The following is a 72,089-nucleotide window of genomic DNA, read 5'->3' as shown; positions in this document are numbered from 1 at the left end:
CTCACTATGGTCGATACACTCACTATGCCTCACTATGGTCAAGACAATCACTATGCCTCACTATGGTCAATACAATCACTATGCCTCACTATGGTCGATACACTCACTATGCCTCACTATGGTCGATACACTCACTATGCCTCACTATGGTCGATACAATCACTATGCCTCACTATGGTCGATACAATCACTATGCCTCACTATGGTCGATACAATCACTATGCCTCACTATGGTCGATACAATCACTATGCCTCACTATGGTCAATACACTCACTATGCCTCACTATGGTCGATACACTCACTATGCCTCACTATGGTCGATACACTCACTATGCCTCACTATGGTCGATACACTCACTATGCCTCACTATGGTCGATACACTCACTATGCCTCACTATGGTCGATACACTCACTATGCCTCACTATGGTCGATACACTCACTATGCCTCACTATGGTCAATACACTCACTATGCCTCACTATGGTCAATACACTCACTATGCCTCACTATGGTCGATACAATCACTATGCCTCACTATGGTCAATACAATCACTATGCCTCACTATGGTCAATACACTCACTATGCCTCACTATGGTCAATACACTCACTATGCCTCACTATGGTCAATACACTCACTATGCCTCACTATGGTCGATACACTCACTATGCCTCACTATGGTCGATACAATCACTATGCCTCACTATGGTTAATACAATCACTATGCCTCACTATGGTCAATACACTCACTATGCCTCACTATGGTCAATACACTCACTATGCCTCACTATGGTCAATACACTCACTATGCCTCACTATGGTCGATACAATCACTATGCCTCACTATGGTCAATACACTCACTATGCCTCACTATGGTCAATACACTCACTATGCCTCACTATGGTCGATACAATCACTATGCCTCACTATGGTCGATACACTCACTATGCCTCACTATGGTCGATACACTCACTATGTCTCACTATGGTCAATACACTCACTATGCCTCACTATGGTCGATACACTCACTATGCCTCACTATGGTCAAAACAATCACTATGCCTCACTATGGTCAATACACTCACTATGCCTCACTATGGTCAATACACTCACTATGCCTCACTATGGTCGATACAATCACTATGCCTCACTATGGTCGATACAATCACTATGCCTCACTATGGTAGATACACTCACTATGCCTCACTATGGTCAATACACTCACTATGCCTCACTATGGTCAATACACTCACTATGCCTCACTATGGTCGATACAATCACTATGCCTCACTATGGTCAATACACTCACTATGCCTCACTATGGTCAATACACTCACTATGCCTCACTATGGTCGATACAATCACTATGCCTCACTATGGTCAATACACTCACTATGCCTCACTATGGTCAATACACTCACTATGCCTCACTATGGTCGATACACTCACTATGCCTCACTATGGTCGATACAATCACTATGCCTCAATTTGGTCGATACACTCACTATGCCTCACTATGGTCGATACACTCACTATGCCTCACTATGGTCAATACACTCACTATGCCTCACTATGGTCGATACACTCACTATGCCTCACTATGGTCAATACACTCACTATGCCTCACTATGGTCGATACACTCACTATGCCTCACTATGGTCGATACACTCACTATGCCTCACTATGGTCGATACACTCACTATGCCTCACTATGGTCAATACAATCACTATGCCTCACTATGGTCAATACACTCACTATGCCTCACTATGGTCAATACACTCACTATGCCTCACTATGGTCGATACAATCACTATGCCTCACTATGGTCAATACACTCACTATGCCTCACTATGGTCAATACACTCACTATGCCTCACTATGGTCGATACAATCACTATGCCTCACTATGGTCAATACACTCACTATGCCTCACTATGGTCAATACACTCACTATGCCTCACTATGGTCGATACACTCACTATGCCTCACTATGGTCGATACAATCACTATGCCTCAATTTGGTCGATACACTCACTATGCCTCACTATGGTCAATACACTCACTATGCCTCACTATGGTCAATACACTCACTATGCCTCACTATGGTCGATACACTCACTATGCCTCACTATGGTCAATACACTCACTATGCCTCACTATGGTCGATACACTCACTATGCCTCACTATGGTCGATACACTCACTATGCCTCACTATGGTCGATACACTCACTATGCCTCACTATGGTCAATACACTCACTATGCCTCACTATGGTCAATACACTCACTATGCCTCACTATGGTCAATACAATCACTATGCCTCACTATGGTCGATACACTCACTATGCCTCACTATGGTCAATACACTCACTATGCCTCACTATGGTCAATACACTCACTATGCCTCACTATGGTTAATAGACTCACTATGCCTCACTATGGTCAATACACTCACTATGCCTCACTATGGTCGATACACTCACTATGCCTCACTATGGTCGATACACTCACTATGCCTCACTATGGTCAATACACTCACTATGCCTCACTATGGTCAATACACTCACTATGCCTCACTATGGTCAATACACTCACTATGCCTCACTACGGTCAATACACTCACTATGCCTCACTATGGTCGATACAATAACTATGCCTCACTATGGTCGATACAATCACTATGCCTCACTATGGTCGATACACTCACTATGCCTCACTATGGTCGGTACAATCACTATGCCTCACTATGGTCGATACACTCACTATGCCTCACTATGGTCGGTACAATCACTATGCCTCACTATGGTCGATACACTCACTATGCCTCACTATGGTCGATACACTCACTATGCCTCACTATGGTCGATACACTCACTATGCCTCACTATGGTCGATACACTCACTATGCCTCACTATGGTCGATACACTCACTATGCCTCACTATGGTCGATACACTCACTATGCCTCACTATGGTCGATACACTCACTATGCCTCACTATGGTCGATACACTCACTATGCCTCACTATGGTCAATACAATCACTATGCCTCACTATGGTCGATACACTCACTATGCCTCACTATGGTCGATACACTCACTATGCCTCACTATGGTCGATACAATCACTATGCCTCACTATGGTCGATACACTCACTATGCCTCACTATGGTCAAGACAATCACTATGCCTCACTATGGTCAATACAATCACTATGCCTCACTATGGTCAATACACTCACTATGCCTCACTATGGTCGATACACTCACTATGCCTCACTATGGTCAAGACAATCACTATGCCTCACTATGGTCAATACAATCACTATGCCTCACTATGGTCGATACACTCACTATGCCTCACTATGGTCGATACACTCACTATGCCTCACTATGGTCGATACAATCACTATGCCTCACTATGGTCGATACAATCACTATGCCTCACTATGGTCGATACAATCACTATGCCTCACTATGGTCGATACACTCACTATGCCTCTCTATGGTCAATACAATCACTATGCCTCACTATGGTCGATACACTCACTATGCCTCACTATGGTCGATACACTCACTATGCCTCACTATGGTCGATACACTCACTATGCCTCACTATGGTCGATACACTCACTATGCCTCACTATGGTCGATACACTCACTATGCCTCACTATGGTCAATACACTCACTATGCCTCACTATGGTCAATACACTCACTATGCCTCACTATGGTCAATACACTCACTATGCCTCACTATGGTCAATACACTCACTATGCCTCACTATGGTCAATACACTCACTATGCCTCACTATGGTCGATACAATCACTATGCCTCACTATGGTCAATACACTCACTATGCCTCACTATGGTCAATACACTCACTATGGTCAATACACTCACTATGCCTCACTATGGTCGATACACTCACTATGCCTCAATATGGTCGATACACTCACTATGCCTCACTATGGTCGATACACTCACTATGCCTCACTATGGTCAATACACTCACTATGCCTCACTATGGTCGATACAATCACTATGCCTCACTATGGTCGATACACTCACTATGCCTCACTATGGTCAATACACTCACTATGCCTCACTATGGTCAATACACTCACTATGCCTCACTATGGTCGATACACTCACTATGCCTCACTATGGTCGATACACTCACTATGCCTCACTATGGTCAATACACTCACTATGCCTCACTATGGTCAATACACTCACTATGCCTCACTATGGTCAATACACTCACTATGCCTCACTATGGTCAATACACTCACTATGCCTCACTATGGTCAATACACTCACTATGCCTCACTATGGTCGATACAATCACTATGCCTCACTATGGTCGATACACTCACTATGCCTCACTATGGTCGATACACTCACTATGCCTCACTATGGTCAATACACTCACTATGCCTCACTATGGTCAATACACTCACTATGCCTCACTATGGTCAATACACTCACTATGCCTCACTATGGTCAATACACTCACTATGCCTCACTATGGTCGATACACTCACTATGCCTCACTATGGTCGATACACTCACTATGCCTCACTATGGTCAATACACTCACTATGCCTCACTATGGTCAATACACTCACTATGCCTCACTATGGTCGATACACTCACTATGCCTCACTATGGTCGATACACTCACTATGCCTCACTATGGTCGATACACTCACTATGCCTCACTATGGTCGATACACTCACTATGCCTCACTATGGTCAATACACTCACTATGCCTCACTATGGTCAATACACTCACTATGCCTCACTATGGTCAATACACTCACTATGCCTCACTATGGTCGATACACTCACTATGCCTCACTATGGTCGATACACTCACTATGCCTCACTATGGTCGATACACTCACTATGCCTCACTATGGTCGATACACTCACTATGCCTCACTATGGTCAATACACTCACTATGCCTCACTATGGTCAATACACTCACTATGCCTCACTATGGTCAATACACTCACTATGCCTCACTATGGTCGATACACTCACTATGCCTCACTATGGTCGATACAATCACTATGCCTCACTATGGTCGATACACTCACTATGCCTCACTATGGTCGATACACTCACTATGCCTCACTATGGTCAATACACTCACTATGCCTCACTATGGTCGATACACTCACTATGCCTCACTATGGTCAATACACTCACTATGCCTCACTATGGTCGATACACTCACTATGCCTCACTATGGTCGATACACTCACTATGCCTCACTATGGTCGATACACTCACTATGCCTCACTATGGTCGATACACTCACTATGCCTCACTATGGTCGATACACTCACTATGCCTCACTATGGTCAATACACTCACTATGCCTCACTATGGTCAATACACTCACTATGCCTCACTATGGTCGATACACTCACTATGCCTCACTATGGTCGATACACTCACTATGCCTCACTATGGTCGATACACTCACTATGCCTCACTATGGTCAATACAATCACTATGCCTCACTATGGTCAATACACTCACTATGCCTCACTATGGTCAATACACTCACTATGCCTCACTATGGTCGATACACTCACTATGCCTCACTATGGTCAATACAATCACTATGCCTCACTATGGTCGATACACTCACTATGCCTCACTATGGTCAATACACTCACTATGCCTCACTATGGTCAATACACTCACTATGCCTCACTATGGTCAATACACTCACTATGCCTCACTATGGTCGATACACTCACTATGCCTCACTATGGTCGATACACTCACTATGCCTCACTATGGTCGATACACTCACTATGCCTCACTATGGTCGATACACTCACTATGCCTCACTATGGTCGATACACTCACTATGCCTCACTATGGTCAATACACTCACTATGCCTCACTATGGTCAATACACTCACTATGCCTCACTATGGTCAATACACTCACTATGCCTCACTATGGTCAATACACTCACTATGCCTCACTATGGTCAATACACTCACTATGCCTCACTATGGTCAATACACTCACTATGCCTCACTATGGTCAATACACTCACTATGCCTCACTATGGTCAATACACTCACTATGCCTCACTATGGTCGATACACTCACTATGCCTCACTATGGTCGATACACTCACTATGCCTCACTATGGTCGATACACTCACTATGCCTCACTATGGTCAATACACTCACTATGCCTCACTATGGTCAATACACTCACTATGCCTCACTATGGTCAATACACTCACTATGCCTCACTATGGTCGATACAATCACTATGCCTCACTATGGTCGATACAATCACTATGCCTCACTATGGTCGATACACTCACTATGCCTCACTATGGTCGATACAATCACTATGCCTCACTATGGTCGATACACTCACTATGCCTCACTATGGTCGATACACTCACTATGCCTCACTATGGTCGATACACTCACTATGCCTCACTATGGTCGATACACTCACTATGCCTCACTATGGTCGATACACTCACTATGCCTCACTATGGTCGATACACTCACTATGCCTCACTATGGTCGATACACTCACTATGCCTCACTATGGTCGATACAATCACTATGCCTCACTATGGTCGATACACTCACTATGCCTCACTATGGTCGATACACTCACTATGCCTCACTATGGTCGATACACTCACTATGCCTCACTATGGTCGATACACTCACTATGCCTCACTATGGTCAATACAATCACTATGCCTCACTATGGTCGATACACTCACTATGCCTCACTATGGTCGATACACTCACTATGCCTCACTATGGTCGATACACTCACTATGCCTCACTATGGTCGATACACTCACTATGCCTCACTATGGTCGATACACTCACTATGCCTCACTATGGTCGATACACTCACTATGCCTCACTATGGTCGATACACTCACTATGCCTCACTATGGTCGATACACTCACTATGCCTCACTATGGTCAATACACTCACTATGCCTCACTATGGTCAATACACTCACTATGCCTCACTATGGTCAATACACTCACTATGCCTCACTATGGTCAATACACTCACTATGCCTCACTATGGTCAATACACTCACTATGCCTCACTATGGTCAATACACTCACTATGCCTCACTATGGTCAATACACTCACTATGCCTCACTATGGTCGATACAATCACTATGCCTCACTATGGTCGATACACTCACTATGCCTCACTATGGTCGATACACTCACTATGCCTCACTATGGTCAATACACTCACTATGCCTCACTATGGTCGATACACTCACTATGCCTCACTATGGTCAATACACTCACTATGCCTCACTATGGTCGATACAATCACTATGCCTCACTATGGTCGATACACTCACTATGCCTCACTATGGTCAATACACTCACTATGCCTCACTATGGTCAATACACTCACTATGCCTCACTATGGTCGATACACTCACTATGCCTCACTATGGTCGATACACTCACTATGCCTCACTATGGTCGATACACTCACTATGCCTCACTATGGTCAATACACTCACTATGCCTCACTATGGTCAATACACTCACTATGCCTCACTATGGTCAATACACTCACTATGCCTCACTATGGTCAATACACTCACTATGCCTCACTATGGTCAATACAATCACTATGCCTCACTATGGTCGATACACTCACTATGCCTCACTATGGTCGATACACTCACTATGGTCAATACACTCACTATGCCTCACTATGGTCAATACACTCACTATGCCTCAATATGGTCGATACACTCACTATGCCTCACTATGGTCAATACACTCACTATGCCTCACTATGGTCGATACAATCACTATGCCTCACTATGGTCGATACACTCACTATGCCTCACTATGGTCAATACACTCACTATGCCTCACTATGGTCAATACACTCACTATGCCTCACTATGGTCGATACACTCACTATGCCTCACTATGGTCAATACACTCACTATGCCTCACTATGGTCAATACACTCACTATGCCTCACTATGGTCAATACACTCACTATGCCTCACTATGGTCAATACACTCACTATGCCTCACTATGGTCAATACACTCACTATGCCTCACTATGGTCAATACACTCACTATGCCTCACTATGGTCGATACAATCACTATGCCTCACTATGGTCGATACACTCACTATGCCTCACTATGGTCGATACACTCACTATGCCTCACTATGGTCGATACACTCACTATGCCTCACTATGGTCAATACACTCACTATGCCTCACTATGGTCAATACACTCACTATGCCTCACTATGGTCGATACAATCACTATGCCTCACTATGGTCGATACACTCACTATGCCTCACTATGGTCGATACAATCACTATGCCTCACTATGGTCGATACACTCACTATGCCTCACTATGGTCGATACAATAACTATGCCTCACTATGGTCAATACAATCACTATGCCTCACTATGGTCGATACACTCACTATGCCTCACTATGGTCGGTACAATCACTATGCCTCACTATGGTCGATACACTCACTATGCCTCACTATGGTCGATACACTCACTATGCCTCACTATGGTCGATACACTCACTATGCCTCACTATGGTCGATACACTCACTATGCCTCACTATGGTCGATACACTCACTATGCCTCACTATGGTCGATACACTCACTATGCCTCACTATGGTCAATACAATCACTATGCCTCACTATGGTCGATACACTCACTATGCCTCACTATGGTCGATACACTCACTATGCCTCACTATGGTCGATACACTCACTATGCCTCGCTATGGTCAAGACAATCACTATGCCTCACTATGGTCAATACAATCACTATGCCTCACTATGGTCAATACACTCACTATGCCTCACTATGGTCGATACACTCACTATGCCTCACTATGGTCAAGACACTCACTATGCCTCACTATGGTCAAGACAATCACTATGCCTCACTATGGTCAATACAATCACTATGCCTCACTATGGTCGATACACTCACTATGCCTCACTATGGTCGATACACTCACTATGCCTCACTATGGTCGATACAATCACTATGCCTCACTATGGTCGATACACTCACTATGCCTCACTATGGTCGATACAATCACTATGCCTCACTATGGTCGATACACTCACTATGCCTCACTATGGTCGATACACTCACTATGCCTCACTATGGTCAATACACTCACTATGCCTCACTATGGTCAATACACTCACTATGCCTCACTATGGTCAATACACTCACTATGCCTCACTATGGTCAATACACTCACTATGCCTCACTATGGTCAATACACTCACTATGCCTCACTATGGTCAATACACTCACTATGCCTCACTATGGTCAATACACTCACTATGCCTCACTATGGTCGATACAATCACTATGCCTCACTATGGTCGATACACTCACTATGCCTCACTATGGTCGATACACTCACTATGCCTCACTATGGTCGATACACTCACTATGCCTCACTATGGTCGATACACTCACTATGCCTCACTATGGTCAATACACTCACTATGCCTCACTATGGTCAATACACTCACTATGCCTCACTATGGTCGATACACTCACTATGCCTCACTATGGTCGATACAATCACTATGCCTCACTATGGTCGATACAATCACTATGCCTCACTATGGTCGATACACTCACTATGCCTCACTATGGTCGATACAATCACTATGCCTCACTATGGTCGATACACTCACTATGCCTCACTATGGTCGGTACAATCACTATGCCTCACTATGGTCGATACACTCACTATGCCTCACTATGGTCGGTACAATCACTATGCCTCACTATGGTCGATACACTCACTATGCCTCACTATGGTCGATACACTCACTATGCCTCACTATGGTCGATACACTCACTATGCCTCACTATGGTCGATACACTCACTATGCCTCACTATGGTCAATACAATCACTATGCCTCACTATGGTCGATACACTCACTATGCCTCACTATGGTCGATACACTCACTATGCCTCACTATGGTCGATACACTCACTATGCCTCACTATGGTCGATACACTCACTATGCCTCACTATGGTCGATACACTCACTATGCCTCACTATGGTCGATACACTCACTATGCCTCACTATGGTCGATACACTCACTATGCCTCACTATGGTCGATACAATCACTATGCCTCACTATGGTCAATACACTCACTATGCCTCACTATGGTCAATACACTCACTATGCCTCACTATGGTCAATACACTCACTATGCCTCACTATGGTCAATACACTCACTATGCCTCACTATGGTCAATACACTCACTATGCCTCACTATGGTCAATACACTCACTATGCCTCACTATGGTCAATACACTCACTATGCCTCACTATGGTCGATACAATCACTATGCCTCACTATGGTCGATACACTCACTATGCCTCACTATGGTCGATACACTCACTATGCCTCACTATGGTCAATACACTCACTATGTCTCACTATGGTCAATACACTCACTATGCCTCACTATGGTCAATACACTCACTATGCCTCACTATGGTCGATACAATCACTATGCCTCACTATGGTCGATACACTCACTATGCCTCACTATGGTCGATACAATCACTATGCCTCACTATGGTCGATACACTCACTATGCCTCACTATGGTCGATACAATAACTATGCCTCACTATGGTCAATACAATCACTATGCCTCACTATGGTCGATACACTCACTATGCCTCACTATGGTCGGTACAATCACTATGCCTCACTATGGTCGATACTCTCACTATGCCTCACTATGGTCGGTACAATCACTATGCCTCACTATGGTCGATACACTCACTATGCCTCACTATGGTCGATACACTCACTATGCCTCACTATGGTCGATACACTCACTATGCCTCACTATGGTCGATACACTCACTATGCCTCACTATGGTCAATACACTCACTATGCCTCACTATGGTCAATACACTCACTATGCCTCACTATGGTCGATACACTCACTATGCCTCACTATGGTCGATACACTCACTATGCCTCACTATGGTCGATACAATCACTATGCCTCACTATGGTCGATACAATCACTATGCCTCACTATGGTCGATACACTCACTATGCCTCACTATGGTCGATACACTCACTATGCCTCACTATGGTCAATACACTCACTATGCCTCACTATGGTCGATACACTCACTATGCCTCACTATGGTCAATACACTCACTATGCCTCACTATGGTCGATACAATCACTATGCCTCACTATGGTCGATACACTCACTATGCCTCACTATGGTCGATACAATCACTATGCCTCACTATGGTCGATACACTCACTATGCCTCACTATGGTCGATACAATAACTATGCCTCACTATGGTCAATACAATCACTATGCCTCACTATGGTCGATACACTCACTATGCCTCACTATGGTCGGTACAATCACTATGCCTCACTATGGTCGATACTCTCACTATGCCTCACTATGGTCGGTACAATCACTATGCCTCACTATGGTCGATACACTCACTATGCCTCACTATGGTCGATACACTCACTATGCCTCACTATGGTCGATACACTCACTATGCCTCACTATGGTCGATACACTCACTATGCCTCACTATGGTCGATACACTCACTATGCCTCACTATGGTCGATACACTCACTATGTCTCACTATGGTCGATACACTCACTATGCCTCACTATGGTCGATACACTCACTATGCCTCACTATGGTCAAGACAATCACTATGCCTCACTATGGTCAATACAATCACTATGCCTCACTATGGTCAATACAATCACTATGCCTCACTATGGTCAATACACTCACTATGCCTCACTATGGTCGATACAATCACTATGCCTCACTATGGTCAATACAATCACTATGCCTCACTATGGTCAATACACTCACTATGCCTCACTATGGTCAATACACTCACTATGCCTCACTATGGTCAATACACTCACTATGCCTCACTATGGTCGATACAATCACTATGCCTCACTATGGTCAATACAATCACTATGCCTCACTATGGTCAATACACTCACTATGCCTCACTATGGTCAATACACTCACTATGCCTCACTATGGTCGATACAATCACTATGCCTCACTATGGTCAATACACTCACTATGCCTCACTATGGTCAATACACTCACTATGCCTCACTATGGTCGATACAATCACTATGCCTCACTATGGTCGATACAATCACTATGCCTCACTATGGTCGATACACTCACTATGCCTCACTATGGTCGATACACTCACTATGCCTCACTATGGTCAATACACTCACTATGCCTCACTATGGTCGATACACTCACTATGCCTCACTATGGTCAAAACAATCACTATGCCTCACTATGGTCAATACACTCACTATGCCTCACTATGGTCAATACACTCACTATGCCTCACTATGGTCGATACAATCACTATGCCTCACTATGGTCGATACAATCACTATGCCTCACTATGGTAGATACACTCACTATGCCTCACTATGGTCAATACACTCACTATGCCTCACTATGGTCAATACACCCACTATGCCTCACTATGGTCAATACAATCACTATGCCTCACTATGGTCAATACACTCACTATGCCTCACTATGGTCAATACACTCACTATGCCTCACTATGGTCGATACAATCACTATGCCTCACTATGGTCAATACACTCACTATGCCTCACTATGGTCAATACACTCACTATGCCTCACTATGGTCGATACAATCACTATGCCTCACTATGGTCGTTACAATCACTATGCCTCACTATGGTCGATACACTCACTATGCCTCACTATGGTCGATACACTCACTATGCCTCACTATGGTCGATACACTCACTATGCCTCACTATGGTCGATACACTCACTATGCCTCACTATGGTCGATACACTCACTATGCCTCACTATGGTCGATACACTCACTATGCCTCACTATGGTCGATACACTCACTATGCCTCACTATGGTCGATACACTCACTATGCCTCACTATGGTCAATACACTCACTATGCCTCACTATGGTCAATACACTCACTATGCCTCACTATGGTCAATACACTCACTATGCCTCACTATGGTCAATACAATCACTATGCCTCACTATGGTCAATACACTCACTATGCCTCACTATGGTCAATACACTCACTATGCCTCACTATGGTCAATACACTCACTATGCCTCACTATGGTCAATACAATCACTATGCCTCACTATGGTCGATACACTCACTATGCCTCACTATGGTCAATACACTCACTATGCCTCACTATGGTCAATACACTCACTATGCCTCACTATGGTCAATACACTCACTATGCCTCACTATGGTCAATACACTCACTATGCCTCACTATGGTCGATACACTCACTATGCCTCACTATGGTCAATACACTCACTATGCCTCACTATGGTCAATACAATCACTATGCCTCACTATGGTCGATACACTCACTATGCCTCACTATGGTCGATACACTCACTATGCCTCACTATGGTCAATACACTCACTATGCCTCACTATGGTCAATACACTCACTATGCCTCACTATGGTCAATACACTCACTATGCCTCACTATGGTCGATACACTCACTATGCCTCACTATGGTCAATACACTCACTATGCCTCACTATGGTCAATACACTCACTATGCCTCACTACGGTCAATACAATCACTATGCCTCACTATGGTCGATACACTCACTATGCCTCACTATGGTCGATACAATCACTATGCCTCACTATGGTCGATACAATCACTATGCCTCACTATGGTCGATACACTCACTATGCCTCACTATGGTCGATACAATCACTATGCCTCACTATGGTCAATACACTCACTATGCCTCACTATGGTCAATACACTCACTATGCCTCACTATGGTCAATACACTCACTATGCCTCACTATGGTCAATACACTCACTATGCCTCACTATGGTCAATACACTCACTATGCCTCACTATGGTCAATACACTCACTATGCCTCACTATGGTCAATACAATCACTATGCCTCACTATGGTCGATACACTCACTATGCCTCACTATGGTCGATACACTCACTATGCCTCACTATGGTCGATACACTCACTATGCCTCACTATGGTCGATACACTCACTATGCCTCACTATGGTCAATACACTCACTATGCCTCACTATGGTCAATACACTCACTATGCCTCACTATGGTCAATACACTCACTATGCCTCACTATGGTCAATACACTCACTATGGTACAATCACTATGCCTCACTATGGTCAATACACTCACTATGCCTCACTATGGTCAATACACTCACTATGCCTCACTATGGTCAATACAATCACTATGCCTCACTATGGTCGATACACTCACTATGCCTCACTATGGTCGATACACTCACTATGCCTCACTATGGTCGATACACTCACTATGCCTCACTATGGTCGATACACTCACTATGCCTCACTATGGTCAATACACTCACTATGCCTCACTATGGTCGATACACTCACTATGCCTCACTACGGTCAATACACTCACTATGCCTCACTACGGTCAATACACTCACTATGCCTCACTACGGTCAATACAATCACTATGCCTCACTACGGTCGATACACTCACTATGCCTCACTATGGTCGATACAATCACTATGCCTCACTATGGTCGATATAATCACTATGCCTCACTATGGTCGATACACTCACTATGCCTCACTATGGTCGATACAATCACTATGCCTCACTATGGTCGATACACTCACTATGCCTCACTATGGTCGATACACTCACTATGCCTCACTACGGTCAATACAATCACTATGCCTCACTACGGTCGATACACTCACTATGCCTCACTATGGTCGATACACTCACTATGCCTCACTACGGTCAATACAATCACTATGCCTCACTACGGTCGATACACTCACTATGCCTCACTATGGTCGATACAATCACTATGCCTCACTATGGTCGATACAATCACTATGCCTCACTATGGTCGATACACTCACTATGCCTCACTATGGTCGATACAATCACTATGCCTCACTATGGTCGATACACTCACTATGCCTCACTATGGTCGATACACTCACTATGCCTCACTATGCTCGATACACTCACTATGCCTCACTATGGTCAATACACTCACTATGCCTCACTATGGTCAATACACTCACTATGCCTCACTACGGTCAATACACTCACTATGCCTCACTACGGTCAATACACTCACTATGCCTCACTACGGTCAATACACTCACTATGCCTCACTACGGTCGATACACTCACTATGCCTCACTATGGTCGATACAATCACTATGCCTCACTATGGTCGATACAATCACTATGCCTCACTATGGTCGATACACTCACTATGCCTCACTATGGTCGATACAATCACTATGCCTCACTATGGTCAATACACTCACTATGCCTCACTATGGTCAATACACTCACTATGCCTCACTATGGTCAATACACTCACTATGCCTCACTATGGTCAATACACTCACTATGCCTCACTATGGTCAATACACTCACTATGCCTCACTATGGTCAATACACTCACTATGCCTCACTATGGTCAATACACTCACTATGCCTCACTATGGTCAATACAATCACTATGCCTCACTATGGTCGATACAATCACTATGCCTCACTATGGTCGATACACTCACTATGCCTCACTATGGTCGATACACTCACTATGCCTCACTATGGTCGATACACTCACTATGCCTCACTATGGTCGATACACTCACTATGCCTCACTATGGTCGATACACTCACTATGCCTCACTATGGTCGATACACTCACTATGCCTCACTATGGTCGATACAATCACTATGCCTCACTATGGTCGATACACTCACTATGCCTCACTATGGTCGATACACTCACTATGCCTCACTATGGTCGATACAATCACTATGCCTCACTATGGTCGATACACTCACTATGCCTCACTATGGTCGATACAATCACTATGCCTCACTATGGTCGATACAATCACTATGCCTCACTATGGTCGATACAATCACTATGCCTCACTATGGTCGATACAATCACTATGCCTCACTATGGTCGATACAATCACTATGCCTCACTATGGTCAATACAATCACTATGCCTCACTATGGTCAATACACTCACTATGCCTCACTATGGTCAATACACTCACTATGCCTCACTATGGTCGATACAATCACTATGCCTCACTATGGTCAAAACAATCACTATGCCTCACTATGGTCGATACACTCACTATGCCTCACTATGGTCAATACACTCACTATGCCTCACTATGGTCGATACAATCACTATGCCTCACTATGGTCAATACAATCACTATGCCTCACTATGGTCGATACACTCACTATGCCTCACTATGGTCGATACACTCACTATGCCTCACTATGGTCGATACACTCACTATGCCTCACTATGCTCGATACACTCACTATGCCTCACTATGGTCGATACACTCACTATGCCTCACTATGGTCGATACAATCACTATGCCTCACTATGGTCGATACAATCACTATGCCTCACTATGGTCGATACAATCACTATGCCTCACTATGGTCGATACAATCACTATGCCTCACTATGGTCGATACACTCACTATGCCTCACTATGGTCAAAACAATCACTATGCCTCACTATGGTCGATACAATCACTATGCCTCACTATGGTCGATACAATCACTATGCCTCACTATGGTCGATACACTCACTATGCCTCACTATGGTCGATACAATCACTATGCCTCACTATGGTCGATACACTCACTATGCCTCACTATGGTCGATACACTCACTATGCCTCACTATGGTCGATACACTCACTATGCCTCACTATGGTCAATACAATCACTATGCCTCACTATGGTCGATACACTCACTATGCCTCACTATGGTCGATACACTCACTATGCCTCACTATGGTCGATACACTCACACCTCGTTGTGTGTCTCAGTTATTCTTTCTAAAAGCCCAATCGCAGCAGGTGTTGTGGAGCATGAGTTTACACAGACAGACATACACAGTCAGCATACACAGACATATACACAGTCAGCATACACAGACATACAGTCAGCATACACAGACATAGACACAGTCAGCATACACAGACAGACATACACAGTCAGCATACACAGACATATACACAGTCAGACATACACAGACATATACACAGTCAGCATACACAGACATAGACACAGTCAGCATACACAGACATAGACACAGTCAGCATACACAGACATAGACACACTCAGCATACACAGACATAGACACAGTCAGCATACACAGACATATACACAGTCAGCATACACAGACATAGACACAGTCAGCATACACAGACATAGACACAGTCAGCATACACAGACATATACACAGTCAGCATACACAGACATATACACAGTCAGCATACACAGACATAGACACAGTCAGCATACATAGACATAGACACAGTCAGACATACACAGTCAGCATACACAGACATAGACACAGTCAGCATACACAGACATAGACACAGTCAGCATACACAGACATAGACACAGTCAGCATACACAGACATAGACACAGTCAGCATACACAGACATAGACACAGTCAGACATACACAGTCAGCATACACAGACATAGACACAGTCAGCATACACAGACATAGACACAGACAGCATACACAGACATAGACACAGACAGCATACACAGACATATACACAGTCAGTATACACAGACATAGACACAGTCAGACATACACAGTCAGCATACACAGACATAGACACAGTCAGCATACACAGACATAGACACAGACAGCATACACAGACATAGACACAGACAGCATACACAGACATAGACACAGACAGCATACACAGACATATACACAGACAGCATACACAGACATATACACAGTCAGCATACACAGACATAGACACAGTCAGCATACACAGACATAGACACAGACAGCATACACAGACATATACACAGTCAGTATACACAGACATAGACACAGTCAGCATACACAGACATAGACACAGTCAGCATACACAGACATATACACAGTCAGCATACACAGACATATACACAGTCAGCATACACAGACACAGTCAGCATACATAGACATAGACACAGACATAGACACAGTCCTGGATGTTATCCACTGACTCTGGACCGTTTTGTCTCTACATCTCTTCATTCAAAGACTCAATCATGGACACTCTTACTGACTGGTGTGGCTGCTTCGCCTGATGTGTTGTTGTCTCTACCTTGCCCTTTGTGTTGTTGTCTGTGCCCAATAATGCTTGTACCATGTTTGGTGCTGCTGCCATGTTGTGTTGCTACCATGCTGTGTTTTCATGTGTTGCTGCCATGCTATGTTGTTGTCTTAGGTCTCTCTTTATGTAGTGTTGTGGTGTCTCTCTTGTCGTGATGTGTGTTTTGTCCTATATTTTTATTTTTAATCCCAGCCCCCGTCCCCGCAGGAGGACTTTTGCCTTCCGGATGGCCGTCATTGTAAATAAGAATTTGTTCTTAACTGACTTGCCTAGTTAAATAAAATAAATAAAAAGACTGCAAAATGTTTTTCCTGTTTGTCATGCTCTGTTGAGAGATGACATTCCTGTCTAAATGTCTGCTGTTGGACGTGGTGTTCTGCTGTTCTCAGAGCCTGAGGGAAGGGAAGAGGGACCAGCCGCTCAGGACCCATTCTAATACTTTATGCATCCTTCCTCCTTTCCTTCCTCTCTTCTTGGTGATAGGGATATGGAGCCTGAGGAAAGGGAAGAGGATGGACCAGCAGCTCAGGGCCCATTCTAATACTTTATGCATCCTTCCTCCTTTCCTTCCTCTCTTCTTGGTGATAGGGACATGGAGCCTGAGGAAAGGGAAGAGGATGGACCGGAAGCAGCAGAAGTAGCAGCAGCACAGTAGCCTGGTCCCAGATCTGTTTGTGTGCTGTCTTGCCAACTCTTGTGGTCATTGTCATGAAGGATTTGACAAGACAGTCAAACAGATCTGGGACCAGCAGATAATCATGCCCTGTTCTGTTCTAATACTGGTCAATAATCACTGACCTGTGGCTGGATAAGTGGAAGCTCTGTTAGGATTGTTTTGACTCTCACCAATCCATCCTTGTTAGATCAATGGGGACTCTGGGGAGAAAAGGAGGAGGGGAAGAGAGGGGAAGGAGGAGGAGAGAGGGGAATGGAAGGAGGAGAGGGGAATGGAAGGAGGAGAGGGGAATGGAAGGGAGGACAGTGGGAGGACAGTGGGAGGATAGTGGGAGGAGAGTGGGAAGAGAGGGGAATGAGGAGGAGAGGGGAATGGAAGGAGGAGAGGGGAAGGAGGAGGACAGTGGGAGGACAGTGGGAGGAGAGGGGAAGGGAAGAGAGGGGAATGGAAGGAGGAGAGGGGAATGGAAGGAGGATGAGAGGGGAAGGAGGAGGAGAGAGGGAGGAGAGGGTAAGGGAAGAGAGGGGAATGAGGAGGAGAGGGGAATGGAAGGAGGAGGAGAGGGGAAGGAGGAGGAGAGAGGGAGGACAGTGGGAGGACGGTGGGAGGAGAGGGGAAGGGAAGAGAGGGGAATGAGGAGGAGAGGGTAAGGGAAGAGAGGGGAATGAGGAGGAGAGGGGAATGGAAGGAGGAGGAGAGGGGAATGGAAGGAGGAGGAGAGAGGGAAGACAGTGGGAGGAGAGGGAGAGGAGGGTAAGGAAGGAGAGAGGGAGGACAGTGGGAGAAGAGGGAGGAAAGTATTCATGTTTTGAATCGATTGAAAGAGGGCTGGTCATTGTAATATCCCTGGCAAGAACAGAATAGTTAAAATATCCTGGATTATTGAAATACCGTAGCATGATGGTAGCATGACAACGGTGTCATAGAAAAACTACAGAATTCCACATGAAAAACTACAAATTCCACAAATCTATAGGCTACAGAAGGGATGTGTGATGTCATGGGTCCATATGTTAAGTCTGATAGGGGTACCTTGTGCAAGTCATCTGCTCTGACTCATGTGCAGCACTGATGAGCTTAAATTCATGTGTGTCTTAGAGCAGACAGGATGTATTGTATGAGGTCTTGCAGTGCTTGTCTAGGGTGAGACAGATTGTGGTATTTATGATGTTCCTCTGGCTACCAGTTCATGTGGGAGTAGAGGGGAATGAGGAAGTGGATATTATTGCCAAGCAGCCTCTTAAAACATCCTAATGTTGAGATGGAATTGTCAATCAGTAAAGCAGAAGCCAAGGGGTTAATAAGAACAGGGGTTAAAAACTAATGGTCAGAGTTGTGGAACAGGGAGAGAAAGGGGAAGACACCTGTATAAGATCCAGGAACAGGGAGAGAAAGGGAAGACACCTGTATAAGATCCAGGAACAGGGAGAGAAAGGGGAAGACACCTGTATAAGATCCAGGAACAGGGAGAGAAAGGGAGGACACCTGTATAAGATCCAGGAACAGGGAGAGAAAGGGAAGACCCCTGTATAAGATCCAGGAACAGGGAGAGAAAGGGGAAGACACCTGTATAAGATCCAGGAACAGGGAGAGAAAGGGAAGACCCCTGTATAAGATCCAGGAACAGGGAGAGAAAGGGGAAGACACCTGTATAAGATCCAGGAACAGGGAGAGAAAGGGAAGACACCTGTATAAGATCCAGGAACAGGGAGAGAAAGGGGAAGACACCTGTATAACATCCAGGAACAGGGAGAGAAAGGGAAGACACCTGTATAAGATCCAGGAACAGGGAGAGAAAGGGAGGACACCTGTATAAGATCCAGGAACAGGGAGAGAAAGGGAAGACACCTGTATAACATCCAGGAACAGGGAGAGAAAGGGGAAGACACCTGTATAAGATCCAGGAACAGGGAGAGAAAGGGGAAGACACCTGTATAAGATCCAGGAACAGGGAGAGAAAGGGAGGACACCTGTATAACATCCAGGAACAGGGAGAGAAAGGGGAAGACATCTGTATAACATCCAGGAACAGGGAGAGAAAGGGAGGACACCTGTATAAGATCCAGGAACAGGGAGAGAAAGGGAGGACACCTGTATAACATCCAGGAACAGGGAGAGAAAGGGATGACACCTGTATAAGATCCAGGAACAGGGAGAGAAAGGGAAGACACCTGTATAAGATCCAGGAACAGGGAGAGAAAGGGAGGACACCTGTATAACATCCAGGAACAGGGAGAGAAAGGGATGACACCTGTATAAGATCCAGGAACATAGACAGAAAGGGAAGACCCCTGTATAACATCCAGGAACAGGGAGAGAAAGGGAAGACCCCTGTATAACATCCAGGAACAGGGAGAGAAAGGGAAGACACCTGTATGAGATCCAGGAACAGGGAGAGAAAGGGAAGACACCTGTATGAGATCCAGGAACAGGGAGAGAAAGGGAAGACACCTGTATAAGATCCAGGAACAGGGAGAGAAAGGGAAGACCCCTGTATAAGATCCAGGAACAGGGAGAGAAAGGGAAGACACCTGTATAACATCCAGGAACAGGGAGAGAAAGGGAAGACACCTGTATAAGATCCAGGAACAGGGAGAGAAAGGGAGGACACCTGTATAAGATCCAGGAACAGAGAGAGAAAGGGGAAGACACCTGTATAAGATCCAGGAACAGAGAGAGAAAGGGAAGACACCTGTATAAGATCCAGGAACAGGGAGAGAAAGGGAAGACACCTGTATAAGATCCAGGAACAGGGAGAGAAAGGGAGGACACCTGTATAAGATCCAGGAACAGGGAGAGAAAGGGAAGACACCTGTATAACATCCAGAAACAGGGAGAGAAAGGGAAGACACCTGTGTAACATCCAGGAACAGGGAGAGAAAGGGAGGACACCTGTATAAGATCCAGGAACAGGGAGAGAAAGGGAAGACCCCTGTATAAGATCCAGGAACAAGGAGAGAAAGGGAAGACACCTGTATAAGATCCAGGAACAGGGAGAGAAAGGGGAAGACTCCTGTATAACATCCAGGAACAGGGAGAGAAAGGGAAGACTCCTGTATAACATCCAGGAACAGGGAGAGAAAGGGAAGACTCCTGTATAACATCCAGGAACAGGTGGAGGGGGCGGGGGCAGGTAGGTCCTCAGGACGAGAGAGAAGGGAGGAAAGTGTAGTCACAAGGCTGAGACTGGAACACACACGGCTAAACATTAAGTTGAAAGTGGTGGGGAAACATCCGACTGGGAGGTGTGATCATTGTCAGGAGGAGATGGAGACAGTGGAACATGTTGTATTTCAGTGGCAGAAACATGTGAGAGAAAGGGAGCGATTGTTATTAGATCTGAGGAGTAATGGGGTTGAAGAGCCAGGATCAAGTGAACTAGTGGGGGAAACATCAGGGGATGTAGTATTTAGTTATGTATTCTGTTCCCTTTAGTTTAGGGAGATGAGAATATTGGGTCGAATTTAGACCTTCCCTGTCTCTGGTCCACACTCCAGGCCAGTTGGTGGCGGTAATGCACCTTTAAGTTAGTTTCCAACCACCATTTAAAATCCACATCCGCTGATCCTTGGCTGATCCGCTGATCCTTGGCCCACAGATGTGTAAAAGACACAACAAAGGCAAATAGCGCTCCATTTATTTTACACATGTTTTGCTTGTATGTGACTGTGACAGTCCCGTTAGGTCTGAAAGTCACAGCCTGTCACGAATTTAGATTGAATTCGGGAAAGAACGGGACATCATATAAACTGGGACATCGTAATCCTGACGCGTTTATTTCTTGGTTTGACAAGAAATAACAAGATATTGTTACTAAGCCCTTACAGAGAAACCACAAGGTAAACATATGTCGTTCTGCCCCTGAACAAGGCAGTTGACCCACTGTTCCTAGGCCGTCATTGTCAATAAGAATTTGTTCTTAACTGACTTGCCTAGTTAAATAAAAAACTGAAACGATGTGTTTGACTCAGTGTACATGTATTTCTGTATTTATAGGGGACAGTTCACGTGAATCAACAACAATATTCCAGTGATGCTACATCCATGTAAATGAGCCGGGGTTAGACAGAAGATAACTTGCACCCGTCGTCCCGGGGCCGTTAAGGGCCATTACACAGCCACTACGCAAATACAAAATACTCACTGAAAACAATGCAAAACAACCTATTCATAATAACAACACGATCATCAGGAACATGAGAGAAACCACAGATAACTAATGCGTACAGGTTTGGATACATTTCAGCCATGTTTTCAATTGAAATGTAAAAGAGTAGTAATCAGTGCAGTTTCTCTAGTCCACATGGGCAGAGTATTCCAGTATGTCATAGCTCTTACTGAGAGGGAGGGTTGTCCCAGTTTCTCAAGTCCATGGGCAGAGTATTCCAGTATGTCATAGCTCTTACTGAGAGGGAGGATTGTCCCAGTTTCTCAAGTCCACATGGGCAGAGTATTCCAGTATGTTATCGCCAGCAGCATACCACCCTGCATACCACTGCTGGCTTGCTTCTGAAGCTAAGCAGGGTTGGTCCTGGTCAGTCCCTGGATGGGAGACCAGGTGCTGCTGGAAGTGGTGTTGGAGGGCCAGTAGGAGGCACTCTTTCCTCTGGTCTAAACAAAGATCCCAATGCCCCAGGGCAGTGATTGGGGACACTGCTCTGTGTAGGGTGCCGTCTTTCGGATGGGACGTTAAACGGGTGTCCTGACTCTCTGAGGTCATTAAAGATCCCATGGCACTTATCGTAAGAGTAGGGGTGTTAACCCCGGTGTCCTGGCTAAATTCCCAATCTGGCCCTCAACCATCACGGTCACCTAATAATCCCCAGTTTACAATTGGCTCATTCATCCCCCTCCTCTCCCCTGTAACTATTCCCCAGGTCGTTGCTGCAAATGAGAACGTGTTCTCAGTCAACTTACCTGGTAAAATAACGGAAAAATAAAAAAAATATGTCATAGCTCTTACTGAGAGGGAGGGTTGTCCCAGTTTCTCAAGTCCACGTGGGCAGAGTATTCCAGTATGTCATAGCTCTTACTGAGAGGGAGGATTGTCCCAGTTTCTCTAGTCCACATGGGCAGAGTATTCCAGTATGTCATAGCTCTTACTGAGAGGGAGGACTGTCCCAGTTTCTCAAGTCCACGTGGGCAGAGTATTCCAGTATGTCATAGCTCTTACTGAGAGGGAGGATTGTCCCAGTTTACAGTGTGTTAAAGGGACAACCCAGTCCCCTCTAGTTACTGCCCTAGTTGTCCTGGAGGTGATTTCCTTGAGTGTGAAATGCCGGCCGAGGTGCAGGAGCAAGACCATGCAGGATCTTAAAGACAAGGCCTAAAGCTGCCCAGACTGAATAAATGATGTTTGTAAATGATGTGACAATGGTGGTAACTGTTTTGGTTTGTTATATAAAAGTGCTTGTAGAGCGATTTTCAATTGGTTTCTGAATGGTAGCTCCTACTAGTGACCAGCATGTGATGCTATAACTCAGATGGGTAGAACATCATAGCATACCTACATAGTTCGGTGGCCTCCAGAGGAAGGTCTTGTAAACCTAAAGCTTAATCCAAACATGACCGTGTTAACCACCAACACCTTCAATTCAATTCAATTTTATTTTATATAGCCCTTCGTACATCAGCTAATATCTCGAAGTGCTGTACAGACACCCAGCCTAAAACCCCAAACAGCTAGTAATGCAGGTGTAGAAGCACGGTGGCTAGGAAAAACTCCCTAGAAAGGCCAAAACCTAGGAAGAAACCTAGAGAGGAACCAGGCTATGAGGGGTGGCCAGTCCTCTTCTGGCTGTGCCGGGTGGAGATTATAACAGAACTATGCCAAGATGTTCAAAAATGTTCATAAGTGACAAGCATGGTCAAATAATAATCATGAATAATTTTCAGTTGGCTTTTCATAGCCGATCATCAAGAGTTGAAAAACAACAGGTCTGGGACAGGTGGCGGTTCCATAACCGCAGGCAGAACAGCTGAAACTGGAATAGCAGCAAGGCCAGGCGGACTGGGGACAGCAAGGAGTCACCACGGGCGGCAGTCCCGACGCATGGTCCTAGGGCCCAGGTCCTCCGAGAGAAAGAAAGAGAGAAGGAGAAAATTAGAGAGAGCCAAGATTTTCAAAATGTTCATAAATGACAAGCATGGTCAAATAATAATCAGGAATAAATCTCAGTTGGCTTTTCATAGCCGATCATTAAGAGTTGAAAACAGCAGGTCTGGGACAGGTAGGGGTTCCATAACCGCAGGCAGAACAGTTGAAACTGGAATAGCAGCAAGGCCAGGCGGACTGGGGACAGCAAGGAGTCACCACGGCCGGTAGTCCCGACGTATGGTCCTAGGGCTCAGGTCCTCCGAGAGAAAGAAAGAGAGAAGGAGAAAATTAGAGAGCGCCAAGATTTTCAAAATGTTCATAAATGACAAGCATGGTCAAATAATAATCAGGAATAAATCTCAGTTGGCTTTTCATAGCCGATCATTAAGAGTTGAAAACAGCAGGTCTGGGACAGGTAGGGGTTCCGTAACCGCAGGCAGAACAGTTGAAACTGGAATAGCAGCAAGGCCAGGCGGACTGGGGACAGCAAGGTGTCATCATGCCCGGTAGTCCTGACATATGGTCCTAGGGCTCAGGTTCTCAGAGAGAAAGAGAGAACGAAAGAATTAGAGAGAGCATACTTAAATTCACACAGGACACTGGATAAGACAGGAGAAGTACTCCAGGTAACCAACTGACCCTAGCCCCCCGACACATAAACTACTGCAGCATAAATACTGGAGGCTGAGACAGGAGCGGTCAGGAGACACTGTGGCCCCATCCGAAGAAACCCCCGGACAGGGCCAAACAGGAAGGATATAACCCCACCCACTTTGCCAAAGCACAGCCCCCGCACCACTAGAGGGAAATCCTCAACCACCAACATCACAATCCGGAGACAAGGCCGAGTATAACCCACAAAGGTCTCCACCACAGCACAAACCAAGGGGGGGCGCCAACCCAGACAGGAAGATCACGTCAGTAACTCAACCCACTCAAGTGACACACCCCTCCTAGGGACGGCATGAAAGAGCACCAGCAAGCCAGTGACTCAGCCCCTGTAACAGGGTTAGAGGCAGAGAATCCCAGTGGAGAGAGGGGAACCGGCCTGGCAGAGACAGCAAGGGCGGTTCGTTGCTCCAGAGCCTTTCCGTTCACCTTCACACTCCTGGGCCAGACCTTCACCTGTTTCTTGAACATGAAGTTGAGAGTCCAAAATGATGCCGAGATAATTGAAGTTAGACACAACTTTTGAGTTTCTCCCCATTGACCGGAACAGCTGTTGAGTTTCTCCCCATTGACCGGAACAGCTGTTGAGTTTCTCCCCATTGACCGGAACAGCTGTTGAGTTTCTCCCCATTGACCGGAACAGTTCGTTGGGTTTCTCCCCATTGACCGGAACAGCTGTTGAGTTTCTCCCCATTGACCGGAACAGCTCGTTGGGTAGAATCAATGGTTTTCTTACAGAAGTACATCCAAACAGTCTTGTGAATGTTTAAATGCAGGCAAGAATCAGCCAACCATTTAGAGACGTGGACCATAGCTTCAGTTAACTTGTTAACAGCATGTTGTCTGTTTTTTGACAGTACATACAGGACTGTATTGTCTGCATACATCTGCATGTCATCTTGTGGGCAAGCAGGTGGGAGATCATTTATATAGATGGTAAACAGAAGAGGGCCTAATATGGACACTTGTGGGACGCCAATGTTAAAGTAGAGCGAGTCCAACTGATTTTTTTGTGATTAGGAAACATCTTGAGGATTTCAGAAATGTATCATGTGTTGGGCTAATATGTTGGATAGATGTCTGAAGAGGTTACAGAAGACAGAAACGCAAAAAGGTGTCCCACTTATTGAGAATTCACCCTGTATGTCGGCCACAGGAGGCTGCTGAGGGTCCGGAACGGAGCAAATGGAACGGCATCAAACACCTGGAAACCATGGAAACCATAGCTGCTTCGCCAGTTAGCTTTAGGGTGCGTTTGTAAATTCAGAGTGTTTGGCTCTCCAAAAGGGCACCCTATTCCCTATTGGCCCTGGTCAAAAGTAGTGCACTAAATTGGGAATACCAAATGGCACCCTATTCCCTATTGGCCCTGGTCAAAAGTAGTGCACTCTATAGGGAATACCAAATGCCACCCTATTCCCTATGGGCCCTAGTCAAAAATAGTGCACTAAAAAGTTACCATTTGGGACGCAACCTAGTCTCTGATGTATACTGAACAAAATGTATAAACGCGACATGGAACAATTTCAAAGATTTTACTGAGTTACAGTTCATATCAGGAAATCAGTCCATTGAAATAAATAAGGCCCTAATGTATGGATTTCACACGACTAGGCAGGGGCACAGCCATGGGTGGTTCTTGGAGGGCATAGGCCCACCCGCTTGGCAGCCAGGCCCACCCTCTGGGCACCCAGGCCCACCATCTGGGGACCCAGGCCCACCCACTTGGCAGCCAGGCCCACCCTCTGGGCACCCAGGCCCACCCACTTGGCAGCCAGGCCCACCCTCTGGGGACCCAGGCCCACCCACTTGGCAGCCAGGCCCACCCTCTGGGGGCCCAGGCCCACCCTCTGGGGGGTGGGCTGCACCAATCAGAATGAGTTTTTTCCCACAAAAGGGCTTTACTACAGACAGAAGCACTCAGGGATGTTGTATTTCAGCTCATGAAACATGGGACCAACACTTTACATGCTGCATTTATATTTGTGATTGGTGTACATGTCCTTCCAAGCTGCAGGAGAGAGGCCCGCCTAATCCATTTATACATAGTAGTAGAGGGGAATGAGATGCTCTGGGAATCATGTCCTTCCAAGCTGCAGGAGAGAGGCCCACCTAATCCATTTATACATAGTAGTAGAGGGGAATGAGATGCTCTGGGAATCATGTCCTTCCACGCTGCAGGAGAGAGGCCCGCCTAATCCATTTATACATAGTAGTAGAGGGGAATGAGATGCTCTGGGAATCATGTCCTTCCACGCTGCAGGAGAGAGGCCCGCCTAATCCATTTATACATAGTAGTAGAGGGGAATGAGATGTTCTGGGAATCATGTCCTTCCACGCTGCAGGAGAGAGGCCCACCTAATCCATTTATACATAGTAGTAGAGGGGAATGAGATCCTCTGGGAATCATGTCCTTCCACGCTGCAGGAGAGAGTCCTAATCCATTTATACATAGTAGTAGAGGGGAATGAGATGCTCTGGGAATCATGTCCTTCCACGCTGCAGGAGAGAGGCCTAATCCATTTATACATAGTAGTAGAGGGGAATGAGATGCTCTGGGAATCATGTCCTTCCACGCTGCAGGAGAGAGGCCTAATCCATTTATACATAGTAGTAGAGGGGAATGAGATGCTCTGGGAATCATGTCCTTCCACGCTGCAGGAGAGAGTCCTAATCCATTTATACATAGTAGTAGAGGGGAATGAGATGCTCTGGGAATCATGTCCTTCCACGCTGCAGGAGAGAGGCCTAATCCATTTATACATAGTAGTAGAGGGGAATGAGATGCTCTGGGAATCATGTCCTTCCACGCTGCAGGAGAGAGGCCTAATCCATTTATACATAGTAGTAGAGGGGAATAAGATGTTCTGGGAATCATGTCCTTCCACGCTGCAGGAGAGAGGCCTAATCCATTTATACATAGTAGTAGAGGGGAATGAGATGCTCTGGGAATCATGTCCTTCCACGCTGCAGGAGAGAGGCCTAATCCATTTATACATAGTAGTAGAGGGGAATGAGATGCTCTGGGAATCATGTCCTTCCACGCTGCAGGAGAGAGGCCTAATCCATTTATACATAGTAGTAGAGGGGAATGAGATGCTCTGGGAATCATGTCCTTCCACGCTGCAGGAGAGAGGCCTAATCCATTTATACATAGTAGTAGAGGGGAATGAGATGCTCTGGGAATCATGTCCTTCCACGCTGCAGGAGAGAGGCCTAATCCATTTATACATAGTAGTAGAGGGGAATGAGATGCTCTGGGAATCATGTCCTTCCACGCTGCAGGAGAGAGGCCTAATCCATTTATACATAGTAGTAGAGGGGAATGAGATGCTCTGGGAATCATGTCCTTCCACGCTGCAGGAGAGAGGCCTAATCCATTTATACATAGTAGTAGAGGGGAATGAGATGCTCTGGGAATCATGTCCTTCCACGCTGCAGGAGAGAGGCCTAATCCATTTATACATAGTAGTAGAGGGGAATGAGATGCTCTGGGAATCATGTCCTTCCACGCTGCAGGAGAGAGGCCTAATCCATTTATACATAGTAGTAGAGGGGAATGAGATGCTCTGGGAATCATGTCCTTCCACGCTGCAGGAGAGAGGCCTAATCCATTTATACATAGTAGTAGAGGGGAATGAGATGCTCTGGGAATCATGTCCTTCCACGCTGCAGGAGAGAGGCCTAATCCATTTATACATAGTAGTAGAGGGGAATGAGATGCTCTGGGAATCATGTCCTTCCACGCTGCAGGAGAGAGGCCTAATCCATTTATACATAGTAGTAGAGGGGAATGAGATGCTCTGGGAATCATGTCCTTCCACGCTGCAGGAGAGAGGCCTAATCCATTTATACATAGTAGTAGAGGGGAATGAGATGCTCTGGGAATCATGTCCTTCCACGCTGCAGGAGAGAGGCCTAATCCATTAATACATAGTAGTAGAGGGGAATGAGATGCTCTGGGAATCCAACAGGCACTTTGACAGTGACAATGGCCATTTGACTGGATTGGTTAATATGGACACTTTGTTTTTGTTTGGACTTAATCTTTTTCAGATGTAGCCTGTTATCGAATAGGGCTATGCTAATATGGTTATATTATGGTAGTTAGACTTATGCTGAAGTTATTATATGAAATAATACCAAACTGTGCATACTGTACTTTGATAAAGATCCGCCTGTATTTCTGGCATCTCCACGGTACTATACCACTTGAACAGGCGATCGATCATTTATGCCTGAACGAGATCTGGTCTGCCATTCTCATTGACGCATAACAAAATCCACCACAAACTCTCCCAAATATTTCAGTGAAATCCATATAGAACCCCTGGAACATGTTGTTCAAAGTCTTTTATTTTGTTTATTCCCCAAAAATCACGTGTCATGTCAAGTCAACCTTTGACCTGTCGGGGATGACGTTTATAAAGAGGCGGGGGGAGGGGGGTGTTCTCTCTTTGGTGAATTCTCTGCCTACACTCTAACGAGCGCAGTCTGTAGTTGCGTGATCACAGCTGGTCTCTCCTCAGTCATCCAGCAAGCCTCCTGTACCACCACACGCACTGTACACTAGATCCTGGATTTGATCAGAAATGTTTTTCTGTAGATCGGCTTGGCAGAGACTGGGGCTCCTGACACGAATGACAGTCGCCCTACCCTTATCCAGAAATGGTGAGTGGATTAGAAGAGGTCCAATTTGATGGAGTATATTGTATTTGTTTGGGTCATTTTTATATTAAGCGTTTGTTGCATCCTAGCTGACGCGTCACGCGTGCGTGATGTGGGGATTGACGCGAAGGTCAATGCAATTACAGTTGGTTTTAATGACCGTCTGTGTAAACAGTTGAGATTGATTTTATACATTTGGATTGTTTATCCAACATTGGCTGAATTTGTATGCACAATTTCAGGATATTTCAATCAATGCAGTTTCCTTCAAATTGCGCGACATTTATGTACTTTATTCATTCCAGGATGATCCACTGCATCATTCTTTACTAGTTTATTGAAAAAACATTGCAAGAAAAGTTACATGTAATCATTTCATTCTTACATTATTGCTGAGCGCTTGTTGAGGCAGTACGCCCCCTTTTCCGTTGGGGAGGTGTGTCCATGTCCACACAGATTAGAACATGCAGTTCTGCACAATTTAGTTACGAAACAGCGCATCCCCGTCCAAAAACCTACATAATCGGTGTTATGTAACGTCCAAGCATCAAGTGCATGTATTTATCTGATATATTCCCTTAAATCGTTGTTTATTTGAAGGCGAAGTGGAGATGTTGTAGTCTATATGGTGTCCTATGGATATTCTTCACGTGTGATGGTAGCGCGTGTATAGGATAGGGGTTGTGTGTGTATATAGATCATTGGATTAGCCTATAGCAGCCCTACTTGAATTTGACCTGTTGAGTTCTGCAGAGGCGTCAAACTCTCTAATCCAAACAGATCGTGATGTTGAAGTTGAATTCATTCTCCCCCAGACTCATCAAAGCGTTTTGTCAGGGAGAGAGAGAACATGCTATTGTTTGGTTCATAGCTTTGTGTGGGTTTGAGTGAAAGCAAGGGGAAGAGAGGATTTGGGTTGTATTTTTAGTCTAGCTACTTTCCCATGCACGAGCTTCACCGATAGACTAGTTCTAGTCTGGCTTCATTCCTCTAGAATCCCTGTGTGCTTTGTTGCGTAAGGAATTTGCCCTGAGGGAGATCTGAACAGTGCTGGTTTAATTTCCTGTTTTATAAATGTTAGACTCTCTTCATCCTCTACATGTTTTGACACTAGGATGTATATTTCCCCTGATCTACAGCTAGAAGCATAGACATGCATTGTAACAGTAGCTTTATCCTCTGTGTGTTTCTGCACACCCTGCTCTGTGTGTTTCTGCACACCCTGCTCTGTGTGTTTCTGCACACCCTGCTCTGTGTGTTTCCTCACACCCTGCTCTGTGTGTTTCCGCACACCCTGCTCTGTGTGTTTCCGCACACCCTGCTCTGTGTTTCTGCACACCCTGCTCTGTGTGTTTCTGCACACCCTGCTCTGTGTGTTTCTGCACACCCTGCTCTGTGTGTTTCTGCACACCCTGCTCTGTGTATTTCTGCACACCCCGCTCTGTGTGTTTCTGCACACCCCGCTCTGGATTATATTCAGCTGACTAATGACGTATTGATCACTAGTCATTACTATGTCTAGGGCAGATGGGCCTCATGGTTAGGCTTTGGGCCTACGTAGGGGGCGGGCACTTCTTCATGCATGTATAGTCCTGTGTTGTGCCACTGGTGTGAATGGTCTCTATTCAGTTGGAAGGAATCGGTGGTGGTGGTGGTGGGGGGGGGGTCAATGCTACTGTGCTGTGATTGGCTGTCAGGGAGGAAACTGGGATCTCGTGTGTCTGTGACACGTCTGACCTCTAGCTCAGCTTAACTGATTAGTACCTATCTACCTGTATAAATAACCTTCACAGGAACAGACAGGAGGCCACTTGCTGTGTCATGGGATTAGAGAGAGCAGCAGAGTAGCTCTGGGTCAACCAGGATCAGTGTCTGGTAACAACTGATGGCTGTGTTTTTTGAGGAACGTTTTACTGGCAATGACTGTTGTGATGTGTCTTGTCCTTCCTTAGTTGAATGTATTGACTGTGTGTCTCTCTGGACCAGAGTCTGCTAAATGGCCTCTATGTAAAAGGTGGGGTGTTTAAAAAAAAATGTATTTAACTAGGCAAGTCAGTTCAGAACAAATTCTTATTTTCAAAGACGGCCTAGGAACAGTGGGTTAACTGCCTTGTTCAGGGGCAGAACATCAGATTTTTACCTTGTCAGCTCGGGGATTCGATCTAGCAACCTTTTGGTTACTGGCCCAACACTCTTACCATTAGGATACCGCTAGGCTACCTGCGGGGGTAGATGTCAGTATGGTAGGGTACATGTGTTCTCTACAGAGCTGCAGGATGAAATGTGATACTCTACATGGAAGGAACAGGTGAGAGGGGTGGTGGGGCTGGAGAGCTCCCTTCTGTACATTGTTCCCTTACTGCAGCCTGGGCTGCTCTACACACACACTCAACCAGAGACAGGTAAACACACACTCTCTCACCCAGAGACAGGTGCACACACACTCAACCAGAGACAGGTGCACACACACACTCTCACCTAGAGACAGGTAAACACACACACTCTCACCCAGAGACAGGTAAACACACACACTCACTCTCACCCAGAGACAGGTAAACACACACACTCACTCTCACCCAGAGACAGGTGCACACACACACTCTCACCCAGAGACAGGTGCACACACACACTCTCACCCAGAGACAGGTGCACACACACACTCTCACCCAGAGACAGGTGCACACACACTCTCTCACCCAGAGACAGGTGCACACACACTCTCTCACCCAGAGACAGGTGCACACACACTCTCTCACCCAGAGACAGGTAAACACACACTCTCTCACCCAGAGACAGGTAAACACACACTCTCTCACCCAGAGACAGGTAAACACACACTCTCTCACCCAGAGACAGGTAAACACACACTCTCTCACCCAGAGACAGGTAAACACACACACACTCTCTCACCCAGAGACAGGTAAACACACACACACTCTCTCCACCAGAGACAGGTAAACACACACACACTCTCTCCACCAGAGACAGGTAAACACACACACACTCTCTCACCCAGAGACAGGTAAACACACACACACTCTCACCCAGAGACAGGTAAACACACACACACTCTCACCCAGAGACAGGTAAACACACACACTCTCTCACCCAGAGACAGGTAAACACACACACACTCTCTCACCCAGAGACAGGTGAACACACACACACTCTCACCCAGAGACAGGTAAACACACACACTCTCACCCAGAGACAGGTAAACACACACTCTCTCACCCAGAGACAGGTGAACACACACCACAGAGGCACCACTTACAGAAAGTGTCTCTCTTGTTTTTCCCTGTAGGCGCCCCTCTCCCAGACCTTTGCATTCTGGGACACATGTTGAACTTTGAACCTAGTCCCCTGTACACCACCACGGTACCGTTATATGCCTGGTGTTTTCTACTCAGGGCTGAATGTATACATTCGTCTATAGCAGTACTTTACTCGTCTCTAATGGACTAACAGCAGAACTAGACAGCAGAACACGGCCACGTTTTCCTGTGTAGTTGACTGGGTTTATGTCGTGTGGCTGTGTCGTTTCTATGGTGTGTGTGTGTGATTGATTGACTGGTTGTGTGTGTGTGATTGACTGGTTGTGTCTGTTTGTGATTGACTGGTTGTGTGTGTGTGTGTGTGTGTGTGTGTGTGTGTGTGTGTGTGTGATTGACTGGTTGTGTGTGTGATTGACTGGTTGTGTGTGTGTGTGATTGACTGGTTGTGTGTGTGTGTATGTGATTGACTGGTTGTGTCTGTTTGTGATTGACTGGTTGTGTGTGTGTGATTGACTGGTTGTGTGTGTGTGTGTGTGATTGACTGGTTGTGTGTGTGTGTGATTGACTGGTTGTGTGTGTGTGTGATTGACTGGTTGTGTGTGTGTGTGTGTGTGATTGACTGGTTGTGTCTGTTTGTGATTGACTGGTTGTGTGTGTGTGATTGACTGGTTGTGTGTGTGTGTGTGTGATTGACTGGTTGTGTGTGTGTGTGATTGACTGGTTGTGTGTGTGTGTGATTGACTGGTTGTGTGTGTGTGTGATTGACTGGTTGTGTGTGTGTGTGTGTGTGATTGACTGGTTGTGTCTGTTTGTGATTGACTGGTTGTGTGTGTGTGATTGACTGGTTGTGTGTGTGTGATTGACTGGTTGTGTGTGTGTGTGTGTGTGTGATTGACTGGTTGTGTGTGTGTGTGATTGACTGGTTGTGTGTGTGTGTGATTGACTGGTTGTGTGTGTGTGTGATTGACTGGTTGTGTGTGTGTGTGATTGACTGGTTGTGTGTGTGTGTGATTGACTGGTTGTGTGTGTGTGTGATTGACTGGTTGTGTGTGTGTGTGTGTGTGTGTGTGATTGACTGGTTGTGTCTGTTTGTGATTGACTGGTTGTGTGTGTGTGTGATTGACTGGTTGTGTGTGATTGACTGGTTGTGTGTGTGTGTGTGATTGACTGGTTGTGTGTGTGTGTGATTTTAGGGAGTGTTTGGGTGACGGTGCAGGAGAGGATCTTTGGTCCAGGAAGGACGAGGGTTTTATTTGTGTCTGTGTTCTAAATGCTCCACCATTGCCAGTGTTGATGGGATCAGGCTATTTAGCCTGAGGAGAGCCAATCCTGTCAACCCTGGCAGTCTGTTTACTGAAGACTAGGCTACTGCTGTCCACCCAGCCCTACTGGCCATGTGGACCATGCCACCCACACACAACAACCCTGGCAGTCTGTTTACTGAAGACTAGGCTACTGCTGTCCACCCAGCCCTACTGGCCATGTGGACCATGCCACCCACACACAACAACCCTGGCAGTCTGTTTACTGAAGACTAGGCTACTGCTATCCACCCAGCCCTACTGGCCATGTGGACCATGCCACCCACACACAACAACCCTGGCAGTCTGTTTACTGAAGACTAGGCTACTGCTGTCCACCCAGCCCTACTGGCCATGTGGACCATGCCACCCACACACAACAACCCTGGCAGTCTGTTTACTGAAGACTAGGCTACTGCTGTCCACCCAGCCCTACTGGCCATGTGGACCATGCCACCCACACACAACAACAATAACAACCCTGGCAGTCTGTTTACTGAAGACTAGGCTACTGCTGTCCACCCAGCCCTACTGGCCATGTGGACCATGCCACCCACACACAACAACCCTGGCAGTCTGTTTACTGAAGACTAGGCTACTGCTGTCCACCCAGCCCTACTGGCCATGTGGACCATGCCACCCACACACAACAACAATAACAACCCATTATGGAGATTTATGATCTTATCTCTATTGCTGCATTTGGGTCTTTCTTTAGTGTCGTCAATATGATGGTTCTGTGGAGATGATTCGGTGTCCTACAGTCTGACAGGGATTTTACATCAGCACTATGCTATTGGCAAAGATTCAAGTGTCGTTAACCCAAATGAAATGTGTTTAGATGGGGAGGGCTTTGGAAAGCAGGACATGTTTCTTGGGGGTTGTCCAATCAAACACAGTATCAGACATAAAACAAGGACTAGAATACATCTGTGTTCAAACACTGTTTGAAATCTTTCAAATACCTTGTTGAGCTTTTGCTCCAGGCTTTTAGGAGCACCAGATGGGTGGGGGTTGGTCCGTCTGTTGGTTCATTAAGCCAGGCAAGCTCAATCAACCACAGAAACTACTAGAAATTATTTCAAATATTATTTGAACCCAGGTCTGGACTAGGATGGACTGGGATAGGTTGGCTAGTTGCATTTAGCTTGGTAGGATCGACTGGGATAGGTTGGCTAGTTGGGTTTTAGCTTGGTAGGATGGACTGGGATTGGTTGGCTAGTCGTGTTTAGCTTGGTAGGACGGACTGGGATTGGTTGGCTAGTCGTGTTTAGCTTGGTAGGACGGACTGGGATTGGTTGGCTAGTTGCGTTTTAGCTTGGTAGGATGAACTGGGATTGGTTGGCTAGTCGTGTTTAGCTTGGTAGGATGGACTGGGATTGGTTGGCTAGTCGTGTTTAGCTTGGTAGGATGAACTGGGATTGGATACTGTCTGAGTAGATGAACAAAAAGTGTACAACTTGCTTTCTGTTCATATATTTACATGCTTTATAGTTTGTATATATGTGTATCTCCCTCTGTATCTACAGTACCAGTCAAAGGTTTGGACACCTACTCATTCAAGGGTTTTTCTTCTATTATTTTCTACATTGTAGAATAATAGTGAAGACATCAAAACTATGAAATAACACACATGGAATCATGTAGTAACCAAAAAAGTGTTAAAAAAATCTGAATATATATTTTAGATTCCTCAAAGTAGCCACCCTTTGCCTTGATCATAGCTTTCCACACTCTTGGCATTCTCTCAACCAGCTTCACCTGGAATACTTTTCCAACAGTCTTGAAGGAGTTCTCATATATACTGAGCACTTGTTGGCTGCTTTTCCTTCACTCTGCGGTCCAACTCATCCCAAACCATCTCAATTGGGTTGAGGTCGGGTGATTGTGGAGGTCACGTCATCTGATGCAGCACTTCATCACTCTCCTTCTTGGTCAAACAGCCCTTATGCAGCCTGGAGGAGTGTTGGGTCTTTGTCCTGTTGAAAAACAAATTATAGTCCAATTAAGCGCCAACCAAATGGGATGGCGTATCGCTGGTTAAGTGTGCCTTGAAATCGAAATAAATCTGTGTCACCAGCAAATCACCATCACACCTCTTCCATGCTTTACGGTGGTGGCTGCTACTTGGAAGAATCTTTCACAGACAGGAACGTGACCATTTTTGGTAAACTGGTCAACCGCCTTTATGACATCTTCATTATCCACAGTCTTTGGTAGCTGTCTCTTCTGGTCCGTCCCCTAACCATGTCCCCCTCTCCACTGTGTCTCCTTACAGTGGTTCCAGTGCGGCAGATGTCCGTCGGGATCCCCGGTGGCTCTGCTACCAACGTGGCGTACGCCGTTCTGTGTGGAGGAGGCCTCACTGCCGCTGTAGTCTACGTAAGTACTGATTCAAGGTCGGTTGTGTGTGTGTACCTAATGTTAAAGGATAAGGCCTGGGCAGTACATGCTGATCCTAGATCAGATTGGTTCCTGAAGGGCACCATCTACTCAGTATTCTACTATTTGAGTATCACCCTAGACACTGATCTTAGGTCAGTTTTTGTTTCCTCCCATAATGGTTAAGGTGATCTGATGAGCAAACACTGATCTGAAGTCTGTGCCTGACGGTTAACTTGAACTAAGCATGCTATATAGTTTACTTTCAAGCATTTTGACATTAAGAACTGATTTTTACTGACTCTTCCCAGATCAGTTTTCCACACTTTAATCCAATGCATAAACATTAGGACACATGATCCCAGGCCAGTGGTTTGGTTCGGGAACAATGACCCCAGGTCAGTGGTTTGATTAGGGAACAATGACCCCAGGCCAGTGGTTTGGTTAGGGAACAATGACCCCAGGCCAGTGGTTTGGTTAGGGAACAATGACCCCAGGCCAGTGGTTTGGTTAGGGAACAATGACCCCAGGCCAGTGGTTTGGTTAGGGAACAATGACCCCAGGTCAGTGGTTTGGTTCGGGAACAATGACCCCAGGCCAGTGGTTTGGTTCGGGAACAATGACCCCAGGTCAGTGGTTTGATTAGGGAACAATGACCCCAGGCCAGTGGTTTGGTTAGGGAACAATGACCCCAGGCCAGTGGTTTGGTTAGGGAACAATGACCCCAGGCCAGTGGTTTGGTTAGGGAACAATGACCCCAGGCCAGTGGTTTGGTTAGGGAACAATGACCCCAGGCCAGTGGTTTGGTTAGGGAACAATGACCCCAGGCCAGTGGTTTGGTTAGGGAACAATGACCCCAGGCCAGTGGTTTGGTTAGGGAACAATGACCCCAGGCCAGTGGTTTGGTTAGGGAACAATGACCCCAGATCAGTGGTTTGGTTAGGGAACAATGACCCCAGGCCAGTGGTTTGGTTAGGGAACAAAGACCCCAGGCTAGTGGTTTGGTTAGGGAACAATGACCCCAGGCTAGTGGTTTGGTTAGGGAACAATGACCCCAGATCAGTGGTTTGGTTAGGGAACAATGACCCCAGATCAGTGGTTTGGTTAGGGAACAATGACCCCAGATCAGTGGTTTGGGAACAATGACCCCAGATCAGTGGTTTGGTTAGGGAACAATGACCCCAGATCAGTGGTTTGGTTAGGGAACAATGACCCCAGGCTAGTGGTTTGGTTAGGGAACAATGACCCCAGATCAGTGGTTTGGTTAGGGAACAATGACCCCAGGCTAGTGGTTTGGTTAGGGAACAATGACCCCAGATCAGTGGTTTGGTTAGGGAACAATGACCCCAGGCTAGTGGTTTGGTTAGGGAACAATGACCCCAGATCAGTGGTTTGGTTAGGGAACAATGACCCCAGGCCAGTGGTTTGGTTAGGGAACAATGACCCCAGGCCAGTGGTTTGGTTAGGGAACAATGACCCCAGGTCAGTGGTTTGGTTAGGGAACAATGACCCCAGGCCAGTGGTTTGGTTAGGGAACAATGACCCCAGATCAGTGGTTTGGTTAGGGAACAATGACCCCAGGCCAGTGGTTTGGTTAGGGAACAATGACCCCAGATCAGTGGTTTGGTTAGGGAACAATGACCCCAGATCAGTGGTTTGGTTAGGGAACAATGACCCCAGGCCAGTGGTTTGGTTAGGGAACAATGGCCCCAGATCAGTGGTTTGGTTAGGGAACAATGCGTAAACATTAGGACACATGACCCCAGGTCAGTGGTTTGGTTAGGGAACAATGACCCCAGGCCAGTGGTTTGGTTAGGGAACAATGACCCCAGGCCAGTGGTTTGGTTAGGGAACAATGACCCCAGGCCAGTGGTTTGGTTAGGGAACAATGACCCCAGATCAGTGGTTTGATTAGGGAACAATGACCCCAGGCCAGTGGTTTGATTAGGGAACAATGACCCCAGATCAGTGGTTTGATTAGGGAACAATGACCCCAGATCAGTGGTTTGATTAGGGAACAATGACCCCAGGCCAGTGGTTTGATTAGGGAACAATGACCCCAGATCAGTGGTTTGGTTAGGGAACAATGACCCCAGATCAGTGGTTTGGTTAGGGAACAATGACCCCAGGCTAGTGGTTTGGTTAGGGAACAATGACCCCAGGCCAGTGGTTTGGTTAGGGAACAATGACCCCAGGCCAGTGGTTTGATTAGGGAACAATGACCCCAGGCCAGTGGATTGGTTAGGGAACAATGACCCCAGGCCAGTGGTTTGATTAGGGAACAATGACCCCAGATCAGTGGTTTGATTAGGGAACAATGACCCCAGGCCAGTGGTTTGGTTAGGGAACAATGACCCCAGGCCAGTGGTTTGGTTAGGGAACAATGACCCCAGGCCAGTGGTTTGGTTAGGGAACAATGACCCCAGATCAGTGGTTTGATTAGGGAACAATGACCCCAGGCCAGTGGTTTGATTAGGGAACAATGACCCCAGATCAGTGGTTTGATTAGGGAACAATGACCCCAGGCCAGTGGTTTGATTAGGGAACAATGACCCCAGATCAGTGGTTTGGTTAGGGAACAATGACCCCAGATCAGTGGTTTGGTTAGGGAACAATGACCCCAGGCTAGTGGTTTGGTTAGGGAACAATGACCCCAGGCCAGTGGTTTGGTTAGGGAACAATGATCCCAGGCCAGTGGTTTGGTTAGGGAACATTGACCCCAGATCAGTGGTTTGGTTAGGGAACAATGTCCCCAGATCAGTGGTTTGGTTAGGGAACAATGACCCCAGATCAGTGGTTTGGTTAGGGAACAATGACCCCAGATCAGTGGTTTGGTTAGGGAACAATGACCCCAGATCAGTGGTTTGGTTAGGGAACAATGACCCCAGGCCAGTGGTTTGGTTAGGGAACAATGACCCCAGATCAGTGGTTTGGTTAGGGAACAATGACCCCAGATCAGTGGTTTGGTTAGGGAACAATGACCCCAGGCCAGTGGTTTGATTAGGGAACAATGACCCCAGATCAGTGGTTTGATTAGGGAACAATGACCCCAGGCCAGTGGTTTGGTTAGGGAACAATGACCCCAGGCCAGTGGTTTGGTTAGGGAACAATGACCCCAGATCAGTGGTTTGGTTAGGGAACAATGACCCCAGATCAGTGGTTTGGTTAGGGAACAATGACCCCAGGCCAGTGGTTTGGTTAGGGAACAATGACCCCAGGCCAGTGGTTTGGTTAGGGAATAATGACCCCAGATCAGTGGTTTGGTTAGGGAACAATGACCCCAGGCCAGTGGTTTGGTTAGGGAACAATGACCCCAGGCCAGTGGTTTGGTTAGGGAACAATGACCCCAGGCTAGTGGTTTGGTTAGGGAACAATGACCCCAGGCCAGTGGTTTGGTTAGGGAACAATGACCCCAGGCCAGTGGTTTGGTTAGGGAACAATGACCCCAGACCAGTGGTTTGGTTAGGGAACAATGACCCCAGGCCAGTGGTTTGATTAGGGAACAATGACCCCAGGCCAGTGGTTTGGTTAGGGAACAATGACCCCAGGCCAGTGGTTTGGTTAGGGAACAATGACCCCAGGCCAGTGGGTTGGTTAGGGAACAATGACCCCAGATCAGTGGTTTGGTTAGGGAACAATGACCCCAGATCAGTGGTTTGGTTAGGGAACAATGACCCCAGGCCAGTGGTTTGGTTAGGGAACAATGACCCCAGGCCAGTGGTTTGGTTAGGGAATAATGACCCCAGGTCAGTGTTTTGGTTAGGGAACAATGACCCCAGGTCAGTGTTTTGGTTAGGGAACAATGACCCCAGGCCAGTGGTTTGGTTAGGGAACAATGACCCCAGGCCAGTGGTTTGGTTAGGGAACAAAGACCCCAGGCCAGTGGTTTGGTTAGGGAACAATGACCCCAGGCCAGTGGTTTGGTTAGGGAACAATGACCCCAGGCCAGTGGTTTGATTAGGGAACAATGACCCCAGGCCAGTGGTTTGGTTAGGGAACAATGATCCCAGGCCAGTGGTTTGGTTAGGGAACAATGACCCCAGGCCAGTGGTTTGGTTAGGGAACAATGACCCCAGGCCAGTGGTTTGGTTAGGGAACAATGACCCCAGGCCAGTGGTTTGGTTAGGGAACAATGACCCCAGGCCAGTGGTTTGGTTAGGGAACAATGACCCCAGGCCAGTGGTTTGGTTAGGGAACAATGACCCCAGGCCAGTGGTTTGGTTAGGGAACAATGACCCCAGGCCAGTGGTTTGGTTAGGGAACAATGACCCCAGGCCAGTGGGTTGGTTAGGGAACAATGACCCCAGATCAGTGGTTTGGTTAGGGAACAATGACCCCAGATCAGTGGTTTGGTTAGGGAACAATGACCCCAGGCCAGTGGTTTGGTTAGGGAACAATGACCCCAGGCCAGTGGTTTGGTTAGGGAACAATGATCCCAGGTCAGTGGTTTGGTTAGGGAATAATGACCCCAGGTCAGTGTTTTGGTTAGGGAACAATGACCCCAGGTCAGTGTTTTGGTTAGGGAACAATGACCCCAGGCCAGTGGTTTGGTTAGGGAACAATGACCCCAGGCCAGTGGTTTGGTTAGGGAACAATGACCCCAGGCCAGTGGTTTGGTTAGGGAACAATGACCCCAGGCCAGTGGTTTGGTTAGGGAACAATGACCCCAGGCCAGTGGTTTGGTTAGGGAACAATGACCCCAGGCCAGTGGTTTGGTTAGGGAACAATGACCCCAGGCCAGTGGTTTGGTTAGGGAACAATGACCCCAGATCAGTGGTTTGGTTAGGGAACAATGACCCCAGGCTAGTGGTTTGGTTAGGGAACAATGACCCCAGGCCAGTGGTTTGGTTAGGGAACAATGACCCCAGGCCAGTGGTTTGGTTAGGGAACAATGACCCCAGGCCAGTGGTTTGGTTAGGGAACAATGACCCCAGATCAGTGGGTTGGTTAGGGAACAATGTGAGGAGTGGCTGCGGACCCCAGCTTTTCTCTGAGCGTTTCTCCTCCGGACTAAAGATGGTATTACGTTCTGCTGGTGTTTATTATCACCTTGACCCTCTACCTGTAGAGAACAGGCTACTCTGGTGAACGGAGGTCAAAGGTTAATAAAGCTTGATCAAAACTGAATGTGTGCAAGATCACATAATGATAGTATTCTACAAGACCCAATATAATAGCATAGTATTACGTCACTGTAGGATGAAAACCCCACCACATTTTTCTCTTACGTGGCTGAAACTCAACAGCACTCGCCTCAACTAGGAACAAAACACAGGTAGGCTATGCTTCAGTTAAACACCTGCTCTATAATTCTCTCACTATAATTCTCTCACGCACAAATATCATACCACCCCCCCCCCCCCCCAAAATGCTAACCTCCCCCTGTAATGTAATGATGAGAGGTTAGCATGTCTTGGGGGTATGATATAAAATGCTAACCTCCCCCTGTAATGTAATGATGAGAGGTTAGCATGTCTTGGGGGTATGATAAAAAATGCTAACCTCCCCCTGTAATGTAATGATGAGAGGTTAGCATGTCTTCGGGGTATGATATAAAATGCTAACCTCCCCCTGTAATGTAATGATGAGAGGTTAGCATGTCTTGGGGGTATGATATAAAATGCTAACCTCCCCCTGTAATTGTAATGATGAGAGGTTAGCATGTCTTGGGAGTATGAAATTGGTGTGTTACTTTCACACTCATCCTTATTTACATTTCATTCAGGATTGTCCGTAATCATGGTAGCATCCACATTACAATATAATATTTTATTCTTATTTATAAGTGACTCTAAAATGACACATTATTTACCATTTTATTTCTATTGGGCACAAAATAATCTGGAACGCAACCAAAACAAAGTAGCATAGTCACAAGTTTGATGTTTGACTACTTTTAACACTCATACAAGTGAAATTCTGCCAAAACTATTGGTCCCCTAAAATGGGGGAGGAGGACTATGTACAAGAAGTGTTGTAATTTCTAAACGGTTCACCAGGTATGGATGAAACTACCCTCCAATTGAAAGCTGACAGTCTGCATTTGAACCTCTAGTCATTTGCATTACAAAGTGCAGGAGTAGAGAGCCAAAACAACAACAAATGTGTCGCTGTCCCAGTACGTTGAGCTCACTGTCCCTGTCCCAATACGTTGAGCTCACTGACCCTGTCCCAATACGTTGAGCTCACTGTCACTGTCCCAATACGTTGAGCTCACTGTCCCTGTCCCAGTACGTTGAGCTCACTGACCCTGTCCCAGTACGTTGAGCTCACTGCCCCTGTCCCAGTACGTTGAGCTCACTGACCCTGTCCCAATACGTTGAGCTCACTGTCACTGTCCCAATACGTTGAGCTCACTGTCCCTGTCCCAATACGTTGAGCTCACTGACCCTGTCCCAGTACGTTGAGCTCACTGTCCCTGTCCCAGTACGTTGAGCTCACTGTCACTGTCCCAGTACGTTGAGCTCACTGTCCCTGTCCCGATACGTTGAGCTCACTGTCCCTGTCCCAATACGTTGAGCTCACTGTCCCTGTCCCAATACGTTGAGCTCACTGTCCCTGTCCCAGTACGTTGAGCTCACTGTCCCTGTCCCAATACGTTGAGCTCACTGTCCCTGTCCCAATACGTTGAGCTCACTGTCCCTGTCCCTGTCCCAGTACGTTGAGCTCACTGTCCCTGTCCCAGTACGTTGAGCTCACTGTCACTGTCCCAGTACGTTGAGCTCACTGTCCCTGTCCCGATACGTTGAGCTCACTGTCCCTGTCCCAATACGTTGAGCTCACTGTCCCTGTCCCAGTACGTTGAGCTCACTGTCCCTGTCCCAGTACGTTGAGCTCACTGTCCCTGTCCCAATACGTTGAGCTCACTGTCCCTGTCCCAATACGTTGAGCTCACTGTCCCTGTCCCTGTCCCAATACGTTGAGCTCACTGTCACTGTCCCAGTACGTTGAGCTCACTGTCACTGTCCCAGTACGTTGAGCTCACTGTCCCTGTCCCAGTACGTTGAGCTCACTGTCACTGTCCCAATACGTTGAGCTCACTGTCCCTGTCCCAGTACGTTGAGCTCACTGTCACTGTCCCAGTACGTTGAGCTCACTGTCACTGTCCCAATACGTTGAGCTCACTGTCACTGTCCCAATACGTTGAGCTCACTGTCACTGTCCCAGTACGTTGAGCTCACTGTCACTGTCCCAATACGTTGAGCTCACTGTCCCTGTCCCTGTCCCAATACGTTGAGCTCACTGTCCCTGTCCCTGTCCCAGTACGTTGAGCTCACTGTCCCTGTCCCTGTCCCAGTACGTTGAGCTCACTGTCCCTGTCCCAGTACGTTGAGCTCACTGTCACTGTCCCAGTACGTTGAGCTCACTGTCCCTGTCCCAGTATGTTGAGCTCACTGTCCCTGTCCCAATACGTTGAGCTCACTGTCCCTGTCCCAATACGTTGAGCTCACTGTCCCTGTCCCAGTACGTTGAGCTCACTGTCCCTGTCCCAATACGTTGAGCTCACTGTCCCTGTCCCAATACGTTGAGCTCACTGTCCCTGTCCCTGTCCCAGTACGTTGAGCTCACTCTCCCTGTCCCAATACGTTGAGCTCACTGTCCCTGTCCCGATACGTTGAGCTCACTGTCCCTGTCCCGATACGTTGAGCTCACTTCCCCTGTCCCAATACGTTGAGCTCACTGTCACTGTCCCAGTACGTTGAGCTCACTGTCACTGTCCCAGTACGTTGAGCTCACTGTCACTGTCCCAGTACGTTGAGCTCACTGTCACTGTCCCAGTACGTTGAGCTCACTGTCCCTGTCCCAGTACGTTGAGCTCACTGTCACTGTCCCAATACGTTGAGCTCACTGTCCCTGTCCCAGTACGTTGAGCTCACTGTCACTGTCCCAGTACGTTGAGCTCACTGTCACTGTCCCAATACGTTGAGCTCACTGTCACTGTCCCAATACGTTGAGCTCACTGTCACTGTCCCAGTACGTTGAGCTCACTGTCACTGTCCCAATACGTTGAGCTCACTGTCACTGTCCCAGTACGTTGAGCTCACTGTCACTGTCCCAATACGTTGAGCTCACTGTCACTGTCCCAGTACGTTGAGCTCACTGTCACTGTCCCAATACGTTGAGCTCACTGTCACTGTCCCAATACGTTGAGCTCACTGTCACTGTCCCAGTACGTTGAGCTCACTGTCCCAGTACGTTGAGCTCACTGTCCCAGTACGTTGAGCTCACTGTCCCTGTCCCAGTACGTTGAGCTCACTGTCCCAGTACGTTGAGCTCACTGTCCCTGTCCCAGTACGTTGAGCTCACTGTCCCTGTCCCAGTACGTTGAGCTCACTGTACAGCCTTGTCCCAATACGTTGAGCTCACTGTACAGCCTTGTCCCAATACGTTGAGCTCACTGTACAGCCTTGTCCCAATACGTTGAGCTCACTGTACAGCCTTGTCCCAGTACGTTGAGCTCACTGTACAGCCATGTCCCAATACGTTGAGCTCACTGTACAGCCATGTCCCAATACGTTGAGCTCACTGTACAGCCTTGTCCCAATACGTTGAGCTCACTGTACAGCCTTGTCCCAATACGTTGAGCTCACTGTACAGCCTTGTCCCAATACGTTGAGCTCACTGTACAGCCTTGTCCCAATACGTTGAGCTCACTGTACAGCCTTGTCCCAATACGTTGAGCTCACAGCCCTGTCCCAATACGTTGAGCTCACTGGCCCTGTCCCAATACGTTGAGCTCACTGTACAGCCTTGTGGTAACTGTTGTCATGGAGAACCCTTACCGTGGTGCTTTTTAAAGACCGTTATACCAGTTCTACAGACAACTGTTGGCAAGGACGTTAGCTTAGTCCACTCCTTTATTTAACACTACACTGTTACTCGCTAGTGCTGAGGGAAGAGAGGATTCAGCTTCTCAACTTAGAGTTTAAGGCAGCCATTTTGAAATGCAGCTAGATTCCCTTTCTGTGTTCTTTTAATTTGGCGTGTCCCTCCAACCTCCGTCTGTCTGTTCCATTCAGGCTTACAAGACAGTGAATGGTGACAGTGAGCGGTACAATGACAGACTCGCCGAGATGAACTTGAGGCCCAAGGGTGAGTACTAAGTAGCCTACTGTCTACACTGCCACACGCTCCACTGATCCACACTCTTGACATTCTACCAATAGACATGAACCATAGAATTTAGAACCATAGAATGTAGAATCCTAGGGGAGTTCTAGAATTTGTACTCTCAGTATTCCAGAATTCCTCATCATAATGGACAAAGTTCTAGTGTCAGTTGGAGAAGGAATGTCTCATCAGAACGTTGAAACCATGACAGTAATGTTTTTGTCCACACTAAGCCTAGCCAAATGTTTTCATTTGGCACGGACCCTGTTTTGGCGCTGCCACTGACATGCCAGCATGGTGGAATGATCACTCTGAATGCTATTAATCTAGACTGTCAGGGCTGATTTCTGTCAGTGATTAATTGACCTGTCGGGGTTCCCGGGCCCTGTGCCCAGATCGCCTGATTGGTCTGTTGTTGGGCTAAGCTCCTTGGTTCACATGGTGTCGCTGGGAGCTCTGATTGGTTCATGTAGAGTCTAGTTTTCTGTTCCTACCTACATTCACCCATCCTTAGTACACTAGTGGCCATACAGTGTATAGACAAACCCTTAACCTATATATATAGACAACGCATGTCATTTTTTCTTTTTGTGTTACAGGCGAGGCAGAGGGGGAAATCTTTTAGCGTGCCTGTGAAAAATGTAGCTTGAATGCTTTAGCAGATCGTGTCTCTCCGGCACTGTGGTGATGGGAATAGAGTGGCGTTTGAGACACTGCTCTAGTCATACCTGGCATGAAACATCTTACAACTTCCTGTCAGAACAAAGCGTAACCAACTGCCATTTCATGCGTTTGTGGTGATGGGAGCCGCCATTTTGTAGGCTTCGCTATTCGATCACATTAACTTTAAATGAAATTCTACACCTCCCCTGATACACCTGGCACTGGTAGCCATTTTGTCATTGCTAGCCAACAAACTTGAAATAATAACTTGGATTTCTACACCTGGCCTACACGTATTCAACCAACTCTACCCCTTTAAACGTTCTAAACTCTCCTTTACCTGTTTCTAAAATAGCTACATAATCTGGACACACTTTGCACACATCTCCACACAGTTCAGACTAAGACATGGGAACTCATTCATTCCCTTCATATCTACCTGTTGCCCTTTTTTCTTTTCTACATTTGCACATCTTTTGGTGTATTCCAAAATGTCCTGGAATGTATGTCCTGACTGCATGTTATGTTTGGATGTTTGCTCATTGCTTAGTCTGTCACAGCTATGTCGCCCAAAGTACCTGACCCCAAGCTCCTCGTCTTCTTATTTATACAGTTTAAAACAAGTTGAGGCTACTGCTGTCATTCCTGGCTAATTAGTTGAGATCTTATCCTTGATTGTGTACTTGGGTATATTTCTACAACAGAATGTGGCTGGACATTTAACTAGTCAGTGGCCAGTTTAAACACCAATACAGACCACTGGCTAATCAGTTGAGATTATCCTTGTTACCTATTATAATGGTTTGTTTATAAAAACAGCTGATTTCAGTTAAGCCTAGTTAACCTTGACCTCTTAACCCTCCTCCAGCTGATCCTTCTGGCTTGTTGTGCGCCCCATGAGGCACCCTATTCCCTATTTAGTGCACTACATTTGACCAGGGCCCATAGGGCTCTGGTCAAAAGTAGTGCACTATGTAGGGAAATGTGGTGCGTCTTGGGATTGTCGCTGTGTCCGATAAGGTTACTAGCCGTCAAACAAATCCTGGCTTCCTCCCTCTGTCCTTGTTCACTCCATTTCTTGCCTCCCCCTGTTAATCATTGACGCCCTTTGACCCGAGATCTGTATGTCATGTCTCCACCCGAACGATGGGAGTTGTTGTCCCAATGGCGCGAAGGCAGGCGACAAGCTTCGGTCCAAAACAAGCCATAGAAACTCATTGGACTTATTTTGGCGAGAGTGACTCTCTGACAATCCTTAAGTTGACACCTAATGAGCTGCAGCTCACCTCTGTGGCATTAACAAGCTGTCAGATCCCATCCTGGATTCCACTATTCCTCGCCGCTCTCTCAAAGCACATTGGAGGAAAGGATCCGAGGTCTTGCCCCTCTGACCTCCCTCCTCCAATGACCTTTGAGGGCATGTAATCAAGGAATTGAGGAATAGGGATTTGACGTTTTTTCAAAGCCACAGGGGTCCTTTACAGCTGAGCAGGCGTCACCAACCTGGTCGGAGCCCTAAACGACGAATGTGGTTTGAGTTGTCTTTGGTCGACTCTGAGTTCAACTCAGGATGACTGCTGACACGAATGTGGCTCACCTTTTTTAGCCAGCTACACTTCTATGCCAATGAATCCTTCAGAACTACCTTGCACCGGGCAGGCTAACTCTACTGATCCTGAATGAAGCGTTAAAGCCGTGAGTTGAGGACCAAGTAGATCTCCTCCCTCTGAATGGATAATTTCTTTATTCTCCATGTTTGAGGAAGACGACTGACTCAATATTTTATTAATCAACTGTTCTTGTGTTAAAAGTTGCAATCAAATACATATGACAACAAAACAATGAGTGACTGAAACTTCACATGCGGTATAACGTTCCTAATACAATGATTTTAGGACTGGGGGGGGGGGGGGGGAAAGGGACTAAGAACACCGAAGAAACAATGTGTGTGAGACTGTACTTCTAATAGCCCATTCCACACCATAGTCTGCTGAAGGGGGATTTTTTTTGTTTCAATTTGATTTAGTCAAGAATAAAAATGTGTCACTCTGGCACATGTATTGATGTTTCAGCATTGTCCATGACGAGTTCGGTGTTGGACTAGCCATGTAGTTACAAGCCTGGCATGAGCAGGCTCGAGGAAGTGACGGGTGCACAGTCAATATCTACCTTCGCTAACTGAAGCTAGCTCATTTCAGAGAAGCCTGAGTACATCTAGCGACATTCGTAGTATACGCCTCAGGGGTTTCCAGAGGGTTCAAAGGTCAAACTGCATCACACATTAAAAGGTCGTTAACTGCTTAGCAGAGGTCTAATAACTGAAAGCAGTTTAAACTTCATTTAGTGTTTTTCTCCATATTGGATCCACCTTTCCTTTTGTTCCTGATCAGGATATTTTCTACCCAGGGACCAGACCACATGGTACAATTTAGAATCTGTCTTTTGGGGATTGATGTTGGAATTGGACAAAACCCTGTAGGGAGGGATGAGAACGTGTCCTCACCTTTCTCTCTATTCCACTTCTCTCTCTCGCGCCATCTCCTTCCAGAAGCAGCACCAGCAGCAGAGGAAGCAGCACCAGCAGCAGAGGAAGCAGCACCAGCAGCAGAGGAAGCAGCACCAGCAGAAGAGGAAGTAGAATCCCCAGAAGAACCGGCACCAGTAGAAGCAGAGGTGTTAGCCGAGGTGGTCGCTGAGACAGCCGCCGTCGAGGAGGCGCCTACAGCAGCAGAGGAAGTCGTAGCAGAGGTCGCCGCCGAATCCGTTGCCGTCGTAGAGGCGGTTGCAGAGGTTGCTGCGGAACCAGAGGTCGTCGCAGTTGAGGAGGCGCCCGCAGTGGAAGTTGCGGAAGAAGCTGCCCCGGAGGCTGTCGCAGAGGCGGCTCCTGGCGTCGTGGAAGAGGACGTTGCCGCGGAGGCCGCGGGTGAGGAAGTTGTGGCCGAAGTAGTGGCCGAGACGGCTCCCACCGCCCCTGAGGCAGAAGTGGCCCCTGCCGCCGAGGTGGCAGCATAAGGGGTCAGAGTTGAAAGGTCAACCTAGAGGGGTGTGTTTAGCTGTGGTGTGTCCCTCTTACTACTACCCCCCCCAACCCTACACCTGACACCCCCCCACACCCTATTCCCTATGTAGTGCACTACTTTCCCTGGTTTAAAGTAGCACCCTACGTATGGAATAGGGTTCCTTTTTGTATCACAGCCCCCTATCTGCTAGCACATGGTACAATAAGAAGCAGGAGGTGGACTATGTTCTGTTAAAGAACACTTTAGTTAGGTATGATGTCATGGTGACAGGGACAGCTGTCTCTTCTCATTCTGACTCCTTTACACCACAGCTAAATACAGAGCCGTTTCAGGTTTTTAAATAATACCGGTCTATTTGTCAAGCAATATGGTCGTATTTATCAATGGGGACAGGAGGTTATTTTTTCTGGTCGGATCATGGTTGTTGGGGAAAACTCCTGGCTCTGTTTTTCTGAGGAGTTCCTAGGTGTTAAAGGGGATGTAAAGGGAGATATTGGATTTATGATGGTACATGTTGTCCTGATCCACAAACCTATGTGCCTCTGAAATGGCACCCTATTCCCTATATAGGGCCCATAGGCTCTGGTCAAAAGTAGTACATTGTCACTATATAGGGAATAGGTTGCCATTTTTGGACACTTCTAATGTAAAGTTTTCCCAAGTGGCCCTTAGAATTCAGGACAGAAAATGGCACCTTCTTTTTCCTTCACTTCTGTCTGAATGACTTTGTCCCTTAAGATTCCAGATGGATTGAGGAGTTCTACATCATGTCAGTCTGCTATCTTGGCTCTATTCAAGTTTGCACTCCATTTTGACGATGCGTTGAACGTGCTCCAAATTCAGATTGAAAGGAAGGTCATGTGATGAACCTCGAGACGATAAGCACTTCAAGCAGCTTAAATGGTTATTATGCAAGTAATAAATATACCAGTCAGAGAAGCATTTTGAACTGCATCTTATTGTGAAATGTGACCAAAAACCTGCTTCCTCCTTCCTGCTCTCTCCTCCTGTAAGTGCTGCTCACACCTCTCCCTGGGATAAGCTCTAGAAGGATTAGTCGGTGATGTCATAAAGCTCCGTGTTCCAGTGCCCAAATGGAACTCCCAGTGATTGGAACGTTGGGGAACAATTGGATCAGTTGGTTCTCTGTGTCCTCACTGATCTCTTTATGACATCGTCTCTGTCTGATCCTTCTTAGCACATCCTAGACACTGTGCCAGGGAGAAGTCTGCCCCCACCAAGCACCGATAAGGGATCAGTTCCCCCTTGCCCCCAATGCTGAGCAAATAGGGCTGCAACCAGTGGTTCAGGAAGTGGATTCTCAATCCTCAAAATCCTTAGTGGTATCAAATACTAGCAATATTACTGTGCAACGTAGACGTTCTATTTCAACCGAATTTGCAAAACAATGTCTTACGTTGATGTAGTGTCCTTCAGTTATGAATGTTTAAACCTCTGAGAAATCTCGTTTGTACTGTCAGTTTGTTTCAAAGAGCACCAAAGCCGACACTAACCATGGAGCCTCGCGGTCTGTATCGTCCAATCAGAGCAGATACAATTCACGTGATCTGTTAGCGCCACATGATGTGGCATCGAACAGATGACGTAACTTGGATCTGCTCTGTGATTGGAAGATACTACAGCTATCGCTTACCATCATGTGTTCACTAACAAACCACATGACTTGTATTCTGCTCTGTGATTGGATGATACAGACCGCAATGCTGTAGGATATGAGTAGTTTGCCCCCCCCTAACTCTGGTACACTTTTATAAAAACATTTTAAAGCCTTTCTAATCTTTTCAATTATTGGTTCATCCTGGAGATTTGTGTAGCTATTCATCATTTGAAACCACGATAAGCATCATGTATTTTAAACAAGTGTTTATACAAAGAATGTGTGGCCCTATCAGTTCCTGGAACCATAACCGTGGAAAGAGGGGCGCGGCCCGTTGCAGCCCTAGGAGTTGTTTAATTAAAAGCGGGTCTTGGATAAGTGCTTGGTGGGAAGTGACTTCCACTAAAATGCACCTTTTTACCTGTTGTTTACAGAACCTGAGCCTCTACCTTCAACTTCAAACCTCACGTAACAAACTGTAGTCGTGATTTTCTTCTTTACCTGCCTTACCTCCTAGTGGAGCACCTAGTGGAACGTTTTATCTAGAAGAGTCCACAACTAGTTTAATCAACCAACACTCAAGTTTGCCTTGTAACCACGGTGACTGACACACAAACCAGCCAGGACTTCCATGATGTAATGAAGCTGTCCAGGACGCTGCCCCCCAGGCTGCATCCCAAATGATTCCCTGTATTTAACCTTTATTTAACTAGGCAAGTCAGTTAAGAACAAATTCTTATTTACAATGACGGCCTACCCCGGCCAAACCCTCCCCTAACCCGGATGACGCTGGGCTCTATATAGTGCGCTACGTTTCACCAGAGCCCTATGGTGTGGCCTATTGGCCCTGGTTAAAACTAGTGCGCTTTATAGGGAATAGGGTTCCATTTGTGATGCAGACATACATTCTACTACTAATACTGTCACACTAAGTGTTTTTTTTCCCTTCAGCCAGCCAATCATTCACCACCATCTCTCAATAGAACTTCAAAAAGTCCAAGCCGTTTTGTTCATTTAGTTTATTTGCGTGCGCCGATGCTGTTACAAGTCTTTGTCTTTTTATTTCCTAACTGTGAAAGGTTTAACATTAAGGGAACATTTTATAATAACAATTTCTCTTCAACATTGCTGTTCTATTCCTCTCCGATCCGTCGACGTTGGAAATGTTGTACTGTCTGGAGATGGCCGCCACGGGCCAACTAATAATGCACCATTGTTGACAACTTTAAGGAGATGTTTTATAAAGTATCAGTGAAGAAGTAATTCAGGAAGCTACAAGTCCTTCAATAAAGACGTTGTCAGTTACTTCTATGGTCCATTTCTTCTACTGCGTCCATTTCTTCTATTGTATTACCCTCACGTGTGTAATAAACACTATTGCTGCGTTTTGTCTAACGTTTTTATCCAAATAGAAATGACCATTTCAGATTTTACTGCTTTTTTTTTTTTACAAAACATTTGCATATTAGGTCAGATTCTGAACAGAACAAATGATTAAACAATTTTCCAGGAATCTATTTTTATTTATAAAAAAACGATCTAAGCCTAACCTACACATTATGGGACGGCAGGCTTTGTTAAACATTTACCAGTTATGTTGAACCTATAGTTCCCACACCCACCCATCCATAACATAGAACTCCGCTAGTCTAGACATACCCATTGCCGTACATTGCTTTTAGTTTAGTCATGGGTTTAGGTAGCAGTTGGATATTCCTTTTATGATCATCTATATCAGGTGCCTCAATGCCATGTTCATGCTCCCGTGTGTATTGAAAGGTTTTGTGTCTGTGTGTGATATTTTATCTCAGAATAGACACTATCTTGTACCATATTTCAGAATTCTCTAGTCTCTGTGCCTGTCAGGCTTCCAACCCAGAACTGGTACAAACTGGTGTGTAGCCACAGCAGCAGATTGATTTGACAGGTCTGGCTCTACGGGTTTTACAACCATCAAAGCAAATATAAAAACACTAAACCATGATTAGTTATTAAATAACATTCACCTTCTGTATGCTTTGTCTTTATGATGCGTTTAGTATAATGGTACTTGGCATGAATTGCTTTCTAGTTTTTAATTTGTAGGCTCGTTAAAGTAGTGTACGAATACCAGGCTGTACTTAAAAAGCAGTCAGACTACCGGCAGTTGATCAACACTGTCCAATGGCCTTAGGCCCTGTGCACATCCAAACACGACCAGGAACTGGATGGAATGAACAGTTCAGAGAACTAAATGGATCCGTACACACTTGGCTACTCCCGAAGTGGGGTGTTTATCAGTCATAACATGCCAGCCTGTAGTAGGGTCTTTATCAGTCATAACATGCCAGCCTGTAGTAGGGTCTTTATCAACAAACCTCCAGGTTTTTATCCACACTACACAGACAAGGGGCATGACATGGCTGCTGGACTAGTCCCATGTGTTAGACTCCCCCCTGATGGTCACGTGCAGAATGATGTCAAGGTATGTCATCCTGAGCCCTGAGGTGAATGGAAGGTAAGTACAGTAGACGGTAAACAATGTTTTAATTACTTTAATAAAGATTGAATCTTCCCAGAATGTTATTACTTCACACATGATTTGATATCTGTAAATAAATGACCCCTATCAATATGTAGGCTGTTTGTAAGACCGTGGTACAGGCCTACATAGATACCATTACAGTACAATACACTTTTCCTTACATAAAAAACAAACGTTTAGGTTAGTTGATGTCTATAGAGTTGATAAAATGCCAATATGCGATTCTCTGTGGAAGAAGATACTAGACTACTGTAATACAATAACACCATCGCCCACATCTGACATGGTTACTCTATGTAGGTTGACTGATTTAGTATGGTATCTGTTGTAACACACCCACATCTAACATGGTTACTCTGTGAAGCTTGTGACTGATTTAGTATGGTGTCTGTTGTAACAATAACACACCCATATCTGACATGGTTACTCTATGTGAAGCTTGTGACTGATTTAGTATGGTGTCTGTTGTAACAATAACACACCCACATCTGACATGGTTACTCTATGTAGGTTGACTGATTTAGTATGGTGTCTGCTGATCTGCGCCTTCCTTTGTATATACAATATTTTTGTAAATACTTTTCTGAAAAGCTCACAAGTGTTTCTGCAGTATACAGGCAGCCTTTTTGTCTTTCTTGCATGACTGACATGACTGTTGCTTCTCTTTTTAGATGCTGTGTCTGACATCACGTCTGCCTCCATGAAGCTCCTGGTCAGCTCTGAGATCGCTGCTGCCTCGGTTAGCGAGAGGAGGCTCATGCCCGCCGTCCAACACATAGAAGACCGGACTGAAGAATCCTCACTCGCTCCCACCGAGGACATTCTAGAACCCCTGGAGGTTCCTGAAGCTAAGGTAGAGGAGGAAGTATCCGTGGAGGGGGAAGTGGCAGTAGAAGCACCAGCTGAAGACGCAGAAGCAGCTGTCGTGGAAACTGAAGAGCCCAAACCAGAAGAGGAGGTTGTTGTTGCTGTCCCTGATGTCACAGAGGAAGTGGTTGCTGAGGCGACCCCTGAGCCAGAGGAAGTAGTTCCGGTCGCCGTAGAGGAGGCTCCAGCTGCTGTTGCAGAGGAGGAGACGGCTGCACCTCCCCTAGAGGCCCCAGAGCTCCCTGCCGCTGTGGAAGTACCTGAGGCTGAGGCTTCTGCCGCTGTGGAAGTACCTGAGGCTCCTGCCGCTGTGGAAGTACCTGAGGCTTCTGCCGCTGTGGAAGTACCTGAGGCTTCTGCCGCTGTGGAAGTACCTGAGGCTTCTGCCGCTGTGGAAGTACCTGAGGCTTCTGCCGCTGTGGAAGTACCTGAGGCTTCTGCCGCTGTGGAAGTACCTGAGGCTTCTGCCGCTGTGGAAGTACCTGAGGCTTCTGCCGCTGTGGAAGTACCTGAGGCTTCTGCCGCTGTGGAAGTACCTGAGGCTGAGGCTTCTGCCGCTGTGGAAGTACCTGAGGCTTCTGCCGCTGTGGAAGTACCTGAGGCTTCTGCCGCTGTGGATGTACCTGAGGCTTCAGCCGAGGAGGGACCAATAGTAGAAGCACCAGCAGTAGAGGAATTTTCCCCAGAAGAGGCTGCCCCAGTCGAAGAGGCAGCGCCAGTTGAGGCAGAGGTACCTGCAGCCGAAGAGGTAGCAGTAGTAGAGGATGCTGCCCCAGTGGAGGAAGCCCCAGAGATGGAGGAACCAGCAGCAGAGGAACCACCAGCGGCAAAGGAGGCTGTGGAGACAGCCCAAATGTCTGAGGATGAGTCGCTCGTCGTGGAGGCGGCGATGCTGGCAGCAGCCTCAGCCCTGGATGTCGTGGCAGTGGAGGCGAAGGCAGCCCCGGCTGAGGAAGTCAAGGAGGCCCTCTTCACGTCATGCCACCCTGCTTCTGAGGCTGTCCCAGTTGAGGCTGCTGTGGCAGTCACCCCCGTGGAAGTTGTAGAGGCTGCATCTGTGGTGGAAGTAGAGGCTCCCCCTGCTGGTGTGGAGGAGGCAGTGGAGGTGACCGCGGAGGAGTGTGCCTCCGATTGGCCTGCTGAGGTGACCGCAGAGGCAGTGGAGGAAGCCAAGGTGGAAGGTAAGTCAGATCTCTACACTCTTTATTTCTTATGTGGGATTTTTAGTGTAGTTATTTTTGTTGTTGTTTTTGCATATATTTAGAGTTAGGAAAAGGCAGACAATTTAGATAAATATATTGCTTGTTTTCTTTGAGTAAAGGGCCCTTTGGTCACAAACAACAGAGGACATGTTTAATTTTTATAATATTATTAATTAGGATAAGAAACAAATGTAAGACCCCAACCAATACCACATATAATACAATACCTACTGTGGCCAACATATAGTAGATTCTCCCTAAACTCTGTCCCGTTTCTGTCCCACCTCTACTATGCCAACAGGAGAGACTGCCAGGCCAGTAAAGAGGTCCTGCTCAGTGATGTAATAGTACAGAAGGTAAATAGAATGACACGAGCATAGAACTAGAATTAGAACTAGGACAACAGACTCTAAGCAACATTCCATTTGAATGTTTGATCATGGCATTAGAATTCTGTGCCCCTTCAGAATTCCGTACATTCCGACTGACATTGTTTTCAGAGCTACTGTATGTCTGCTCAATGTAATCTAATTCTATGGACAGAACACATTGGTCCCAGCGAGCTAGTAGTTGCTAATGCTTGCATGTTGCATTACACATTGGATTAGTTGCTAGGAAGGATACATGGATTTTCACTAAATACTGTTATTCTTTTTCCTCCCCAGGTGCACAGAGTATGAGCCTGATGTTGCTGACAGCCCAGTCCTGACTGGAGACCAGCGAGATGTGCCTTCTGGAACAGTCAACACCCGCAGCTGTCAATCAAACAGGACGATCAACATAAAACACACACAGAATTAGAACTGGTTGGAATTTTATTCTATAATTATATTAAACTAATTATATTTAAATGTTGTCTAATGACAACAGTTGTCAACCTGGTAACTACATTCCAGGTTCTCACTCCGTTTCTTGGTCTTGTATTATCCCTATCCATGGTGAGGTGACACTTCTGTAAGGGTTTGAAGTCTGACTTTATTCCTAGGGTTCAGACCCAAATGGCACCTTATACCCTATATAGTGCACTACTTTTGACCAGGGCCCGTAGGGGAATAGGGTGCCATTTGGGACGGACTTCAACTATTTCTCAGTACCACCCTGTTCCCCAGGGTGCCACTGTTACCAAGCTGACCAAGACCACTTGAATGTATTTGAAGTTACTTGATAAATGATCGTGTACTTGACATTGCCTAATGAATTCTGACTGTATTTTCTTTGATTCAATGAAATAAGATCTGAATTGGTGTATTAAACAGTCGGCTATTAGACAACGTCTAGATAATTGTGATCTTCAAAGACTGTTGGGTTAGTTCTGCATGGAGTTTTTTTATTCAATCAGGGAATATCTAGACTGTTGGTAGACAGTATTGTACTCATGTGATGTAAAAATAAAATGTATTTTTCAGTCAATAACAATGTAAAAGCTTTGCGGGTGGGTTTGGTGGTGGGGTGGTTGTGTGTGTGACACAGTATGGAAAGACTAGTTGTCCAAACTATCCTGTAGTTATATATTCATGTTGCATGTGTATATTTTGTATAGAAAGACTAGTTTGAAGGTCGAAACTAACACTATCCTGTCATTTATTTAAGTCATTATGTAATTACTAAAAAAGGTACTATGATGTCATACTCAGAAACGTGTCATATGTTGTATTTCTAAATTAAATGGAGCTGTAAGCTTATTCAGAATGAACAAGTGGACTGTAAACTTTTGACTTTGAACTTCATTGACATGATTCCATATCTAATTATGAGATTCAATTTGGAGAGCACTTTTTTTAATGGATGAAATGATCAATTCAATAATTGTTTTATGTATAGTATCTGTTATTGTAAAGACTATAATTCTTTGTAAATAAATAAAGGTGATTTAAAGTGTTTGGTTGGCAATGTAATTATTGTGATGTTTTTGTATACTACAGGATAAAACCACAACATTTTGGACAGTAGATGGAGCTCAATACTTCCATTCAGTCTCCTTCAATCCGTTTGAATGGGTAACAGTCTCCTTCAATCCGTTTGAATGGGTAACAGTCTCCTTCAATCCGTTTGAATGGGTAACAGTCTCCTTCAATCCGTTTGAATGGGTAACAGTCTCCTTCAATCCGTTTGAATGGGTAACAGTCTCCTTCAATCCGTTTGAATGGGTAACAGTCTCCTTCAATCCGTTTGAATGGGTAACAGTCTCCTTCAATCCGTTTGAATGGGTAACAGTCTCCTTCAATCCGTTTGAATGGGTAACAGTCTCCTTCAATCCGTTTGAATGGGTAACAGTCTCCTTCAATCCGTTTGAATGGGTAACAGTCTCCTTCAGCCAATGTTTATTGAAATGTATTCATTAGAGATTGGGTGGCAACATGACTAGCAGTAGTGACTGGAAGTAGTGCTACATGACTAGCAGTAGTGACTGGAAGTAGTGCTACATGACTAGCAGTAGTGACTGGAAGTAGTGCAACATGACTAGCAGTAGTGACTAGAAGTAGTGCAACATGACTAGCAGTAGTGACTGGAAGTAGTGCAACATGACTAGCAGTAGTGACTGGAAGTAGTGCAACATGACTAGCAGTAGTGACTGGAAGTAGTGCAACATGACTAGCAGTAGTGACTGGAAGTAGTGCAACATGACTAGCAGTAGTGACTGGAAGTAGTGCAACATGACTAGCAGTAGTGACTGGAAGTAGTGCAACATGACTAGCAGTAGTGACTGGAAGTAGTGCAACATGACTAGCAGTAGTGACTGGAAGTAGTGCAACATGACTAGCAGTAGTGACTGGAAGTAGTGCAACATGACTAGCAGTAGTGACTGGAAGTAGTGCAACATGACTAGCAGTAGTGACTAGAAGTAGTGCAACATGACTAGCAGTAGTGACTAGAAGTAGTGCAACATGACTAGCAGTAGTGACTAGAAGTAGTGCAACATGACTAGCAGTAGTGACTAGAAGTAGTGCAACATGACTAGCAGTAGTGACTAGAAGTAGTGCAACATGACTAGCAGTAGTGCAAATTGTATGAAAAGAAATGCACAGAGAGCGGGCATATCCTTCAGAAAATAATTTGATACACAACATAGAAACAAAGTTATTATATTTCAATGCTATGAAACATAACATAAGTAGTATAAAAATGTTGGAGAATGTAGCAAAATAAAAATTATACTATTTATGGGGAAGGTTCAGGGGGCAGTTACTGTTCCTGCTGTTCTGCGTGACGTCACGGCCTGTGTGTCATTCGCTGTTGTGTCGTTTCTTTGACCCGAATCTCTCCTCCCAGCAAAAAGAACGAGTCCAGCCCCCTTGGAAAAAACACCGTTTTATTTATTGTTCAGAATAACATAGAAACGTGCTTTCACAACGACCAGAAACAACCAAATCCAAATGTTGTAGATAGCTTTACACTATGCGGCATACTGATCTGGTTCGCTAACAACAAACGGGTTGCTAGTTAACGTTAGCTAGCTTTGACGTTAGCAACGCTAGCTAGGTCTGTTCGGAAGAGGTTGCGGAGTGTCACTGGCAGCAGCTAACGTTACCATTGTGTGAGTGTCTGTTGACTCGGCCTTGCATCAGCAACCCCCTTTGGACTGGGCAGAAGAGGCATTTCAAGGTAAGGAGATTCTTGTAACTATCCATATGCTAATTCTGCAAAACTATTTAACAACAAGCTGATTATCGTGAATATCAGAACATATGCATGTTAGCTAACTAACGTTAACTAGAGAAGAGGGGACGTCGCAATTTAGCTAACGTTAGTTAATAATGGTAACTAGTTAGCTAGTTGCTGTTTTTTTTAAATAAATAAACTCTTTAATCAATGTTCATGTTTGAGAGCGAGAGAGGGCTCCAGAAAGTTACAGTAAAATGGCTAGCTAGTTAACTTACTATCCCAGTGCTGTACATCTCGCCCTCAGTTGTGTTTAATACCCATGCATTTACACTGGCAATGTCCCTGGTAATGACAATTTAACCCAATACAACCCCAATATACTATTTCCCAAGAGTTAAACTACAGACAATAGTAATGTCGGCAATAGCTGCACAGGCGTCAGTGGGTTTTGTGAAGAACTCGTACCTACTCTGCTACAGTTTATATTTGTTTTAATTTAGCAGACGCTCTTTTGCAGAGCGACTTACAGTAGTGAGTGAATACATTTTCATATTTCATTTTCCTACATTATTAATAAGTTATTCAGACTAACTAAAACAGACGTTGGTCTGTCTGTCTGACTGTAATGTTATCTTGCCCTAGATAAGATTATGGCGGCACTTGACATTTGGCCTGTAATAACTGCTTCCCTCACTAGGAATTTGTGACTAGCTGCTAATGCAACCACACTGATAGCTAACTAAATGAGTAGCATTGGCATAGAGTAACCTTTGAACCAGCGAGCTAGGCCCTGAAGGATAGTTATCTCACAAGTGAACAACGGTTTCACCTTGGCACCAATGCCCTTGTTAGGCAACCAGTAACTAGAGTCCAACAGACACCGTTTACACAGTGAAACTTGCAGTGTACCGACTGTTGAACAAAAGCGTACGTTTACTTGAATATTACATATTGGGTGAATGTTTGGTTGGTTCCCAAGAGGGGGGTGGGAAACCAAGGTCTGGTGGTGGGATGGACCACAGGGTTACCATAGTGATATGAGAAGGGGTGGCAGGGGATGAATAAATGCTCACAGTGAGTGTTGGGTTCGCTGGTCAAACTCTGGCACTTATAGGAGACTGTCCTTGTAGAGTAGATGCACACAGTGGTGTGCTACACCTGATGGGCTACTTGATCTTGGGTGCGTGCTGAGCACACAGTCTAGTCTACATCAGTTCTCTCAGGCACTGACTGGGTATAAATAATACGACATCTGTCACTGACTGGGTATAAATAATACGACCTCTCTGTCACTGACTGGGTATAAATAATACGACCTCAGGCACTGACTGGGTATAAATAATACGACATCTCTCAGGAACTGACTGGGTATAAATAATACGACATCTCTGTCACTGACTGGGTATAAATAATACGACATCTCTGTCACTGACTGGGTATAAATAATACGACATCTCTCAGGCACTGACTGGGTATAAATAATACGACATCTCTCAGGCACTGACTGGGTATAAATAATACGACCTCTCTCAGCCACTGACTGGGTATAAATAATACGACCTCTCTGTCACTGACTGGGTATAAATAATACGACATCTCTCAGGAACTGACTGGGTATAAATAATATGACCTCTCTGTCACTGACTGGGTATAAATAATATGACCTCTCTGTCACTGACTGGGTATAAATAATACGACATCTCTCAGGAACTGACTGGGTATAAATAATACGACATCTCTCAGGCACTGACTGGGTATAAATAATACGACATCTCTCAGGAACTGACTGGGTATAAATAATACGACATCTCTCAGGCACTGACTGGGTATAAATAATACGACATATCTCAGGAACTGACTGGGTATAAATAATACGACATATCTCAGGAACTGACTGGGTATAAATAATACGACATATCTCAGGAACTGACTGGGTATAAATAATACGACATCTCTCAGCCACTGACTGGGTATAAATAATACGACATCTCTCAGGCACTGACTGGGTATAAATAATACGACATATCTCAGGAACTGACTGGGTATAAATAATACGACATCTCTCAGCCACTGACTGGGTATAAATAATACGACATCTCTCAGCCACTGACTGGGTATAAATAATACGACATCTCTCAGGAACTGACTGGGTATAAATAATACGACATCTCTCAGCCACTGACTGGGTATAAATAATATGACCTCTCTGTCACTGACTGGGTATAAATAATACGACATCTCTCAGGAACTGACTGGGTATAAATAATATGACCTCTCTGTCACTGACTGGGTATAAATAATATGACCTCTCTGTCACTGACTGGGTATAAATAATACGACATCTCTCAGGAACTGACTGGGTATAAATAATACGACCTCTCTGTCACTGACTGGGTATAAATAATACGACCTCTCTGTCACTGACTGGGTATAAATATAACGACAGTTGATGGTGAATAACAGCTAGTGTCTGTCTGTAACTGTTGATGTTGCTGTGGGAGATGTTACAGTTGATGGTGAATAACAGCTAGTGTTTGTCTGTGGGCGTGTGAGATCATCTGATGTTGGCTTGTGTGTGTGTGCACTTTAGGTCATCTAGGCCTAAATTGTGTGTGTGTGTGTGTGTGTGTGTGCGCGAGAGTGAGGGCAGGGCACAAGGCAGGGCGTTGTATCTTTAGCAACTAGCCTCAGTCTGAACAAAAGCTCTGTTGTTGCAGTATCATGTGACGCTGTGTGTGTGTTCCGCCCTCATCATGTGATCTGGGGGCAGGGCTCACACTCTCAAAGTGCTGAGTCTCTCTGAGGCTCACTCTCTTTCCCCCGCATGGAGAAGACGGACGAGAGGAGAGAGGGATGGGGAGAGAGAGAGGTTACAGAGAAATAGAGGCTACAGAGAAATAGAGGCAAGGAAAATGTTTCTGCAATGCAGCAAGACCACATTCTCTCTCTCTTTCTCCTCTTTGTATCAATACCTGTTTATTTCGCTGGTTGAAAGACCAGTCAAACAAAGCTCCTACCTTTTTCTAGATGTCATGGATGAATTAACAGCAGGAGGAAGTCACAATGTTGTGGGATTCCTGGGAATGTTGGATACTTGTATGGAATGTTGGAATCCTTCCAGTATTGGATCCAGTCTGGGGATGCAGGGTTCAGACTGAGCATGTGGAGCGGTCATGTGACTCTATCTAAACCTGCTCTCTCTGTTCCATGGGGTTCCTTGGTAAGTAGCCTGTCTGAGGAATGTTTGCAGTGGTCGTTTGGCTCCTCTGTATCTTGTAATGGGGAAGATGTTGTCTTTCGTTAGACTTTTGGAATGACAGGACTTTGGACTGAGTGATAACCTACATTCTCTTGATGTAATATAGATGGATCGGTGTTCCGTGGTGTTTTTATGCCAGTCGTCCACACTAATCATGCTGACTTTGTAAAGTAAGAACTCCAGTTTAGTGGGGTTGTTCTCTGCCTGTCTTTTGTTGACTTTTAGGGTTTGCAACGGTTGTGTACTTCTGTGGTGACATGGCGGGCTCTCTTGACAGGCCTGTAATTCTGGTTTGAATGTTGAAGGTCTTGTTTGAGACTTGTTTAGTCTGCTGCTTTGTGTGTGTGTGTGTGTGTGTGTGTGTGTGTGTGTGTGTGTGTGTGTGTGTGTGTGTGTGTGTGTGTGTGTGTGTGTGTGTGTGTGTGTGTGTGTGTGTGTGTGTGTGTGTGTGTGTGTGTGTGTGTGTAAGGCCATCATACCTGTGTTTGTCCCACATTAACCAGCTACAATATGCTACTACGTTCTAATGTTGCTTTGAACAAAGGAACGTTGGGTGCAACAGCTGTCAGGGAATGTTTGTGTGTGGACTTTGAGGACTGACGAGGCAACTTTATATCATGTTTACGAAACAGATACAGCTGGCGCCACTGCATTTCCTATGTTTTTGAAAGAGGGAGTGCGAGGCAACGAGAGAGAGGGGGGGGGAGAGAGAGAGAGGGGGGGAGAGAGAGAGAGGGGGGAGAGAGAGAGAGGGGGGGAGAGAGGGAGGGGGAGAGAGAGGGGGAAGAGAGAGAGAGAGAGGGAGGGGGAGAGAGAGAGAGGGGGAGGGAGAGAGAGGGGGAGAGAGAGAGGGGGGGGGGAGAGAGAGAGAATATCCTCCTCCAGCTGGTTTGTGATTTGCTGATGACATCCTTTCTTTGACTGTTATCTCAGTGTCAACGTTTTCCACCAGCCTTGGGCCAGAGTGAAAAGGAACTTGCAGATGTTGCAGCCCTCAAGGATGCAGGGCTGTGCACTTTAACATTTACACACACACTATGTTGCTTGGATGATAGGGCTGCCTATTCCAAGGTCTTGACATTTCACTGTGTGACCAGGCACTGCCCACATGCACAGTTGTGCACGCACGCTCACTCAGCCAGTCACTCACTCACTCAACCACTCAGCCAGCCAGTCACTCACTCACTCAGCCACTCACTCAGCAAGTCACTCCAGGGTGTGTAGGGTATATCCCATGCCAGAGACAGAAAGACTGAAGAAGGCTGTGAAATGTCTACAACATGCAGCAACACAATGCACAGTAACTGACAAGTGTATAAAGGGCAGGTTTAGTTAGTTAGCAATATGTTTAGTGACCAGGCTATAGGAATAATGACCAAGGTCTTCTCTGCACTACAAGTCCTGAGTCTGTTTTAGTCCACTACAGGTTAAGTGAACTAAACTATATGAATCAAGTTGTTAATAAGGTCTGCAGGTCCTGGATCAGTCAGCTGTGTTGAATAATTGAAGAGGGTTTTCCATTTGTATTGATCCCAGCCCTGTTCTCCTACATTACAGTAGGAAACACCAGCCTGTCTCAGTAATAACACAACTACATTACAGTAGGAAACACCAGCCTGTCTCAGTAATAATACAACTACATTACAGTAGGAAACACCAGCCTGTCCCAGTAATAATACAACTACATTACAGTAGGAAACACCAGCCTGTCCCAGTAATAATACAACTACATTACAGTAGGAAACACCAGCCTGTCTCAGTAATAATACAACTACATTACAGTAGGAAACACCAGCCTGTCCCAGTAATAATACAACTACATTACAGTAGGAAACACCAGCCTGTCCCTGTAATAATACAACTACATTACAGTAGGAAACACCAGCCTGTCCCAGTAATAATACAACTACATTACAGTAGGAAACACCAGCCTGTCTCAGTAATAATACAACTACATTACAGTAGGAAACACCAGCCTGTCCCAGTAATAATACAACTACATTACAGTAGGAAACACCAGCCTGTCCCAGTAATAATACAACTACATTACAGTAGGAAACACCAGCCTGTCTCAGTAATAATACAACTACATTACAGTAGGATACACCAGCCTGTCTCAGTAATAATACAACTACATTACAGTAGGGAACACCAGCCTGTCTCAGTAATAATACAACTACATTACAGTAGGAAACACCAGCCTGTCCCAGTAATAATACAACTACATTACAGTAGGAAACACCAGCCTGTCTCAGTAATAATACAACTACATTACAGTAGGAAACACCAGCCTGTCCCAGTAATAATACAACTACATTACAGTAGGAAACACCAGCCTGTCTCAGTAATAATACAACTACATTACAGTAGGAAACACCAGCCTGTCTCAGTAATAATACAACTACATTACAGTAGGAAACACCAGCCTGTCTCAGTAATAATACAACTACATTACAGTAGGAAACACCAGCCTGTCCCAGTAATAATACAACTACATTACAGTAGGAAACACCAGCCTGTCCCAGTAATAATACAACTACATTACAGTAGGAAACACCAGCCTGTCCCAGTAATAATACAACTACATTACAGTAGGAAACACCAGCCTGTCCCAGTAATAATACAACTACATTACAGTAGGAAACACCAGCCTGTCCCAGTAATAATACAACTACATTACAGTAGGAAACACCAGCCTGTCCCAGTAATAATACAACTACATTACAGTAGGAAACACCAGCCTGTCCCAGTAATAATACAACTACATTACAGTAGGAAACACCAGCCTGTCCCAGTAATAATACAACTACATTACAGTAGGAAACACCAGCCTGTCCCAGTAATAATACAACTACATTACAGTAGGAAACACCAGCCTGTCCCAGTAATAATACAACTACATTACAGTAGGAAACACCAGCCTGTCCCAGTAATAATGCAACTACATTACAGTAGGAAACACCAGCCTGTCCCAGTAATAATACAACTACATTACAGTAGGAAACACCAGCCTGTCCCAGTAATAATACAACTACATTACAGTAGGAAACACCAGCCTGTCCCAGTAATAATACAACTACATTACAGTAGGAAACACCAGCCTGTCCCAGTAATAATACAACTACATTACAGTAGGAAACACCAGCCTGTCCCAGTAATAATGCAACTACATTACAGTAGGAAACACCAGCCTGCCCCAGTAATAATACAACTACATTACAGTAGGAGACACCAGCCTGTCTAAGTAATAATACAACTACATTACAGTAGGAAACACCAGCCTGTCCCAGTAATAATACAACGACATTACGGTAGGAAACACCAGCCTGTCTCAGTAATAATACAACTACATTACGGTAGGAAACACCAGCCTGTCCCAGTAATAATACAACTACATTACAGTAGGAAACACCAGCCTGTCCCAGTAATAATACAACTACATTACAGTAGGAAACACCAGCCTGTCCCAGTAATAATACAACTACATTACAGTAGGGAACACCAGCCTGTCTCAGTAATAATACAACTACATTACAGTAGGATACACCAGCCTGTCTCAGTAATAATACAACTACATTACAGTAGGAAACACCAGCCTGTCCCAGTAATAATACAACTACATTACAGTAGGAAACACCAGCCTGTCCCAGTAATAATACAACAACATTACAGTAGGAAACACCAGCCTGTCCCAGTAATAATACAACTACATTACAGTAGGAAACACCAGCCTGTCCCAGTAATAATACAACTACATTACAGTAGGAAACACCAGCCTGTCCCAGTAATAATACAACTACATTACAGTAGGAAACACCAGCCTGTCCCAGTAATAATACAACTACATTACAGTAGGAAACACCAGCCTGTCCCAGTAATAATACAACTACATTACAGTAGGAAACACCAGCCTGTCCCAGTAATAATACAACTACATTACAGTAGGAAACACCAGCCTGTCCCAGTAATAATACAACTACATTACAGTAGGAAACACCAGCCTGTCTCAGTAATAATACAACTACATTACAGTAGGAAACACCAGCCTGTCTCAGTAATAATACAACTACATTACAGTAGGGGACACCAGCCTGTCTCAGTAATAATACAACTACATTACAGTAGGGAACACCAGCCTGTCTCAGTAATAATACAACTACATTACAGTAGGAAACACCAGCCTGTCTCAGTAATAATACAACTACATTACAGTAGGAAACACCAGCCTGTCCCAGTAATAATACAACTACATTACAGTAGGGAACACCAGCCTGTCCCAGTAATAATACAACTACATTACAGTAGGGAACACCAGCCTGTCCCAGTAATAATACAACTACATTACAGTAGGGAACACCAGCCTGTCCCAGTAATAATACAACTACATTACAGTAGGGAACACCAGCCTGTCCCAGTAATAATACAACTACATTACAGTAGGGAACACCAGCCTGTCCCAGTAATAATACAACTACATTACAGTAGGGAACACCAGCCTGTCCCAGTAATAATACAACTACATTACAGTAGGGAACACCAGCCTGTCCCAGTAATAATACAACTACATTACAGTAGGAGACACCAGCCTGTCCCAGTAATAATACAACTACATTACAGTAGGGGACACCAGCCTGTCCCAGTAATAATACAACTACATTACAGTAGGGAACACCAGCCTGTCCCAGTAATAATACAACTACATTACAGTAGGGAACACCAGCCTGTCCCAGTAATAATACAACTACATTACAGTAGGGAACACCAGCCTGTCCCAGTAATAATACAACTACATTACAGTAGGAAACACCAGCCTGTCTCAGTAATAATACAACTACATTACAGTAGGGAACACCAGCCTGTCCCAGTAATAATACAACTACATTACAGTAGGGAACACCAGCCTGTCCCAGTAATAATACAACTACATTACAGTAGGGAACACCAGCCTGTCCCAGTAATAATACAACTACATTACAGTAGGGAACACCAGCCTGTCCCAGTAATAATACAACTACATTACAGTAGGGAACACCAGCCTGTCCCAGTAATAATACAACTACATTACAGTAGGGAACACCAGCCTGTCCCAGTAATAATACAACTACATTACAGTAGGGAACACCAGCCTGTCCCAGTAATAATACAACTACATTACAGTAGGAGACACCAGCCTGTCTCAGTAATAATACAACTACATTACAGTAGGGAACACCAGCCTGTCTCAGTAATAATACAACTACATTACAGTAGGGAACACCAGCCTGTCCCAGTAATAATACAACTACATTACAGTAGGAAACACCAGCCTGTCCCAGTAATAATACAACTACATTACAGTAGGAAACACCAGCCTGTCCCAGTAATAATACAACTACATTACAGTAGGAGACACCAGCCTGTCTCAGTAATAATACAACTACATTACAGTAGGAGACACCAGCCTGTCTCAGTAATAATACAACTACATTACAGTAGGAGACACCAGCCTGTCCCAGTAATAATACAACTACATTACAGTAGGGATCACCAGCCTGTCCCAGTAATAATACAACTACATTACAGTAGGGAACACCAGCCTGTCTCAGTAATAATACAACTACATTACAGTAGGGAACACCAGCCTGTCCCAGTAATAATACAACTACATTACAGTAGGGAATGGGTAGTTACTAGATTAAACCAAAATACCACGAGTAAGTGACAATTAGGCTAAAAGAGAGAGCAAGTTAATTATAGGATAGAGAGACATTGTTAGTGGGATTAATTGGCCATGGTCTCTAAGAAATGAGAGGAGAGACTCTTATTTGAGAATGGTGTGTGTTGAGTTCTGTCCTAGATAGCACTGAGCTGGGACTTAGCTGGGACCTGTCCCGTATCAAACGGAGGAGGGAACAGTCATTATGTTTTGGTATTGACCTGTCCTGTATCAGAGGAGGGAACAGTCATTATGTTTTGGTATTGACCTGTCCCGTATCAATCGGAGGAGGGAACAGTCATTATGTTTTGGTATTGACCTGTCCCGTGTCAATCGGAGGAGGGAACAGTCATTATGTTTTGGTATTGACCTGTCCCGTGTCAATCGGAGGAAGGAACAGTCATTATGGTTTGGTATTGACCTGTCCCGTGTCAATCGGAGGAGGGAACAGTCATTATGGTTTGGTATTGACCTGTCCCGTATCAATCGGAGGAGGGAACAGTCATTATGTTTTGGTATTGACCTGTCCCGTGTCAATCGGAGGAGGGAACAGTCATTATGGTTTGGTATTGACCTGTCCCGTGTCAATCGGAGGAGGGAACAGTCATTATGGTTTGGTATTGACCTGTCCCGTGTCAATCGGAGGAGGGAACAGTCATTATGTTTTGGTATTGACCTGTCCCGTGTCAATCGGAGGAGGGAACAGTCATTATGTTTTGGTATTGACCTGTCCCGTGTCAATCGGAGGAGGGAACAGTCATTATGTTTTGGTATTGACCTGTCCCGTGTCAATCGGAGGAGGGAACAGTCATTATGTTTTGTCAATGATCTGCTTTCTAGAATTCTGCCTCCTAGAGCTCTGCTGTTGTGTGTGGGAGAGAAAGTGAAAAGTGTGTGTGACATGTGTAGTGTGTGTGTGATCAGTGATGTGTAGTGTGTGTGTGATGTGTAGTGTGTGCAGGAGAGAAAGTAAAATGTGTGTGTGTGTGTGTAAGAGAGCAAGTGAAATGTGTGTCCAGTCTGTATTTCCTGCTCTCAAAGTCCAATCATTCTTCCTCTGAGCAGGAAATGAGGACCTTGTGCCCTTAGCAACCATTGGCCCTTAGAGATATGAAGGAGGGAGGGAGAGGGGACAGGCCCTTAGAGGTATGAAACCTGGTACTGGCTCAGTGGGATAGAGGGGAAGAGAGCAGCAACTAGATGTTTCTCTAGACCACAGGTCTCTCTTACCATCATGTAGGCCTGTCCATGCCAAAGACAATTTGCTCTCAACGACTGGCTTTATAAAGTTGAAATAACTTCTGTCTCTTCCTCAGTGGTCTGAGCTGTGGCCTGGCTGCAGTACCGGAGGCCACCAGCGTGGGGCAGCAGAGCGAGGTGTGGCCAGGAGGCAGCAGTGAGTAGGCTGGGGCTGGATTGAGCGTGGAGGGGCATGCGTCATGACCTCGGTGGTGCTCGTTGACAGTGGAGGGGCGGTGGTTGAGTATGTCACCGCCGTGGAGGACCCTCATCAGGTGAGTGGTGAGAGGGTTGGACTGAGTAACAAACACCTTTAATGAACTAACGCTCGCACTTGACTTTACTGATAACTACTTTAATGAGGAAACATGTACTGACTATGACTGAGATGTGGTTGTCCCACCTAGCTATCTGAAGATGAATTCACTAACTGTTAGTCTCTCTGGATAAGAGCGTCTGCTAAATGACTCATATGTAATGTTGAATTATGAGCAGTGAAATCACCTAGGACCTAGACTGGCTTCCTTTACACGTCTCCTTTCCTTAAAGACAGGACTAGATAGGTGCTGCTCTCCAATATTCATACTCACTGGCTTCCTTTACTCGTCTCCTTTCCTTAAAGACAGGACTAGATAGGTGCTGCTCTCCAATATTCATACTCACTGGCTTCCTTTACACGTCTCCTTTCCTTAAAGACAGGACTAGACAGGTGCTGCTCTCCAATATTCATACTCACTGGCTTCCTTTCCTTGCTTTTTAAGAAAGGACATGATCAGGGCTGCGATACATAATGTTACCTACACTGGCTGCTTCCTTTACACGTCTCCTATACTTTGAGGACTGTATAGCAGGAGAGAAAGTGTTCTGTTTTCTAAACCAAGCTCCTCTTCTCCCCTTCTGTTTTTCTATCCTCGTCGCTCTCTCCATCTCTGTTCCTCTTTGTCCTACTCCCTCCCCCCTGTTCTTCAGGAGGGAGAGTGTGAGGTGGAGGAGTGTGAGGAGGAAGATGGTGAGGTAGAGGTGGAGGGAGACATGGTGGAAGAAGAGACAGACGGGGAGCTGGATGAAGAGGAGGAGTACCCAGCAGTGATCGTGGAGGAGGTCCCAGGCAGGGGGATGGAGCAGTGTTTCTCTGCCCAGGTTCTGGTCTACGATGACGGGACCTACCTGATGCAGGACGTGGGGGAAGAACAGGAGGTGGAGACTGAGATGGTGGAGACAGGTGAGAGGGATGTACACACAGGCCTACATATACCATATACCTACCCAACCTGAATGTTCTAGTGGTATGTATACATTCAGTACCAGTCAAAAGTTGTGACACACCTACTTGTTTTTCTTTATTTGTACTATTATCTACATTGTAGAATAATAGTGAAGACATCACAACTATGTAATAACACACATGGAATCATGTAGTAACTAAAAAAGTGTTCAACAAAGAGTGTGCTAAGCTGTCATCAAGGTTAAGGGTGGCTACTTTGAAGAATTCTCAAATATATTTTGTTTTGTTTAACACTTTTTTAGTTACTACATGATTCCAAATGTGTTATTTCATAGTTTTGATGTCGTCACTATTATTCTACAATGTATAAAATAATACAAATAAATGAAAACCCTTGAATGAGTCAGTGTGTCCAAACTTTTTACATACATACATACCTACATACATACATACATACATACATACATACATACATACATACATGTACCTTTTTTATATACAACCTGAATACACACACAGTAAAATAAGAATAGAAGTGGGACAGCTTTCAGCTTTGGCACTAGTTGTTGATAATAAAGCTAAGAGGGGAATAGTGAAGTATTACACTTA

At 45.6% G+C, this 72,089-nt stretch overlaps 2 protein-coding genes across 3 annotated transcripts in view; both read left to right on the top strand.

Annotated features, from left to right (window-relative positions):
• Window positions 1–30,264: 30,264 nt before the first annotated feature.
• LOC139579773 (calphotin-like) lies at window positions 30,265–58,337 on the top strand. The gene is made up of 7 exons (XM_071408594.1): window positions 30,265–30,499; window positions 37,351–37,454; window positions 46,475–46,547; window positions 49,777–50,234; window positions 55,046–56,438; window positions 56,761–56,815; window positions 57,125–58,337. Exons 1-6 carry the CDS (start codon window positions 30,421–30,423, stop codon window positions 56,802–56,804), a joined length of 2,151 nt encoding a protein of 716 aa, XP_071264695.1. The 5' UTR covers window positions 30,265–30,420; the 3' UTR covers window positions 56,805–56,815; window positions 57,125–58,337.
• Window positions 58,338–59,704: 1,367 nt separating this feature from the next.
• Window positions 59,705–72,089, top strand: part of elf2b (E74-like factor 2b (ets domain transcription factor)) — a 26,735-nt gene continuing 14,350 nt past the window's right edge. Inside the window, exons 1-3 of one of the 2 annotated variants that reach the window (XM_071408214.1) lie at window positions 59,705–60,062; window positions 70,333–70,530; window positions 71,225–71,477. In XM_071408214.1, the coding sequence (XP_071264315.1) occupies window positions 70,456–70,530; window positions 71,225–71,477 (328 nt within the window). In that variant the 5' untranslated portion in view covers window positions 59,705–60,062; window positions 70,333–70,455. Of the gene's footprint in view, window positions 60,063–62,911; window positions 63,283–70,332; window positions 70,531–71,224; window positions 71,478–72,089 lie in introns of those variants that run through there. The other variant, XM_071408215.1, reaches the window with a different exon arrangement.

This window comes from Salvelinus alpinus, chromosome 6 (genome assembly GCF_045679555.1).
Source record: "Salvelinus alpinus chromosome 6, SLU_Salpinus.1, whole genome shotgun sequence".
NCBI lineage: Eukaryota > Metazoa > Chordata > Actinopteri > Salmoniformes > Salmonidae > Salvelinus > Salvelinus alpinus.
This window is presented reverse-complemented; position numbering and strand designations above follow the sequence as displayed.

What these genes read in the sequence shown, in the direction of transcription:
- LOC139579773 (XM_071408594.1), top strand. Translation starts at nt 30,421, where the DNA reads ATGTTTTTCTGTAGATCGGCTTGGCAGAGACTGGGGCTCCTGACACGA. An exon ending in GATGAACTTGAGGCCCAAGG is followed by an intron (nt 46,548 to 49,776) that starts GTGAGTACTAAG and finishes ATCTCCTTCCAG; the next exon opens with AAGCAGCACCAGCAGCAGAG. An exon ending in CCCCTGCCGCCGAGGTGGCA is followed by an intron (nt 50,235 to 55,045) that starts GCATAAGGGGTC and finishes CTGACATGACTG; the next exon opens with TTGCTTCTCTTTTTAGATGC.